Genomic DNA, 71,540 nt, shown 5'->3' on the forward strand with positions numbered 1-71,540 from the left:
TCTCTTCTGAAGGCTCAGCTGGACAAGGATCTAAGTGCCTGTGGTTGTTGGCAAAATTCAGTTCCTGGAGGGCTGCTGGACTGAGGCCCTCAGTTCCTAGCTTGCTGTTGGCTCTAAGCCACTCTCAGTTCTTTGCCACATGGGCCCCTCCAACAGGGCCACTTGCTTCATCGATGCGTGCAAACCAAGAAGGCAGTAGAGAGAGTCTGCCAGCAAGATGGAAGTTCCAGTCTTATGTGACCTGATCCCAGAAGTGGCATCTCATCACTTTTGCCATCTTAGACCAAAAAGTAAATAGCTACACATACCAAACCTACACACCTGTTGGTTAGAGGCAAGTAACAATAGTTTTCTATTGCTGCTATAACAAATTATCACAAACGTGATGGCTTAAAAAAATAAAAATTTACTAGCTTACAGTTCTATAGGTTAGAAGTTAAACATGGAACTAAAATCAAGGTCTCAGCAGGGCTGCATTCCCTTCTGGAAGCTCTAGGGGGTAATCCATTTCCTTGCCTTTTCCAGCTTCTAGAGACCACCCACATTCCTTGGTTTGGGACCCCCTTCCTCCATCTTCAGAGCTGGCAACATTGCACTGTCTAACAATTCTGTAATCACGTCTCCCTCTGACTCTGACTTTAGCCGGGAAAGATCCTTTCAAGGACTCCTGTGTTAGGTTGGGGCCAGCAGATAATCCAGTATAATCCTGTCTCACAGCCCTTATTCTTCATCACATGTGCAAAGTCCCTTTTGCCATGTTAGGTAACATACTCACAGGTTCTGGGGATTAGGATGTGGACATCTTTGGGGGATGTTATTCTGCCTACCACTCAAATTACAGGTCCTGCCCATACTTAAGGGGGTTAGAAAAGAGTGTTCATAACAGCAAGCAGGGATCATTAGGCTCTCTTGCACCCTAGGGTGACTTGCTTCCCTCACAAGAAGTGGAGCGTGTGACGGGGCTTTATCATAGGCAGGTCTTCGTTCTTGCCTTCACCACCCACCAGTGGCTCTTGAGTGTCAGTTACTCTTAAGGGTCCAATAAGGTTCTTCTATTATTAACCACAGAAACCCTGGTTGACATAAGCAAGAGGAAATTTCTTGGGAGACTGTGGGGCTCACAGAATCGACGGAAAGCTGGAGAACTGGGCTTGGAAAAGACAAGAACTAAAGTGCATCCTAGGAATTGCAGACAATAATTGTGAGACCCTAGCAAGAATAGTCTGGTCCAGAAACTGCCGCTAGGACAAAATGAAATGTCAGCTATCTCTGGTCAAGTTGACCTACTTAAAGTTCAAATTCAAAGGAGGCAACTCATTGTCTAGCTTGGGTCACATACCCACCCCTTGGCAACATCCCACCAGACTGATCTCAGTGGGTATGATGGAATTTCTCAAAAGGAGATGGAGGTATGTTGTCAAGAAAGAGAAGAGGATTCTGAGCCACCAGAACTCAACAAATACCCTCTACTACGTTCTCTGCCATCTGTTTCCTCAATAATAGAAGGAAGTTATTGCTTCATTCAGGGCAGGATAACTGCTACAACAAGCATCATCAACACTGTAGTGGCTAAACACAATACAAGTTTATTTTTTGCTCTGGAAGCATTCCAGCATGGATATTCCTAGTTGGGGGGCTATCTTATGGCTCTGCCATCCCTTAAGGCCTCAGAGTCTTTAGCTTCCAGCCAGTGGATAGGGAAAGTGTGGAGGATCATACAGGAAGTGTTTATGGACCAGGCCTGGAAGGGGCATATGTCACTTCCATTCATTAGCTGGAACACGCTGCCGTGGTCACATCTAATTGCAAATGAGAAATGGAGTCTACCTGTGTGCCCAGGAAGAAGATGGAATGGGCTTTGGTGAGCTTAAAGCAAGAGTTTGTTTTTGTAGATAAAGTTTTATTGGGACATACCGTGCCCATTTGTTTACATACTGTATAAAGCTGCTTTCACACTACGGTGACAGAGTAGTACCAACAGTGACTGTATGGCCTGCAAAGCGTAAAATATTTGATATCTGGCCCTTTACAGATAAAGTTTGTTGACCCCCAGCGTAGAGCAGTCTCTGCAAAAAGCATGATGGTCCCTATTTCTTAGTATCAAATGATATAGGGCATATAGCAGCTGTTAGTATAATACCTACAACACTGTAGTGCAAATAAATCACCATAAGTTGTGAGCAGTAGAACCTATTCACATATTAGTACTTATTCCTAGAGATTGGCCTGCCATCTATATATAATGTCCAGGCTAAAGTCACTGAAGGCACCAACTGTGATAAACCTTTTTGTATAGGATTTACCTATTTCCAGGTTTCCTCCAGAGATGTTAAGATCTCATTCCTTCGGTAGTCTTAATTGAGTGCCTACTATGAGCTTGACTCTGCAAGAAGCTCAAGGGCTACTCAAACCCAAAACACTCTCAGAGAATCTTGGCAGGCTTCACATAGGGGATCATTTAAGATGGGCCTTAAAGGTTGGATAGGAGTTTGCCAGAGAAGAGGGGTGTTGGAGGCATTCCAGACGAGAACAATACATGTTACTCTCTGAACAAATATGGGTCCGGTGCCCACTGTGTGCCTGGTGTTACGCCAGGCCCTGAAGATGCAGTGGTGACACCAGACAGATAGGGACCCTGCCCTCACAGGTGCCCTCACAGGGCAGAGAAGACCATTGTTGAAGAATCAGTGCAGATGAGATGTGTGTTACATGGGACAAGTCCGGAAGGCTTGGTAACCTGTAGGGGACCAGGTCTGTGCATGGTCTCTCTCTCAGTCTCTCTTTTTTTAGGAAAATAGTTTATATATATTTAAAATTTCAGTGGTTGACATTTTGGCCACTGGATGTCATCACAGATCTAGCTTGTTTTCCCCCAGCCTTATTTTATGAAAATGTAGAACTGTAAATATGTAGGCATACAACGTGGTGTTTTGCTGTAACTTATTTTTCCCCCCAGCACTCATTGGACGGAGCCGGCTGGGCCGATGGCGGGGCCGGGCGCGCTCTGGGAGGCCCTCTGGGCACTCCTGCCCCGCACGAAAGAGGAGCTGAAGCTGGAGCTGGGAGAGAAGGTGGAGGGCAGCGTGGTGATGCTGCTGCAGGAAGCCGCCGAGCTCTTCTATGGGGACAGGAGGCAAGAGTGTCTGCAGACCTGCGAGGCGCTGCTCGACTACTCCTGGGAGAAGCTCAACACAGGGCCCTGGCAGCACGTGGACAAGGACTGGCGGCGGGTGTACTCCTTCAGCTGCCTCCTGAAAGCCGTGTGTCTGTGCGCGCCGCCTGGGGACGCTGCCTCCGTGGCCGCCGCCCTGAAAGCCTGCGACATGGGCCTGCTGATGGGGGCGGCCATCCTTGGGGACATCCTCCTTAAAGTCACTGCCGTCCTCCAGAAGCACCTGCTCTCTGGAAAAAGGCCCGCCCCCGGCCCGAGCCAGGAGCCGCTTGGCATAAAGGTATCCGGGGGCAGGGGGGTGGGCAACCGCCACTGACCGCACCCAGCAAAATCCATCAGCCCTGTTTTCCTAGAAGTCACAGGTCAGCTCTCCCCTGGGGTGAAGCCCCTGGCACGCTGACCCCTCTGGTTGAAAAATGGCATCTCCATTGATTTGGAAATGGAACAGCCTCTTGTCTCAATTTTTTTTTTCCCAGTTTGTGTAAAAGCAGTGCCCCCTGGGGAGAGCAGGAGGGTAAAAGCTTTGTGGTTCCTGAGAGAAATGGCTCAGAGGGATTGTGTGGCCGAGGCCTGCAGCCAGCGGGAGCCCTTCTCTTTCAGCTTCTTCCTGGCCCCTTGGTTGAGGTGTCACCCACTTTCCTGGCTGCCTCTGTCTTTGTGCTGCTGAGTTTGGATGAGATTCTACAACTCACATGACTAATCGGTCCTGCCCTTTAGATACTTGACCATGTCCTCACTGGTATTTAAGTGCATGTGCCAGAGAATACCCCACAGACACTGAGGGTCATTTCCTCAGGCTTCACATCTCAGCACTGACACACGGACCCACTCACAGTACCTCTGGGCAAGTCAGTCACCTCCTCTGAGCCTCAGTTTCCTTATCTGTAAAATAGCAGAGTGCTGACCCCCAGAAAAAAAGGGCTGAGACTGTACTGGACACTGGGTAAGGGAGTTACGGGGTGTTTTCGACATTTTCCTAAATATTTTCTTGTTTTCAGAATTCCCTACAGTGAGTATTATTTTTCTATAAGAATAATGCAAATGGATGTCATAAATACACCATACATGTAACTGAAGTAAAAAGTGAGCCTATAAACAGGGAAGAGAAATTTGCAGCAAAGCTGTCAGAGAGGAGATATCTTTATTGTATAAGAATTATACAAAGCAACAGGGGAAAAGAAAAACTGGGCCCCAGGAAGTAGAGAGACCAGACACACGAACAGACTGTTCACAAGGAGGAAGCAGATCTGTTAAACGAACATGTGGGAAATGTTCAACCTCACCTCTGGTTTAAACAAACAAACAAAAAAAGCAGCCGTTCTTGGCTCTGAAACTATCAAATGAGATTTTACACAACACCCAGTGTTGCTAAGGGTGCCACAGGGCCAAGGGCATGGGGTGTTGGTGTACCTTTCAGAGGGTCGGGCAGACATGCAGATCAAGGGACAAATATCTGTCCCCTTGGACCCAGGGGTTGCACCCACCCTTGCCCAGGCCAGGGCTGTCCCAAGGGATATGGCGGTGGCTTCATGGCCAAGGTGGTGTTCGTGGTCTGGGGCAGTGTATATGGTTAAGGGGGTGGAAGCTCAGGCTCTGAAGGCAGCTGCCTGGGTTCACATTCCTGCGCCACCCCCCGCTGCCTGTGCCACCTCCGTTCCCCTGCCTGTAGGAGGGGCTTTGCTCAGCAGCCTTACTGAGCCCCAGCGGTGGCCCAGATGTGCCAGGAACCAAGGGCATGGTCCAGACGCCATCCTGGAGCTGACATTCTAGTGAGGCTGTAAAAGAATGTCTTCTCCCAGATGGTGAGAAAGGTGGGGAGGCTGCTTCAGACAGGGTGGTCAGGGAAGGCCTGTCTGACAAGGGAGTACAGGGAAGTAAAAGTCTACTTTGGGGACAGCGAGAAAAGAAGAGGCAAATACAAGGCCTCGCACATCACCTGCAGGGAAGAATGTTAGCTGTCGCTGCCGCCACTGCATGAGTGTTGAGAACGGGCTTGGGGTCCAGCAGGGGGAGCCGAGGGAGGCGACAGGTGCCAGGCGGCAGTGCTGAGTGCTTTACATGTGAGGTCTCGTCACCCAGTGGGGTTTAACGCGTGGGGAAACGGGCTCAGAGACAGTAACTTGTTCAGGTCCCTCAGCTGGGAGATGGTTAAGTAAATGATGAGGCAGCCACTCAAGCCATTGCAAGGACTGAGTGGCAGCATGGAAACTACTTTGGAGAAATTATTGGACAGAAGAGGCAGAGTTGCTTATTCATCGTGAATCTTAGAGTGGATCAGAGATCCATATGTGTGAACGAAGTGGGAAAGGGACATACAGTAATGAGAAGAATCCTTGTAGGTTAGATGGTGGAGTTTGGGATAGTAAGTTTTCCTCTATGAAAGCAATATATTAGTTTTATAATTAAACAAACATTTTAAATGAACCGGTAGAGAAAAAAAACATCTTGATATCGTGAAACGTCAGTAGTCGCAGTAGCAGCAGTAAAACTGACAATAAATGTTAACTGTTAATTATTGTTACTAATGACATCTCAGCTGTCTTACTACCATTGATGCAAATTGCTAGTGGAATGCCTCGAATTTTGGCCTTTCTGCAGTTGTTGCCATCTTGTTTTGTCTTAATTTTGAACAGAAAGCAAGGAATGACCACGTTCCGATTCCAGATATGACGTCAGAAATAACGGTGCCCCGGCTTCACTGTCCATCCCTCCAGTATTTCAGGAAGCATTTTTTGGATCCAGGGAGGCCTGTGATCTTGGAAGGTGTGGCCAACCACTGGCCGTGCATGAAGAAGTGGAGGTGGGTGTCTGCTGAGGGCGGTGTGGTTCCTCTTCCCAATTTAGCATCTCCAGAGACCCCCAGATTCCTCCTCCCATCATCCCCAAGTGAATACAGCCCCACAGACACTTCACTGGCAGTGAAGTGAGATGGACGGCCGAGGGGTTAAACACGCATTAAAGGCACAGTGCTCTGAAGCGATGCCAGAGGTTATAAGATTCTTACCTTCTACAGCTTGCCGGCCCTAAGCAGTTTTTAAGGAGTGCGTCTTGGAAGTCCAATGTTAAGTCCATTATGCAGTTTTGCAGGATCTCAGGAATTCTGTGGAGTTTCTTAGGGGTCCCTGAGCCTTGAGAGTAGAAATAAGAACCCAAGACAGCCCCACCCCCTCTGCGTGGCCTCCGAGGGCTCCTGTGTTTATTTTCTCCTCATGTCTGTTTCCAGTCCCTTCTCAGATTCATGGTGGAAAGGTCAGATCAGGCAGCTGGACAGTAGCCATGATGCCACAGCCATGCCTAGTTTTGAAATGAGGAGGCATGTCTGAGGCAGGTGGATGGAGCCAGCCTGTCTTGTGGCAGTGGTTTTGCGGAGGGAGTGGTTCCCGCTGAGATTTGCGTGCTTGACCACGCAAGGCGGGTACATGCCATGTCTTCCCTCATTGTCCCCTCCCTGGTTCCTGTGTGATGGGCACTGTCATCACCCACAGTTTGCAAACGGGGAACAAGGGCTCAGAGAGGCGAAGGGACTTGCCACAGGTCCCCTGGTGGGTGACAGGCAGGGCTGGACTCAGCACCAGGCCACCTGAGCTGAAGACCCAGGCCCCTCACCACCCTGCACTGTCCTCCACTGGCCCAAAGAAGATCTCTCTGCTTGTGACAGGGCGAGCAAAGAGAGAAGTTGAAAGGCGCTAGGCAAGCAGGGAAATAGAGCTGCCCAGCAAGAACCAGATTCATAGGTTGTATCTGCAAAGCTGCCCACCGCCAGGTGGGCAGGTGACCTCGCCTCTCTCGCACCTGTGTCTCCTCAGCAGTGAAGTGGGGTCTTCCTCCACCTCGTGAGCGTTTGTGCCAATGAAAGGAGACCAGCGTAGCACGTTTAGCAGGGCACCCAACGGGTGTTAGCATACGATGGCAATGCCAATCCCTGTTTTCCGAATAGTCTGGAGTACATCCAAGAAATTGCTGGCTGCCGCACCGTCCCAGTAGAGGTCGGTTCCAGGTACACAGACGAGGAGTGGTCCCAGACGCTCATGACTGTGGATGAGTTCATCAGCAAGTACATCAGGAATGAGGTGTGTCGTTTGACTCCTTCCTCTAATACTTAGGAGGGAGGGAACGCGTTACATTTGGGCAAATAACTTCCATGTGTCGCCAGGGGAGGTTTTGGAGGAGTCAAGAAGCCATTCTTTTTTTTTTTTTTTTTTTTTTTTTTTTGCGGTACGCGGGCCTCTCACTGTTGTGGCCTCTCCCGTTGCGGAGCACAGGCTCCGGATGTGCAGGCTCAGCGGCCATGGCTCACGGGCCCAGCCACTCCACGGCATGTGGGATCCTCCCAGACCAGGGCACGAACCCGTGTCCCCTGCATCGGCAGGCGGACTCTCAACCACTGCGCCACCAGGGAAGCCCCAAGAAGCCATTCTTTAAGGGCCTGTGGTCAGTAGGCTGGCCAGCATGAGAAAGGCAGGTGGGACATATGTTCCCATTTCAGGCCCTTTGTTTTTTGGAGGGTTTTTTTGTTTGTTTGGGTTTTTTTGGTTACAATTTAGTGGGTTTTGGTATATTCACCAGATTGTGCAACCATCACCACTATCTAATTCTAGAACATTCTCATCACCCCAAAGAAACGCCGTACTCATTAGTAGTCACTTCCCATATCCCCTTCCCCTTCCCCCATCCCCAGGGAACCACGCATCTGCTTTCTGTTTCTATGGATTTGCCAATTCTGGACATTTCACATAATTGGAATCATATAATGTGTGACGACCTGTGTCTGGCTTCTTCTGTTTAGCATAATGTTTTCAGGGTTCATCTCTGTCGTAGCACGTACCAGTCCTCCGTGCCTTTGTATGGCCGAATACTATCCCTTTGATGGATAGACCACATCTTGTTTGTCCATTCCTCAGTGGATGGTCATTTGGGTTGTGTCCACTTTTTGGCTGGTATGAAAAATGCTGCTGTGAACATTCACGTACACATTTTTGTGCGGACATGTGATTCCATTTCTCTTAGGTGTATACGAGGAGTGGAATTGCTGGGTCAGATGGTAACTCTGTGTGTAACTGCCAGAGGAGCTGCCAGATTGTCTTCCAAAGCAGCTGCACCATTTTGTCATTTCTTAACAGTGAGGGCCCTGGGTGTCTTCCTCTTCCTGATACCTGTTGGCCACTCTGGCCGCAGTTGGGGTCAGTGGTGCCCAGCGTCCCATCTGCCCCGCCCCCATCTGACCCTTTCAGAGGCCCTCGGGCATCTTCAAAGAACCCCTGAGTGTCAGGGAGCCCAGTTTGTAAAGCACTGATCTCTTCACTCATCTGATTGGTAGAAATTTTCACAAAATGATCGCATCTCCAGTGCAGGCAGATGTAGGAAAGTGGACTCTCACATTAACTGCTGGTGAGAGTGTAAATGATGTAACGTTTGGGAAAACAACGTGGCAGAAGCTATTGAGATTTAAAATCCACGTACTCCCTGACTGCATTGTTCTCCTCTTGGAAGCATGTAAACATCAGGACCAGAGCATTCGGCTGTTTATTGAAACACCGCGGCAGAACCACCTTAATGTCCACCAGCAGGGGGATGGTTGAATGAATAATAATGCATCCTGTCTATAAAACATGCATCCATCAAAAGAATGAGTCACATATGCATGTATTGACCTGAAGAGGTAGTCATGATATATAATGAAATGAAAAAAGCAGACTTCACAGTAATACATATTGTATGATTCCATTTTTATTAAAAAAAAAATCCTTATGTGTGTACAGCCCCTTCATGTATCATGTGAGAAAACTGAGCCCCGGGGCTCAGGGTGACTTACTCAGGGCAGAGGCAGGGCCAGATCCTGAGTCCCCCCATCAGCCCAGTCTTGCTGGCTGGCGAGGGATCACGTTTGCCCCCGGGTTGGAGGAGGGGGACCAAGCAGGCCGGAGACGAGGGCCCTCCAGGTGCCGCCTAGGGCAGGGTGCTGAGAGCCAGCCACACGGGCAGCTCTGAGGAGGTGCCCCACGACTAACAGGGCTTTTCTGTGTCCCCTCTGGCCTTTCTCCCATGGAGTAGCCGAAGGACGTCGGGTACCTTGCTCAGCACCAGCTCTTTGACCAGGTAAGTCCGAGCCCCTCTACCCTTCACCCTCTCACCTCCTCCCACCTCCCTTCCTGGGCGCTGGCCCCGGAGGGTTGGAAAGGGGTCACAGCCTCATTTGCTCCCCAGTGGTATTGCCCCCTGCGGTGAGCAGGGAGGCCCCTGTGCCTCTACCTGTGCCCTACTCACCAGCGGGCAGCAGGGGAGCGGAGCAGGCCCTGGGATGGCCCCCAGGGGATGGAGTCTAAAGCCCGAGCGTGGTCAGAACCGAGGAACAGGTCCCCTAGGTGAGGGTGGCAGGCTCTGACCTGACCCAGAATGAGCGAGTGGCCGCTGACCTGGACTCACAGAGTTCCCTGGGCAGGGCCTGGAGCCGCCTGACCACCTTTCAGTCGTCTGCTTACGAGGTAGGCTCCCCGCACCTGGGCCTGTGCGCTGTGGCAGGGCCCGGGTTCCACTCCTCTGGGTACCCTGACTGGCTGGATGGAGGACCCTCAGGACGAACTGGTGGAGACTGAAAGAGGAGGGGGCTGTGAGCTGGAGCTGAGGGGAGGAGCAGGGCTCAAGGCCGAGGCCAGTCCCAGGGAGAGGCGCCTTGTGAGCCAGGGTCAGAGGGCAGAACAAACCCCACGTGCTGGGCGTATCCACCAGCGTGAGAGGGTTTGGTCAGGAAAGCAGAGCGGGAAGCCGAAGAGGGAGGCTGGGGCCAAGCTGGGAGGGCCTTGAAGGCCAGGCCAAGACAGCAAGGAGCCCTGGGACGTTTGTGAGCCGAGGGTTCACATTCCGAGGTGGTATTCCCAGGAGAATCCAACAGGGGCGCCAGCGGATGCAAGGAGAGCACCCAGGGGAAGAAGAGGGACCGTGGCAGGCTGCGCTAGCTCTCTCTCCATCACACATCCTCCCCTGAGACTGTCCAGGTGTGGCCCAGACAGCGCCAGCATCCTGGCTTTTAGAGGTGCAGGGTCCATCCTGGGCTGCACCCGGACCAATGGCACCAGCGTCACCCGTCACCCAGACCTGCGTCAGGTGGGGCCCGTAGCCGCCAGATGGCAGAGCTGGGGAAGCGGTGGTGGGAACCGGGACCGTCTGGCTCGTGGGGAGTGAGGAAATGGGGCTGTGCAGTGATGTGCAGGATGGCCGTAGCTGAGTTGGCAAAGGACAGGAAGAAAGGCCGCAGAAGGTGAACAGGGCTTGTCTGCGGGGGGCGAGAGGACGAGGGGGTCCCTCCCTCTCTTCTGTGCAGTTTCCAAATCGTCTATGATGAGTATGTATAGTCCTCATAGCGAGAAGAACAGAGACTTTGTTTTCAAATGCAAACAAAACAGAACAAAGTGAAGTGTAGCGTGAACCAGATTGCATCCTGCGCTTTCAAAGCCGTGCAGTTAGGATGCCGAAACGCTCAGAAGAGGGCTCACCCTGGGGAATGACCGGACAGTTGGGCTTTCCGTCCACCCCTTGCCTCATCCCCCGCTCTCCTCTTCGCTCTGTACTTGGGGGGTGGCCGGGACTGTGACCCTGGTGATGGGCGGGAGACGGCTGCTCTGTAGGCCCCTGTGCACCGGCGCTAAACCCTGCCCTGGGGACGCAGGGACAGTCGCTCTCCTGCCCCGTGGCCCTGAAAAACACACGTATCTGATGGTAATGAGCGCCTTGAAGGAAAGGAGAAGTGTACCCTACAGAGGAGGCTGGGCAGGGCAAGGGCTCTTTCCATCCGATAGTCAGGGAAGGGGTCTTGGGGAGGTAACGTCTGAGCAACAGCCCAAAAGATGAGCAGTAGGTACCCAGCCACATGGCAAATATTTTGCCCATTTTTTTTTTTATTGGGTGGTTGGTCTTCTTATTTTGAATTTTAGGAATCCTTTATATATGTTCTGGATGCAAGTTAGTTGTCAACCATAAGCATTGTGGGTATTTTATCCCTGTCATCAACTTGCCATTTTATTTTCTTCTCGTGTCTAAAAGGACATGACAAGCGCCACGCCAGCTGGGAGAGCAGCAGGTGTGAACTTTCACCTTCAAGGGGCAGGAGAGTTCAGCGTGGCCGGAGCCGAGCGCATGAAGGGGAGGGAAGTGGCAGATGGGGCCTGAGAGGGAGATCAGGGCTGGAAGAAGGATGGTTTTCTTAATGTGAAGGGAAGTATTTCCAGGATGGCTGTGGCACTGTCTGGGGAGGCGTTGAAGTGACAGGTGTGGAAGCAGGGAGACCACTAGAAGGCTGCTGCAGCGGTCCAGGGAGAGGCGACGCCGTGCGTGGAGAGACGGGGTTAGGATGGGTGTGAGCTGCCGGCACCCAACGTGGTGGGCGTGTGGAGATCGAGGGAAAGGGAGCAGCCCAGGAAGACGCCTAGGTTTGGGACCCGAACCACTCGTTAGATGGAGCTGAGGCATCCGGGGGGACTTGGCAGATGTGGTCTTGGCCAGGCCTGACGCCACAGCTGCCCAGAGCGGGCAGTGCTGGGCGGGAGGCGAGGTCAGGGGCTGGGTGTGTGCCCTGAACAGGGAAGACCTGGGTCATTCGGGGTCAGGACCACAGCCAGTGGGAAGCTGGAGTCCCTGTCCTGACCGGGGGGCCCCAGTTGGGGCTGTGCCAGCCTTCGGGAGCTGCAGGTTCAAAGTTACAGGGGGGCAGGAGGTGATGGGGCCGGGTGGGCTGTGTCCTCTTGCCCAGGCTTCCCCACGTGAGGACTTGTGGGTCCTGAGCCCTGTCCTCTCTTGCTAAGTGAAGAAAAGGGGGATTCAAGTTGATCAGGCCCCTACCACGTGATCTCAAGAGACCGGCCTGTCCTATCTCTTGGCCTCAGTCATAGTGGGGCTCGGCCTCCCAGGGCCCCTGGAAGCCACAGGTCAGCTTGGCTCCCTGTCCTGGAGCAGCCAATTGCCATTTTACTAGAACACGAGGAAGCACATTTAGAAGTAGAAGGCAAAGTACATGATTATTTTTATGACGGTCGAAGACTCTGAAGGCGTTTTGTCTCGGGACCCCAGAAATGGTTTTTCTCATCTGCTGTCAAACTACCTTGGGGACTACTGGAGCCCTGGGGCTGTCATGCAGCGCAGAGGGACCACCTGGCCTGCCAGCCTCTGCATGGCTTCTGGGGCCTTCTCTGCCTGCACGAAGCTCAGGGTCGCCCCATCCAAAACCTCTTACTGACTCCCCTCCCAGCGACCCTGTGTTTCAGAAGATTTTGGCCACTGTGCTTGGTCTGCCTTCAAGTATCAGTCACATCTAAGATGGTTTCTCCTCTTGGCGTCTCTGAATCCTTGGCCAGTGGCTCTGATGACACCGTCTGGTCAACCAGTCGCCTCTCAGGAAACCTGATGATGTCATCAGGAACCAGGCAGCTTCTCAGCATCCCACAGGGCTGGAGTCTGGTGTAATCCCAGCCAGAAACTGTGTGGTGTGACAGCAAGCCTGGCAGGGGAGAAGCAGGCAGTTTCCAGAGGCCTTTGGCATCTCGCCCCTCACTGAGGAACCCCACAGGACAGGGCACCTCAGACTGTGAACTTCTCTGTCAGCCCAAAGCAGTGGACACAGCAGCATTTCCGCATTTCTACATGGGCTGTTGGAGACAGACTCTAAAAGTACGGAACAGCCCACGCTCCCCACAGGGAGAACATTCCGGCCGCCCCCTGTGATTGTTCCACTAAAGTAATGGCCAGTCCACCTGCAGGTGTCCCTTCAGACCAGAGAGCTCACTCTGAAATACCTGAGTAAACTTGCATAGTGGGTCCCCTTTGCAACCTTTTGGGAACCAAACTTAAGTTTCCCAAAGCCTCCGAGCATTTGCAGCAGAGCAGGCAGTCTTGGGGGTTGGGGGCTTGGCAGGGCTGTGGTGGACTGGCCTCATTTGGAAAGAACCAGAGTCTCAGAGTGAAGAAACCACTCACCCTGGCTGAAGCCACTTCCCGACCAGACCTGCAGATGGCAGCTCCAGCCCCTCCCTCAGGGCCGCTGGATTCCTCACCGGCCCTGGGAGTGGAGCCCTGGAGCTGCCTTCTGCAGGTCTGGTCGGGAAGTGAGGAGGCGTGGGGCACAAGAAAACACGAGGGGACTCACGGTAGTTGCCGTTTTAAAGTATAAGGTGGTCCCCAACTTAGGATTCTTCAACCTTATAGTGGTGCCGAAGTGATATGCGTTCAGTAGAAACTGTACTTTGAATTTTGAATCTGGCTTTTTTCCTGGGCTAGTGGTGTGTTTACGATACCCCCTCGTGATGCTGGGCTGGGTCTCCCAGTACATCACACGATCAGGAGGGGAAACAATGGATACAGTCGCAGCCACTCTGTACCCAGATAACATTCTGGTTTTTGCTTTCAGTACGGTATCCAATAAATTGGGTGAGGTAGTCAACACTTTATCATAAAATAGAGTTTGTGTTCAATGATCTTGCCCAGTTGTAGGCTGATGTAAGTGTTCTGAGCACGTGTAAGGCAAGCCAGGCTCAGCGGTGAGGTCCAGTAGGTTAGGTGCATCAAACGTATTTTCAGCTTCTGATATTTTCAAGTTATGGTGGGTTTATCGGGACGCAACCCCATCATAAATCGAAGAAGAACCTGTCCATCTCATTAGAGATGGTCACTGACGGTGCCGGGGCAGGTGAGCTGACCGCACCTCCTCGTACAGCCCTCGTCCTTCCCCGGGAGCCCTAACTTCACAGCCTCCCGGAGGCCCCTGACGCCGCCACACAAAGGAGCAGCACAAGCTCACTTCCAACTGGGTCAAAGTCCATGAATGGTTTTAAGACTTCCACACTTGACCATGTCGCTTTTTTAATTTTTTTAACCCAATTTTTATCTATTTGTTTGTTTGTTTGTTTTTGGCTGCATTGAGTCTTCGTTGCTGCCCGTGGGCTTTCTCTCGTTGCGGCAAGCGGGGGCTACTCTTTGCTGTGGTGCACAGGCTTCTCACTGCAGTGGCTTCTGTTGTGGCAGAGCACGGGCTCTAGGCGCGTGGGCTTCAGTAGTTGTGGCTCGTGGGCTCTAGAGCGCAGGCTCAGTAGTTGTGGCGCACGGGCTTAGTTGCTCCGCAGCATGTGAGATCCTCCTGGACCAGGGCTCAAACCCGTGTCCCCTGAATTGGCAGGCGGATTCTTAACCACTGCGCCACCAGGGAAGTCCTGACCACGTCGCTTGATGCCACCAGCAGCGTGGCATGAGGGTGCCCCCTTTACCACATCCTCACCACCACTGTGTGTTACCACTTTTTCAACTTCTGCTAATTTGATCAGTGGGAAATGATGACGTTTATTGCTAATGAGACTGAAACCCTTCTTTATATCTAATTCATCTTTATGTATGATCTGGTTTTTGTCCTTTTCTTATTTGTATACCTTATGTATTGGGATCCTTATTATTTTTCCTTATTATTTCGCATGCACTCTCTGCATTAACCTTCCTTTACCACAGTTCAAATGTTTTCCATTTTACTCCCCATCTTTGTATTAAGTAACATATCTTAAATGTACCAACTGTGATTGCTTTACCATTAGTAAATTTTGGAAAATCTTCCCTTCCAGAGATTTCATTAACTGCTCAGTCCCATTTTCTTTTTGTTTTTCTTTAATTTGATGTTCTAAAATTAGAAAATTGCAAGCTGGTTTATTTTTAGGTACAAAGCAGTGGTATCAGGTTTTTAAGAAAAGGAAACAAAGCTAAAATGCATATGACATGGAAATAAATCTGAAAATAAAATTATAACCCTTCCCTAGCAATTATGTATTTACTTTTTAAAATTGATTTTTAAACTCCTGTACAGTAAAATGTGGCTACAGTCATATTATTACGCAAGAAGACAGTGTGTATCGGCCTTCCGGGAGAGTCAGTGGACTTCTAGGCTGCTGTGTGCCACAGGCCTGGTCTTAACCCTCCACGTCTGCTCCGACCCTACAGATCCCGGAGCTGAAGCAGGACATCAGCATCCCCGATTACTGCTGCCTGGGCACCGGGGAGGAAGAGGAGATCACCATCAACGCCTGGTTCGGTCCCCAAGGCACCGTCTCCCCGCTTCACCAGGATCCCCAGCAGAACTTCCTAGCCCAGGTTGGAGCTGCTCAGAACATCGGCCTTCCCCCTCCTCCTGGCCCAGCCACACACGGCCTGGCCGCACTGTCCACATTTAAACACTAAAGAGATGAACCACTGACAGGGACGTGGACAGAAGTGAACACAGAGAAACGAAAGGTACCAGGCCTCGGGTGGGCCCTCTGCCTGGTCGGGGCGGCTTCCAGCCATGGCTCCTGCATCGTCTGGGTTCCCAGATGCCTCCTGAGGGCAGAGCAGGGCCGGGCGCCATCTCCAGACGGAGCAAGTGCCCCGACGGATGCCTCTCCCCTGCCGTCCATCAGAACCAGGCCAGCTTCTCCTGCCAGAACCCTCTCTCCAAATACGGGGAAGCTGCTCAGCCAGTGGGTAGTTTTACTGAGACCCAGACAGAGCAGCGCGCGCGCGTGCGTGTGTTGTAAGGGGAGGGGCACCTGTTATAAAACCACCTTCCGTCGCAGGCAGAGAGGTTTGACAAGTGAGAGTGTTCTTCCAGCCCGGGGACCAGTCCCCAGAGGCAGCGGAGAGGCGGGGAGCCAGACCGCTTCTCAGCCTTGTGGACGTGAGCCATTCACTTAACCTCTCTGTGCCTCCATATCCTCACCTGTAAAATGGGGGGGAAAGGATAGACCACTCGGAGGGTTGTGCTGAGGCTCAGAGTTAATAAACATACAGCACTGAAACAGCGGTGCCACAGTCGAGTGCCTGTTAGCAACAGTAGCGAAGGCAGTGACTCCTAACCTGACGTGTGTGCTGGGCGCGGGGCACCCGGGGCAGCCGGGCACCTGCTGAGGAGGGCGGCTCTCTTCCTTGCAGGTGATGGGCAGGAAATACATCCGGCTGTACTCCCCGCAGGAGTCAGAGGCCCTGTATCCTCATGACACGCACCTTCTTCACAACACGAGCCAGGTGGGCCTGGGGGACCCGGTGGGACCTGCCGTTTCCCCTCCTCCACACCCCGTCTCTGAGAGCAGGCCAGTGACTTCCTTCGCTTTCCTCAGGTTGACGTGGAGAATCCCGACGTGGAGAAGTTCCCCAGGTTTGCCGAGGCCCCATTCCTGTCCTGCATCCTGTCTCCGGGAGAGATCCTCTTCATCCCGGTGAAGTACTGGCATTATGTGCGGGCTCTGGACCTGAGCTTCTCAGTCAGCTTCTGGTGGTTGTAGCCCGAGAGGAGGGTGCCCGGCAAGCAGACGCGCTCGTGGTCACACATCCGCCGCCCTGTGCCTGGCCCGGCCTGCGCCTGAGGACTCCCTCGCCTTGGCACACGCAGGGCGAGGGGTGCCCAGGCCAGTGTGGGCAGCAGAGGCAGGCGGGTGGGATCCCAGAGGGACATTCCCGGCCCACAACCCGCACAGAAGCTCCTGGGCTCTGAGGTTGGCTGCCTGGATTCAAGCTGGCCCTGTCGCTTAACCCGTGTGATTTGGGGTAAGGAACTCCACTGTGTGTCTCCATCTGGAGAATAGGGCGGCGCTAGTCCTCACCACAGAGGGCTCTAGGGATGCGGTGTAGGCAGAGCTGCGCTACAGACCTCAGCCGCTGTCACCAGTCTTCGTGATTATTACTGTTGTAAATACTGGCCTGTCAGGACAGCCATGGCCCGCAGGCTCTGGAGCGGGGTGGCCATGGCCTGGTCACGGGGGTGGGTTCTTACCGGCTTGCTCAGCTCAGGCCTCTGCTGGGCAGTGGGGGCCTGGGGCAGTTTCTGTCTTGGTTACTGAAGTGTAACCTGCCTTCAGAGAAGCGCACAGCCCTGCTAGCTTGGTGAATTTCCCACTCCACATGCTCCCAGCAGCCAGGAACCACCTGGCGGCCCTCCTGCCCCTTGCTGCCTCCATCGCCCGGGGCCACTCCTCTCTGAAAGAGGGTTTTAGGCCAGGAGAGAGGCCCAGGCTTCAGACTTTCCATAAACACGTTTGTTTTGTTTGTATAAAACATGGGTGGTTCTGTTTGAATTTTGACCAGGTAAGGATGCTGGGGGCAGGGGTGTCACAGACCTGCAGGAACAGCTGCGGAGGTGGCCCAGGGCCATGCCTCTACCCACCAGGCCTCTCTCCCTCCGTGGCCACCTCATGTCTGCTGGTCTGACCTTGGCTTCAGTCTCTTCCCTCTTGTAAGTAGGCTTCTCCCCGGGGGGAGAAGATGGCCCCAACAGGTCAACTCCAGATCCCAGCACCTCGACCCACAGCTCAGAAACCTCAGGGAAGTTTCTTACCATTGGGCCTGGGACCTTCGCTCATTCTGGGGCAATGCCGTGGGGCAGGGAGTGGCTGCCCTGATTGGCGGGGCCTGGCTCACAGGCCCCCCTGAGTTACTGTGAGAAGGGGGGTGGGAAGCATTGATGGGTGGCTGAAACTAGCTACTAATGTCCTCTGTAACCAGGCCAAGGAATCTGAACCTTATCATGTAGGTCTTGGGGCTTCAGCATTTTGAGCAGAGAGATAATCAGAACATACGTTTGATTCTTGGCAGGGAATAGGAGAGGCTGATGGTCAAAGCTGCAGGGAGGCTGTGGGTCTGACGCCGTGGGTGAGCCCGGGCCAGGGCCGGGCATGGAGGCCAGGTGAATACAAGAGCTGTTTAGAAAGGAATCGAGGGCTCTGTGAGCAATTGCTTGTGAGGTCGTTTATTCCTCTACCCAGCATTATTGATAGTTATTTACCTCATTTTTCATGTGAAGAATTTATAGCAAATATCAACGCCGCTGAAGGCAGTCAGGCATAAAATAGGGATGCCACCATGCCCACAGGCTCGCCATCAGTGAGCAGACGGGCTGCAGACGAGCCGTAACTCCAGGGCTGCCTGCATAACACCCACTCCTTCCCCGGCTCCAGCTCCCACGGTGGCCCAGCCTTTAGGATCCCATCCATCCCAGCTGGCAGGTCCCACTCCTGCTGAGCCGCTGATGACAAAAAGCAGTTCATCTGTAATGTCGTGGTTCTGAAGTTAGTGACTAGAGGAAGCGCTCATTAAAACATATTGAGGCCTGGCCGCCTCGAGCAAGTGTCCCTTGTCAGATGGGAAGATGAAATCTTCATCTGCTCTCCGGGCAAGGCTCCCGTGTTGCTAGTATCTCGGCTGGAGGGCTGGCTTCAGCTCTGAGGGGTGTGGACTGAAGGCGGCTTAGAAGAAAGGTGTCAACCAGCTGCTCGCAGGGCCAAGGGGAGGTACAGGCACCCACCCACCGGAGCTGCAGAGAGGCCTGCTCAACACCCGAGTCCTGTGCCAGGCAGGGCGCGGCATCGAGCAGGATGGGGGCCCTGCCCTCCTTGTGTTTCGTGCTCTTGGGGGGTCCAGAGAGGAGACGGACAATAAAATAAGTAGTGCGGGTAGTGATAAGTGCCGTGAAGGCAAGAGAACAGGGTGACGGTGGAATGTGGCAACAGGGGAGGGGTTGGGGACATGACTTTCATAGCTGACGTCTGAGTAGAAGCCTGAAGGACCTGGAATCCAGAACTGACACTGAGACTTGAGGAAGGTGCTCCCAGCAGCAGGTGCAGCATCCCCGAGGCAGGAAAGACTTGGCCTTGGGAGAGAGGAAGGGGCCGCTGCAGCACGAGCAGAGGGCGCTGAGGGAATGGGGAGGGCAGGTGGGGTTGGCAGGGCCTGGACTGTGGCAGCGGGGGGAGGGATGAAGGTGCTAAGCAAGGAGAGACGAGGGCTGATCACGCTGCCGTGTGAGAAGAGCCCAGAAGGGGGAGACTGGAGGCCGGAAGAGCGGTGAGTGTCCCCGGTCCAGTAATTCCTGGAGTGACACGCTTGGGGCACCAGTGGGAGGGCAGAGCGGTGGGAGACAGGCTGTACCCAGGGGCGGGCAGGGCAGATCACAAAGGCCTTGAGTGCCAGGCAAGCGCTCTGGAACTTGGGGTTAGGGCTTTGTTTGGGCCGTGCCAAGGGGTCCTCAGGAAGTTCATGCTGGCGTCACCGCAGAGGAGACTGGCAGCAGGAGGGCAGTGTCCCAGCGGCAGGTGCTCAGAGCTTCCTTGACACCTGCGTGGTGTGACCCTGCCTGGCCTTGACCGCCCAGCCACCCGCCTGGACAGGCAGGAGGGCCACGGCGTGCTGCTCTGCTTTTGGCCCCTGGCCTCCGTTCCCCCTTGTCCGGAACAGCATCGTGGAGGATCCCCTTCCTCCCGGGAATGCAGCCTTGGAGGGTGTGTCAGCCCGGAGCCCTTCCTGCACCTGCATCTTGGGAGGACGAACAGAACAGCTGGAGCTGCTATGCAGTGGCGGCAGTCCCCACCATGACCGGGGAATGGGTCTTCCCCGCCGGAATCCCCAGATCCAGGGTCCATGTTTTCTAGACTAGTTCTCCTGCCTTGCTGTTAGCAAGCTTCCCCAGACCCTCCCAAAAAACCCCTTTTCTGGGTAAGCTGGCTGGGGCTTGTTTCGGTGGCGTGCCTGGCACACAGCTGCACCTGCCTGCCTGCCAGTCGGGGCTCCCACAGGGCTTCACCAAAGCTTGTATTTGCCTTCAGAAGGCTGGGCCAGGGGCCGGGCTGGCTCACAGCTGAACGCCTCTCACTGCCTGGGGGTGGGCCTCAGGGCCCAGGCCGGACCTGGGTCCCGCCCCACAGCCGGTTGATGCAGGTGAATCGGGCAGAGCGTCCTTGCCTGCACGGGTAGAGGACACCCCACCCTTTGGGCACCTGCATTCATTCCCTCTCTCCCTGGTAATATCGTCTTCAATTTGCTTAGAGAGCCTCCTCCTCACTGAGCCACTTGGCTCAGGAGGGGTTGCCCTACTCACGGCTCAGAGGTGGCCCAGGCCAAGAGTACCAATTGGACTATCCCACCCTCCCCCACAGGTATCCAGATTGGATGTTTGCTGGGATGGGGGAGCCACGAAATGAGACCCGCCCTCTTCCTCCTGACGGCGGGGCCTGGGTGAGCAAGGCCTGTAAGTATGGCAGCCATTGTGCTCCCCTGAAGGAAGAGGCTGGATTTGCTGGAAGACCATGTTTTAGGCACCAGCCTGAGGCCAACACGATAACAGGGCAGAGACAGAAATAAGGACGCTTGGTGACATCACTGGAACCACTAAGTCAAGCCTCTCCTAAAGGACCCCCTCTGGCCAAGTCCTTCCTTGTTTAAGCCACTCTGAGTCGGGTTTGCTGCCATGACTGAAGGGGTCCTGATTGATTCTGGGATGGAAGGGAGGCGAGACGGAGTCAAAATAGTGTGGCAAGTGTGATGGTCAGAGACACGCGGGGAGGTGGGGGACTGGAGTGGAGGTGGTGACAGCCTAACCAAGATCTAAAGGGTGCACAGGTGTTGCCGGCAAGGGCGGGACACACGAGGGGAGGGCAGGCAGGTGGGAGAGACGGGTGTGCAGAGGCCTGGCGGTGAGGAACACGATGGTTCGCTCAGGAACAGAGAGAAATGCCGTGCCCTGGAAAGTAGGAGGGGAGAGGGGCTGAGGTACACGGGGCCCCGTCGCGTGGCCCGGGCCCGCGGGCAAGGGCAGTCAGCAGGGGCACGCACGCCAGGCCTCCTGGCACGGTGGGAAGGTGACTCCGCGGGAGAAGCCTGGAGCCGGTGGGCGACGCCGTTCAGGCCAGTGCGTCCTGGGCCAAGGAGGGTGCAGCCCGGGGGGCGTCGGGGGGCCAAGGCCCCCACAAGCCCAAGTCGGGCCGGCCAGTGTGGGTGGGACGGGTGATCACAGCTGGGGACCGAAGGCAAAGCCGCCCTGAGCAAGTGGCCTCGGACGGTGCCAAGCGGAAGGAGCTCTGCCAGCCTCACTCCGGAGCCCAAGCCGGGGGGCTCCCAGCTCTCAGTGAGCTCCAGGAAAGGGGGGCACCGACCACAGACGAGGCCGAGGTGGCTGCTTAGTAAGTTTATTCCAAACCTGTTAACAAGTGAATGTAAAAGATAAAGGAGGTGATTCACGTGAAACACGAAACTGATGCCTCTCTTCCAAATGGGGCGCGCCGGTCACTCCCCTGAAGGCGGTGGCCGGCTAGTGCTGCCTGGATCGCAAGGACCTTTTGTTCGATTTGGAGATGCTGGCCTCCCTCTCCTTCTCGGGGTCAAAGACTTCTGTACGCAGAAAAGCCAGAAAATACTGTGAGCGGTGTGGCCGGCTGCCATCCACAGTCACGCCTGTGTGCCAAGGACTCTGTCCTATGGAACATTCTACTCTCCAGGAAGGCAGAATTAGCCCCAGTTGACAGATAAACAAACAGAGGGAGCTGGGGACACTGCTTATACCTCCCCTCCCGAGACAGCTGTCGGGGAGAGAGCCTCGTCTACACCAGACCCTCATGTGCCTCAGGATGTCTACCAGGGTCTAGAGAGCCCTGTGGAACAGGGCAAGCAAAAGCTGGCCTCCGCTTATGCAGAAGCTGCTTCAGCGCGTGCAGCTCAGGTCCTACGCACACGTGGCGGCTTTGTTGGAGCACCCCGTCTCCCTGCCCCCCGTGGCCCCTCAGAGCCAGGCACCAGAACTCGGGCACGCTCGCAGCCCTGCCAGCCCAGCCGCCCAGAGGCCAGGAGGAGACGGCGGCTTAGGGACACGAACCTGGAATCTCGTGGGGCCAGTAGTCGTTACAGTGGGGGCAGTGCGGCTCTGAACTGGACTGGAAGTACTTGGCCACACAAGGCAAGTGCATCCTGATTCCACAGGTCTCGCAGCTTTGACCCTGAAATGAGAAAGGTGATGGCCGTGGAGCCCGCCGTGTTCATAAACCTTCAGGAAACTGCAAGGAAAACGTCCCGCAGGCTCAGTAGTTTTGTCTTCCAGGCCCCAGATTAATAATAAAAACAACCCGTAAGTCTACCTTAGTGCAGTGGGTTTTAGTAAAGAATCTGACGAATGAGGACACGGGGAAGAAGCTCAAGACTCCAAAGGCCAGAGCGTGGCAGCAGGGGCGGCAGGCCAGGCCCTTGGAGCAGCAAGGCTGAGTCCCAGGCTCCCAGCACGTGTGGGTCCTGCAGTGGGCGTGAGGACGGCCACTTTTCAGAAGGCACTTTAGCAACGTGGAACAAAGCTTTCAACAGTCGTGTGTGCACTCTGGTCCATAAATTCCACTCCCAGGAATTCAACCCAAGAAAACAACCAAGTGCCCAAGGATGGATGTGCAAAGAGCCCTATCCCGGTGTAGGTGACAATCGCAAAAAGATAAAAAGGAAACAAACATCCAGCACCAGTCCAGCTGCTCCGCTCTGCTCTGCAGCCCTACAAAGTACACGGGAAAACAGATGACGGGGAAACCACGGTTGAGACAGAAGGGTGTTCACCACACAGCTGCCGAGATAATATGGACCACACAGAAGACCTCTGAGAGCCTTATCTGGAAAAAAAGTAGAAAGAGCCCTGGGACGAGAACAGAGGGACCAGGGAGGAGAGGCGGGCCTTCGTGTGCTCATCCTCGGACACTTCTGAGGAGACGCCCATCTTCTGCTCACGCTGGAGGAAGGCCTGGGGCCCAGAGTGAGAGTTCTAGAAAGTGCCCGCCCCCGGCCCTGCGGTACCTGGATGAGGAGGCTGTGGCACATGGTGCAGACCTTCACGGCATCAGGGTACGTCTCCCGGATGTACTGCTCCATCTCCAGGATGGCCCGGCCGTGCAGGGTGAACTCCCCTTCCTTCTGCAGGGACACAACAGGAAGTGGCATCTTTTATGAAACGGGCACACCTGGCCCTCTTCCCACCCTGTATCTCTGCTCCCATGGCCCGAGGCCCAGAAACGGGGAGAGGTCCACATGCCCCTCGCCGCACAGGCTTTCACCAACCCCGGTCGGCCTCTTGCAGAGCCTCTAGCGGGGAAAACTTAGGTAAGACCTAAAAGGAAACCGAGGCAAGGACCCCCGCCCCTGCATCATCTTGGCGCCTTCCTTGTGCCTTCACAGACAGGAATCACGGATCTTGCATGGCAGCCCCACATGTGAGGTCTGCCCAGCCCCCCAGATGAGGACAGAGGCCGGGAGAGGGAGGCAGTGATCCCACGGCGTGAACTCCACCCCCTACCCAAGCGCCCACTTCCTCCTCTCCTCCCCAGCGCCCCCCAGCCCCACCCCCAGGGAGCAGCACAGCGGGTGCCCCCAGCCCTGCTGCCTGGAGCCTCCGAGGGGATCATCCGTGATCACTTCCAGCTGCGCCACTTTACGGGCAATGCTCGAGACGGTCCAGGGAGGCCCCCGGCGTGGCTGGGTGGCATGGCTGGTGGGGCCTCCCGGTTCCCCCAAGCAGACACGGTGGAAAGCCAGGACGTACAGAAAACCTGGCTGCGGTAACTGCCCTACGGCCAGCTCACGGGGCAGAGGCAGGGGTCACAGAGGCCCACGGACGTTTATTCATGAAAGCCGACTAGTGAAGCGCGAGGTGAACCTCTTAACCATGTTTGTTCCCCTCCGCTGCCCGCGCTGGGGGAGGAGGAGCTGCCGGTGGGGCTCCTGGGCAAAGGGCGCTGGAGGGCCGGTGGGGCCAGTGGGCAGGCCGACGTCGCAGGCCTTGCAGGAGAAGCCGCTACTGGAACCTGCGGCTGCTGGGTCAGCCCAGCGCTCCTTCGTGTCTCCGCTCTTCTCCACCTGACGCCTGCAACGAGCCGGGCCCGTTTCTCCCACCTCACACCGCCCCCCTACCGTAACCCAGCCAGGAAGTGCATTCACTCTGGGCCTCCAGTGGCAGGCGGGCGACCACCCAGAGGGAGACACGGCAAATGGGCGCAGTCAGAGAGCAGGAGTGCTGACCGCGGAGAGCAGGCCGGGCAGGCAGGATGCAGCCCGGGGACTCTCACAAGTGGACGGGGGCCCAGCACGAGGCGCTGGTGTCCCGCGCCACAGGCTGTCGGGCCAGCCAGGAAGCGGACAGGAGCTCTGTGCCCCTCAGGTGCTGGGCACAGGAGGGCGGGCCTCCCAGGCTGTCCTGGGTCCTGTGGCTGCTACCTTCTCAAAAGCTCCCCAGTCCGTAACAACGCTCCATCTCCACGGCCTCCCTCACCCTCCTAACCACCCTCTGGGCCCACCCTTGCCCCTCTGCAACCCTCTCTAGCGACCTGAGCTCTGCGAGGCCCAGCCCCATGATGCTCCGCCATTCTTAGGCTGAAGAATCGAATCCCTTACTGCCCACCTCCAGGCTCACCTTGTCCCCTCTTCCAGAGCGCCCAGCTGCAGCTCCTTGCACCCACCATGCCCACTTGGGCACAGGCTGCTCCTTCTGCCCTGGACCATGGTGCCCACCCCCAGTCCAGGTGCCTCCTATCCAGCCTTCAGCTGAGTGTCACTTCCTCTGCAGAGGGCAGGTTCCTCTGTTAGTGCTGTCATAAAACCCTGTTTCCTCTCTATCTGTAACTCTACTTCAGCGAGATGCGGGGCTGACCTCCGGCTCCCTCCCAGACCGTGGGCCGGCCCGGTTTTGCTCACTCTGTGTCCCCAGCACGTGATGCGAGGCCCAGCGCTCGGCAGTGCTGTGGTAAACGTCTAAGGGAAGAGTTAAGTAGCCCTTGTATCGATCCCAAGGAGGAACGCCCAAGGCTAGGGTGAGCAAGTTCAAGTTCAGAGTCAGGCTCGAGATGCAGTTACTAAACGTCTCCTAGCTGCCTGAAACTGTGCCCGGTGCTTACTGTTCATGACCCACCCATCCTCGGGGCCCCGTCACCGGGACAGGTGGCCTGCCCTGGATCTGCAAGGAAGACCCAAACCCAAGTGATCTCCCAGGCCTCACAGCCATCCTTTGAGCTGGGATCTTGCAGCGGGGACTGGTCCCTAGGGTGTGCAGAGATGCAGCTGCCAGCAGACACCCAAGCTCCAAGTATCCATGCTTTCTCTGAGGCCTCCTCCATATCTTGGGGCCTCGCCTGCTGACCCTGACCACCCCCTACTCCAGGGCCCCCTGAGGGGCTGCACAGGTGCCTCAGCACCTCCGTACCCTGTGCAAGGCCAGGGCGGACGGAGCCTTGCGCAGGGTACCGGGCAGGGCTCTCCAGGTACTTTCGTAACAAAGTGCCGCCAGGTGACACCCCCCCACAGCATGGCTTCTGAGCAAGGTCCCGCTTCTGAGGCTGAGGATGAGACTCAGACATGGTCCCTCCGGTCCAGGTGCTGCCCCAGGAAGGCTGGTCGGGAGACTGGCCAGCACTCACCTCGCACCCCCTCAGCTGTTCCTCGAAAAGTGCCACAGAACTCACGGCCATGCCCATGCCGACCACTTCAGAAAGCACTCCACCCTCGCTACAAAAACACCTGCGCACCACCACCGTCCTCATCCTTCAGACGGGAAACAGGCTCAGAGGCGAGAAGCCACCGCCAGAGGTACTGACAAGGCCAGAGGAGGACCCTGGGGGAGTCTCACCACCATGCCCTCCCCCCTCCTCCCGGGTCTGTTCCTTTGTCCACACGAGGCCGGAGGGGTCAGTCAGCATGGGGGCTCCCCGGAGGCTGTCGGGGCTGCGGAGGCCAGCACTCAGGGAACCCCCAGCCCTGGAAGGACGCACCAGCACCTCCACTTCACTGAGGAAGCAGCAGAGAGCACGGGAGGCAGGGCCCAAGGCAAGTCCAGCGGACCCCAGAGGCCTTCTTTCCTTCTGTCGTCCCTGCTCTGGGCAGCAAAGCATCAGTCCCGATAAAGTCGGGCACACAGCCCTGCACTGTGGTGGGACAGCACCTGCATGTGCTAGACACACATGACCACCCTGGGGGCCAAAGCCGGGCACAGAGGCTGCACCTGGGCAGCGGAGGGCGAGCTTCGGGGGATACGACGGGTGTTCGTATCCACACGGTCCCGTATGAATACTGGTATTTCCTAATCTACGAGGATATCTTGTATTATTTTGGGGGTAAGTTTTAGATAAATGCTGTTCCTCTGGAACTTCATCTACCCACCCGGTCACCGTTCAGGAAGTAGTACCTCCAGGAGTGATGAAGGACAACGATGAAGTCACAGTCCCCAACCTTAGAAAGTCTGGCCCGAGGACAGAGCATGGTCAGTTATGACCCAAGCTGCCCGAGAACATTCCATATTGCCAGATCCACCCCAGAGAGGAAGAAAAACTGTGACAAAGCAATTGATGGGAACCTGCAGTCACCCAAGCTGGGCCTGAACACGGCTCTGCCACTGGCCGGGTGTGGGACCTCACCCAGGTCACGGAGCTGCAGTGGGTTCAGCTACAAAACAGAGCTAAGGGGCTCCCCACCCGCACAGGGCGGCTGGGAGGACCCAAGCACATGCTGCGCAGACACGCCCAGAGATGCTGGCACCCACTAGCGGCTCCCCTCCCCCCGCCCTCGCCGCTGTGGCCTCTTCAGACATTTCCTCCCATCAGGCAAGTACCTCAGGCACTGAATGTTTCTGGTCTGGCTACCAGGGCCCACCCACCGTCTGAGATCAGTAACTCAGAGCACTGTCGCCAGGACTCCAGAGGCGAGCTCCACCCCAGAAGGAAGTGAAGCAGCGTGTCACCACAGCAGCAGCCTCCCACCAAATGAGGAAGTTGGGGGACTATCTCGGCACATCCTGCCCAGACACAGGCCCCCGAGGGGCAGGGCTGTGGTGCATGAGGCAGCGCTGAGTCTGTCTGACTCGCGTTTCTTGGAAACGGTGGTGCATTTGTGGAAAAAGAACTGAAACATCTGACTGCTCCAGCCAACAGAATTAGACACGGCGTGTCGAGAAACTTGAAGCGCTCAGATGCCCACAGCTCCTCTCCAAACGCTTGTCTACACGTCCTCTTTGCTCTTTAAGGGCCACCATCTAACTGAAAGAACCCCACAGCGCCGGCCCTGGATAACATGACGCTGGCAACGATAACCAGGATGGGGACAGCGATTCCCGTGAGGGCCCAGCACTGGCACCCGACACAGCGGCTCGCCCCGCTCCCCACACCCCCGGGGGCGCACGCTACCCCCCCCAGGAACGCGGGGGCACCCGCGCCGGGGTTCGGGCCCAGGGCTGACGCCAGCGCCGTGCTCCTGCCCGCCACACCACACGGCCTGCCTGGGGGGCCCCCCAGGTCACGTGAGTGAACAGGAGGTTCCAGTCCTCCTCGCAGGGTCACTGTGGGCCTCACAGCAGAGAAGGGACCCGAACGGGCCTGGCTCAATAGACGTCCGTTAGATACAATATGGTTTTGGAGGAAAAACTGTGATTCATTCTAAAAAGTGAGCCAAGCTGGAAAATCCACGGCACGAAGTACCTCGATCAGCCATTTGTTTTGTACGAACTTCTGCAGCACGTGCTCGGCTTCCTTCTTCCTCATCTTCTTGCCCTTAAGCTGATCAACCAGGTTCAAAATATTTGTGGAAGATGCAAAGCCAGTTTCTGAGTCAATAATCAGTTCCAACTGGAAGAAATAGATACCACATTCATCTATTAAACTGGCAAAAACAACTTTCAAGCAATAATACCAATCCTGGCAGGGGTGCAGTGAAACTATTCATATCACAGGCAGAACTGTAGGACTCTTCAGGAAAATAACGTAATAATATGCATCCAAAGCCATAAACAGTTTTGACCCAAAAGTCTCTCCTGTAACATCATCCCAAATGAATGACCTTAATGCCCCCCAAATCAAGAAGGGTCACTTCACCTCCCTGAAGATGGAGAAGCTGAGGAATGAATGAATAAGGAAATGGGGCAGCACCCCTCCCACTCAAAGGTGCGCAGGCCATCAGGGCTGGTCTGAGTGGCAGGCTGGAGTCGGTCGGGAAGGGCAGGAGAGCAGGGTGGGCCAGCGAGAGCACGCTCGAGAGCTGCAGAGGCACTGTGGACCCAGGGCCGGGAGAGGCTGGCCGGCCAACTGCCCTAACACTTCTGCCCACAGCAGGGCACAGCCGCTGGGAAGACAGGCTTCCTGCACACACAGGTGTGTCTGGAATCTTAGAGCCCAGTTCTCAACCCTGGCTGATCGTCCCCAGAGGAGGCTTAGAAAGGAATGATTCTAGGACTCGGTCGGTCCTCAGAAACTTGGACTCGACAGACCTGAGGCCAGAATGTCTGCGTTGTTTTTACCTCCCCAGTTATTATGGTGCATCCAGAGCTGAGAACCACTGTCTTGACCAGGTGCTCAGCCAGGTGAGTGACAACGTGGCTGAGTGAACAGCTCCAAAGCCAGGCAGGCAGAGCAGCGCTTCACAAATGTGCCTGTGCAAACGGATCGGGGGCACCTTCTTAGAATGCAGGGTCAGATTCAGCAATCTGGGTGGGGACTGGGATTCGGCCTTTATAGCAAGCTCCCGGGCGATGCTGCCACAGTACCAGGCAGTGACACCTGCTCAACTGCATCACACACCCAGGAGGCCCACTGTTGCTCAACCAGCTGGGGTCAAACCCAGACCAGCCTTTCTTTCCTAGGCAGCCGTGGCGACATCCCCAGCAATCACCTGGCAGCTATGAATTCTGGGCAAGGCGCTCGGTGACATCCCCCTGCAAAGGGCTTTCTCGGGCAGCAGTGGTGACCCTCTAAGATTGCAGTTTCCATTTCCAGTGAAAGACAGGAATTCCTATAAGAAGCCCAGCTGCTGGGCAGTGGGAATTACTGTACTTACAGCCTTTCTAAACAGATCCAGCTCATTCTCTGCAAAATCTGAGGCCATTTTAGAAACTGAAGTTGTTGCAAGATTCACCTAAAAAATAAGTCAGCGTGAGGGTCAGTCTGTGCCCTTCACTTGTCGTTAATTCACTTGTTGGCGCTCTCTCCCTCCCTGCCTCCCTCCCTGCCTTGCCAGTCACAGAGCACCTGTGTCCCGGCACTGTGGGCCACAGGGATAAATTTGTAACCGGTCTTATGTTACAGGCTTAAACCTGTAGCTCAGTCAGTATGTCTAATTTTCAGAGATTTTAGAATTCCCAAGATTGTGCGATATCTTCCAAACTCAGATAAATTCAGGAAACTTGTCTGCATGCTAACGGAGCTTCAAATGCAAAAGGCACTGGGAAGTCTGGCAGTAAATAAATCTGATTTACCGATTTGACCCAGCATTTCCATGTTATTTGACTCTATAACCCTTTCTTCCATGGACAACGTTTGGGAAACCCTGGGCTAGAGCCCCTTTCTGTGTGGGCCCGGTGGGTAGGAGCCTGATCTCCTTTGACGGCCTAAGGTGGTTCCCGAGCCAAGGATGGGGGTTTGTATTTCACCTCCTCCCCTAGCTGGGAGGGAAAACCTGAAAACAACAGGAGGCCCCAAATATGTCTCAGTCCTTAGCAGCCACGCACGTTGTTTCTTTTCCCAGCTTCTATGTCTTGTTCTAAATGAAAAGGCATCTTATCCCTTTCTCCCTCCAAGCCCTTGGTGAGGCGGGTGCACCTGCATTCGCCCCAGTAAGGAGGGCACGGGGCTGTCTCCACTGCAGTCCCTCACACATCCACCAGGGGGCTCTGTCTGCACTCACCAGCGCGTAAATGGGTCTCCCGTCATCTTCCGTGACGCCTTTCTTTATCTCGATGTACAAAGACTCCAAGACACTGTTAATGTTGTTGATGAAGTCCTCCAACTTCTCTACGGTAGCATTGCCTGGAAATAAACAGGCAAAAGCAAAAAAGGGGGAGGGTGCTCCATCAAAAAAGGTGCAGCTTGTTTCAATCCCGCCATCATCCTGAACACGGGACAGCAAAGCCAGAAATGGGCGGAGGCCCTGGCCCTTGTTGGGTGAGCGCCAACGCCTGTGGCTTCTTTCTTCCTGGAGCAAAGAGACAGCGCTGTGAAGCAGAAACGCCTGGGAAATGGTATTTGAGCCTGCTGAGGTCTTCCTGTCTTGGCTGGCAGCCCTCGGCCTCCTCCCCTGCCGCCCGATCACTGTCCCCACTCAGCACTTCAGTGCAGTGGGCATCGCAGCCTGACTCCTCCGTAGAGCCTCTGCCCCTGCCTGTCCTCATGCACACGTCAGGTCCACCTCTATCCTTCCCTTTATTCGACATCCAAACACACATCGAACACTGACACACCTGTGCTGGCCCGGGGCTGCGACAGTGAAGAATAACGACCACAGGGTAAGAACAGCAGCTCACACAGAGCACCCACCCCGGGGAAGGCCTGGATCTGAGCGCTTTTCACGCAGTAATGAACCCATCCTGCCTGCAGAGGGGGGCTCACTCACCCAGCGTTACACCGCCAGGCACAGCAAGCAGCGGGGAGCCCTGACAGCACGGCCACAGCCCCTGACCTGTGTGCCAGCCGCCTCGTGCTGCCCCTAGTGACGCACAAGGCAGCAGCACCCTCTCCGGGGCCATCAGCCTGTCAGAGGAGGGGGTACGGACAGAGCCCGGGGAGCACCGCAGGGGGCTGGGATGGATGGACAGCAGACTGGCAGGGGAAGGAAGGACGGCTGGGAGGGCTGCGGCGGCAGCAGCAGGAAGCGGGAGCAGATGGCCCAGGGCCCCACGGGCTGGGGGGGCGTGTGCCCTTCCTCCTGTGGGACATGGGAGCCTCTCAGAGCTGGAAGCACAGGAGAGACATGGTCAGCCTTGGGTCCTGGAATCACCCTGTTGTACTGTGAGAGTCCGCCTACCGATGCAGGGGACACGGGTTCGTGCCCCGGTCCGGGAGGATCCCACATGCTGCGGAGCGGCTGGGCCCGTGAGCCATGGCCGCTGAGCCTGCGCGTCCGGAGCCTGTGCTCCGCAACGAGAGAGGCCACAGCAGTGAGAGGCCCGCATACCGCAAAAAAAAATTAATAATAATAATAAAACCAACAAAACAATATGCAGGAAAAAGGCCAGGAAGGTTACCCACCAAACTGATGAACAAGGCCATTGCTAGGAAGTGAACTAAAATGAGGGGGTCATCCCAGGGCACTTGAACTTTATCTGTTTGGCTTCTTAGAAAGGTAATTGTAAGCTCCTTGTATAGCTAAATATTATGAAAGTTTAAAAAAATAAAAGATCACACTGGTGGCAATGGAGGTCGCAGCCACGTAAAGTCGGCAGCTGTGACACAGGCATGGCTTCTGCTGAGGAGGCCCAGAAAAGCTAATGACAAAGACCGGGACAGAAATACTAATACGCGAATCACAGGCAGGATCTAATCTTCCTTTACAAGTAAAGTTGCTTAAGTTAAAGAAAAGAAAAAAAAGCAATTTAGGGAATTCCCTTGCAGTCCAATGGTCAGGACTCCGAGCTTTCATTGCCGTGGCCCGGGTTCAGTCCCTGGTCAGGGAATTAAGATCCCTCAAGCCACGTGGCACGACCAAAAAAACAAAAAACGACAACGAAGAATGCAATTTAAAGAAAAAATTTGTATTAATAAACAGATGGTACTCGAACGTGGCAAAAATCCTAACGGTAGTGTGATGATGAAATTTGGCCACAGCTGCTGAAACACTGTGATCAGAGGAGTGAAACACGGTCACATTTCCTGCCTCCGTGCCCTGCTCACGCGCCCTCCTCCTCACTCCCATCGACCAGTTACGAAAGCCAACTCGCAGGGCACTTTCCTCCACGAGATGTTCTCTGCTGCCCCGGCACGCAGCGCTCCCGTGCTTTCCTCCGCTCCCACACCACGCAAAGCATCTCGCCCCGGTGTGCAGGGCCAGCTACCACGGACGGGCCACGCGCCCGGCTTGCTGGAGACCGTTCGGCCCCCGCCAAGCACCCGACTCGAGCCTGGGAAACTCGGGCGCGGGGCCCCCAGGCACCAGGAACCGCCTCCTGCCCACCGACAGGGCCTCTGCCTCGGGAACCAGCCCGTCCGTCCCAGGTGACGCAGTGGCAAGTCCCACCTCCCTCTGAAAGCGACAATTCACATTTTCCACTGAAAAGGCCTCTCCTGGGTGCCGTTCAGAAGAACGTACTCTGTGGGCAGATCAAAAGCATTCTGCTACCTCGGACTTTCCTCGTCAGCACGGAGATGAGCTAATAGCCGCCCTGCGCTTTCCCCTCTCCCACCACCTCCAGTTTGCTGTCCAGCCTCACTTTTCAGAAACATGAATGTTCTCAGTTTAAGAAAAAAAAAAAGCCCTTCCTACCACTGACCTTGCAGCAGCCGGCCGCCTGCTCAGGGGCTCCCGTGGGCTCCAGCGCACAGCGGCCCTGTCGAGGGCTCAGCCACAGCCCTCTCCTGGGCGGACCTGCCCGTGCTGCCCACAGATGCCCTGCGCTGCACCATTACCTGGGAATAAGCTGCTCTCCTGTTCAGCCACACCCCCGCCCTAACTGGACTGCTTGGGGCCACAGAGGCAGCAGCAGGGCCGGCCCAGTTCCGCCCCGCCCCTCTGTGGGCCCCCAGGCCAGCCTCTCCCTTTCTCTCATCCCTGAAGGCCACCGGCCACCTCACATCCAACCTCACACGCATGAGAACACTTCCCTGCAACCCTCTCTCCACCACGCCCGCTCCAACCAGCCAGGCTCCTGACCGTCTGGTGTCCCAGACACGTCCCTTCCTGTGCAGGCTTGCCCTGACCACAAAGAATCAGGGTCCCGCGCTCTGTCTGTCCTCCCACGGTCCTCAAGCACTTCCTTCCCCATCACACTTTGTTCCAGTTACCAAATCTGGCTGCCCCACTCCCTATAGACTCTACCAAAGAGTCTTTCTTTCCCCCATCTGTGTGATTCTGGTGGGAAAACAAACCCCATGTGCAGAAAACCAGAGGGCAGGAACCTGCAGAGGGCAGGAACCTGCAGGGGCCAGGTCCCAGGTCAGCCAACAGTGGGCCAAAACCCGTGCTCAGCCTGTCAGACACCCTCTCAATCTGAGCAAGGGACAAAGGGATGGCGAGAGGTGGTTCCAGCCCCGTCGCTGCAGGGGGAGGGTGGCTTTGGCCGTGAGGTGCTGCTGTGCTTTTCTGTGCCTGGTGCCCAGGGGCTCCGGCCCATTCCCCAGTCTAGCCACCAGCCAACGGTCAGTCCCGTGTGTTGCTTTCCCAACACGTTCCTTTTCAGGTTGGCCAGAATTGGGAACTCTTGCTTGCTACCATCTATCCCTGACGTGCCCGTTAAGTGCCAAGGTAACACCAGGTCAGTGCTTCCCAAGATCAAGTCTTCAGACCAGCCAATTTTCACTGCTCTGCCCCCTCTCCCTCCCCTCTTCCTGGAGCCCGTGGTAGAAAAGCTACAGTTGGTAAATCTGTAGGAACACAGTGGGCCTAAAGCTGTGTCCGAGGATCCATTTGGCCCCAATATCCTGTGAGTCCACGGTCATGATCACGTGATTTTGAGGCAACTATTTCCAGTCTTGGTTCTACCACTTCGAGGGACTTTAGAGAACTAACGAATAACACTGCTCCTCCCTTCAGATCCCGAACCAATTGAGAAAAAAAGACAGGCTTCAGGTAAGTATCAAAATACCAAGTTTTTACAGGTAGAGCTGGATCAGAGGCTGGGTCCCTCCACACCAATGACCAGCAGTCAGCGACATGGGATGACCAGCTATACGAGGTAAAGAACAAGGCCCTGGACCTACCACAGCTGCCTCTCCTCAGAGAGCAAAGAGACACCCTAACCAGGACAATTAGCACCATGGCTGAACCAAGCAAGGGTCTGTAGATCTTTGGTGCCACCTGTGTTCTCTCTCCATGTAAGCAGGGTGTACCTGTGCCTTTCTTATGGGGTGTGGTGAGGCGGCTACTGCTGGGCTGAGAACAACAGGACTGTAAACGTGGGGCTGTCATCACCTTAGCATGTGCTAGGCACTGCTCACTAGCTTGGCTTGTTGCATCACTGCAAGAACACTAACTCCATAAGGTGAGCGGTTATTATCATCTTTACGTACCAGAGGTTAAATAAGTCGCCCAGTGTTGGAAATGGAGCCCAGGCCAAGCTCCTGGGCAAGAAGCCACACAGCCTCTGTGGAGCACAGCAAGTGTCCTCTGGGAACATTCCCTACCCCAGACCCTACACATCTACATTCCTCCAGAACTGGGCACTGTGCCTTCAGGGTCACAAAGAGGGACTCAGCCAATACAGAAAGACGGAAAGTGTCTGAGCAGTGCCTGGGAAAGACGCCAGAGGCGGTGCTGTCGCCAGAGGGCTGTGCTCCGAGGCCACGTACAGGGGCTGTGCCTGGCCAACATCCATCATTCCTCCAGCCCTGACTACTCGGCCAGGTCACAGGGGTCACACGCACTGCTGCGGGAGGAGCTAAACTAAAGGCCAAGGGCTCAGGAGAGGACAGAACAGCTCTTTCTTCAGCAGGAAATGCCCTTCTGTTGGGGCAATTAGAAAATGGGACTCAGGGCAGTGGACTCACTGGGGTAGCACTGAGCAAACGGGACACTCCTCTGAGGAGTGAGAGCTGGCTCAATTCATTTTGAGAGGTCGTTTTTTCTGGCCACCACTGTTACCTCCTCTTCTTTTAAAATAAATTTTAGTTTAACCAACAAACCTCTTCTTGGTAATCAGAGTCTCTGCTTCCCAGAAGCCTACTGGAACCCAGGGTTCACTGGGTTCACCGCATACTTGGGCAGCAGGAAGTCTGCTGCCCTAACTTCTGAGCAACAGAGAGTTTTGTTCCAAACCAGGCACCACAGAGAGAAAACTTTTAGGCAGAGGAAATACTATTTTAGGCAGAGGAAATAATAGCAAAAAATAAGACCCCAGGGGACCAAACCACTTATGGGCCAACTTGCCCCATGAGAGCTCTCTCATCCGATGGGGCCAGCCGGGTGGTCCTCCTGAGCACTGAGGACAGGGCAGCCCCGGCCCTGGACCAGACATGGGCACTAGGCCACATCAGGCCCGAGAGCAGACCCCTGGGCTGGGAGAGGCTGGCAGGCAGGCACACTGGGCCAGAGAGGTGTGGGAGGGGTGGCGTCCCAGCCTAGGGCTTTCACCTCAGCTGCCTGGGGAAGATGATCCCCTCGACACTCAGGCATGTGAGTGGAAAGACGGGCGCTGACAACAGCACTTCCACAGTGCGGTTAGTGCACAGTGCTGGGAAGAGCAGGGACAGAAGGAGAGCGGTCGTTTACGCGGCAGACAGACAGACAAGAGTTCTCTCCGTCCGTACGTCACGTCACTACGTGCTAAGGTTCTGCTCCCTCGGGCTCTCATCAGACCCTCACGAACGACCGCCAAGGGGAGCCAATATGTGGTACGGTCTGTTTTCCAAAAGAGGAAACCAAGGGTCAGAGAGCGTAAGGACTTATCCAAGACCACAGGGCCGGTAAGTGACAAAGTCCAGGCCAGAAAACAAACATCTGGCCTTCAGTCTGGCACAGTGACAAAAGGACCTGAGCATTCATTTAAAAAAAAAAAATTCTTACTCAGATATGCAATGAGGTCTGAGAATTATGTCAAAATGATATGGGGGTAAGTAATCAGAGCACAGATAAAACAAGATTAGTCATGAATTATCATTTTAACTGGGTGGTGATGTGTACGTGAGGCTGCGTTGTATTATTCTCTCTACCTTTCTTTCTCCATAATAAAAGGTTAAAAAAAAATCTCAACGCTCAACAACATAACTTGATGCCTTAACCCCCAGGAGTCTGAATCAAAAAAGAGAAAAATGGTAGCGTCTTGTGACAACGGAGATTAGCTCAGGGCTCTGACTGTAAGCTAGATCCCAATGACACTCCACCAGTTTTCAAATGCTGGTGTAGGCTGGAGCCCTGCCATAAAGAGACATGGTGACTGCAGAGGCCACTCCGCCCCCTGACCCACCGGATAAGTGGCTGTGGTTTCTCAGAAGCTGGACTGCAAACAACTCAAAGAAACAGAATGTGTCACACACATTCTTCTGAGAGACTGAATATACAAACGGACAATAAACGTTATAGAAACAGGGCTCTGATCCACAGTCTGCAGCAACCAGCCCAGGGAACCAACCCACCACCTAGAGTAACCAGCCCAGGAAGCCAGCCTGCTACCTATAAGTTAGACCTGCAGGAGGTCAGACCACTATCTCTAGCAACCAGCTCAGGAAGCCAGCCATAACCTCTGTAATAATTGGCTCAAAATGACCAGGTCTTGGGCTTCCCTGGTGGTGCAGTGGTTAAGAATCCGCCTGCCAATGCAGGGGACACGGGTTCGAGCCCTGGTCCGGGAAGATCCCACATGCTGCGGAGCAACTAAGCCTGTGCGCCACAACTACTGAGCCCGAGTGCCACAACTACTGAAGCCCACGCGCCTAGAGTCTGTGCTCCACAACAAGAGAAGTCACTGCAATGAGAAGCCCGCACACCGCAATGAAGAGTAGCCCCCGCTTGCCGCAACTAGAGAAAGCCTGCATGTAGCAACGAAGACCCAAAGTGGCCAAAAATAAATAATAAAATAATCTATTTTAAAAAAATGACCAGGGGGCTTCCCTGGTGGCGCAGTGGTTGAGGGTCCGCCTGCCGATGCAGGGGACGCGGGTTCGTGCCCCGGTCTGGGAGGATCCCACATGCCGCGGAGCGGCTGGGCCCGTGAGCCGTGGCCGCTGAGCCTGTGCTCCGGAGCCTGTGCTCCGCAAGGGGAGAGGCCACAACAGTGAGAGGCCCGCCTACCGCAAAAAAAAAAAAAAAAAAAAAAAAAATGACCAGGTCTTGATTAATAACTGACAGCTTCCCTAATTTTTGTCCCTGCTTCCAACTTAGGACCAACCAGAGAAAGCCAGGTGTGCTCCCCCAACCAATCACAGCCTGTCCTGCTTCTAGACTGCCCGCCTCCAGCTTCCCGGGCCGACGGCCTCCTATCAGGGCACAGCTGAAGCCTTCCCTTTGTTCCTCTATACAGCTTTCCCACTCCTCTGCCTGCCAGCAAGTCTCCAAAACACAAGTTCCCCTGTTAGAGCAAGCTCTGAATAAACAGCCCTTGCCTGTTCTCATCTGAGTGGTCTTCACTTATGTCCACACTCCGTACACGTGGGACTTGGTTCAGCACCCTGTTCCCGGCAGGGGTGAGGAAGGTGGCTGAAAGGCACGAGCAGGCCTGTGGTGCCATCAGAGAGATGACTCCAGCCACTTTCGTCCGGCTCACTGCAGCCCTCCTCTGAGTTCCCAGCACCTTGCCCCTGGAGTGTGACACAGCCTCCTCCAGCCTCCCAGCATCCACCCTAGCCCCCCACCCGTCCTCTACATGCAGCCAGGGTGAAGCCAGATACCCGCACCACCACCACCAACCTGGAAGCCACCAGTGGCTCCCGTGTGCCCCCTCGCTCTACTCTCGGTCACGCTGCCTTCCTGTCACTCACACCCCCACTCAGCACCTGCACTCGTGATCTTCCACGAGGATTTCTGAGAAAATCCCAGCATGAGAAATGCAGCCTATGGTCTACATAACAATTCCTATCACCCTACTTACCAACATCCTGGATCTTCTGAGGTGAGTTCCCACCCCCACCCCCAGCCCCGGGACCTGAGAGTAGATGGTAGGGGGAGGGACATACAGGAAGGAAGGGGCAGCAAGGCGCACGTACTGGACGTGGAGCAGGAAGTACTCTGTGCCAGGCGCTTCCCCTAAGTCCCCTGTTTAACACTCATGACTTTTCCATGAGGTAGGTAAGATCTCCTCTATAACACGGAAAGCGGAGACTCAGAAAGTAAACAAACAAACTTTCCCAAGTCCCTGATTTGAACCTGTGTCTTCAAGAAACGGCTTCCCTATTCCTGCCAGTGGTGTGTGTGGTAATCCTGCTGAAGAATCCACTCCCAGCCCTCCACACACCCACGCACCCTCCCTTGTGGTTGGGAGCCAGTACAAGACACTTCCTGAAGCAAATGAAGGCCACACTTCGGGAGAGCGTGGAGCACACAGAGGCCCTGGCTCAGCAAATCCGCACTGGCCTGGAAGGACTGCTGGGAACCATCTGGCCCCCTGGGTTCCTGTGCCGCACAGTCATCAAGGGCCGGCTGGAACTTGGACAGTGAGTCCTTCAAGAGCCAGAGATGTGAAAGCCACAAGAGTTTGTTTCCTCGTGGCTGCAGAGCTTCCAGAACCCAAAGACTCTGGTCTGAGCACATCACAACTGCCTGTTATGAAATTCTGTATGTTGAAAAATTCATCAAGTTGCGTTTGAGATGTTACTTTTCATGCTAATTTTATGCCACTTTTCAGTTATGGTCACAAGCCTAATCCCCCTTGATTAACTGGAAAGGCAAGCAGGCTGACAGCGGTAAGCTTATTAACTGTTCATCAGGGCCAAAGGGGAGAAATGTACAATGAAATTATTAAAAGCAGGAGGAAAACTTACTTGGAGCCAGCGTCTAATCATCGCTGAGTCCTCCTTGGAAAGAGAAGGTGCGTATAAACGTGACTGCAGATACAGGATGGAATACTAAACTGAAAGGTGGACAGCATCACTGCCTCACCACTAACACGTGCCACCCAACGATGGGTCTGAGCCCTGAGGCCTGCAGAGACAACAGCGCAGATGCGGTCATGTAAATCCGCATGAGAAAAACAAAGCTAGGATGAGGGCAGATGAGAGGTTTGACAAAACCAGAAAATATCTGTCATCCATAATGTTCCTCTGACACTGTGTTCCCTAATCTGTTTTTGGTACGTGCACTTCAGTTCACGGGTGTTTTGCCTGAACGTCATATTACTTATTCTGCCCGCTGAAATAATGTTAAGTCTTAATTTTTTAATCTAAGATTTCAGATATTCTACCTAATTTGTCCTGAGGACAAACTGTATGTGACAACTAAATGTGACACATGACTCTGGGGTGGATCCTTTGCTAAAAAAGACAATATTGGGACAACTGGAGAAACCCCAATGGGGTCTGTGGACTAGATGATAGTGATGGATCAATGTTAATGTCATATTTTAATGGTTATCCTGCAGTTATTCAGGAGAATGTCTTTGCTAGAAGGAAACACACCCTAAAGAATGTAGGGGTGATGGACTTTCAAACTGGTAACCTACTCTCAAATGATTCATGGGGGAAAAAGTTCTTTGTACTATTCTTACAACTCTCCTGTGAGTTTGGAACTATTTCAAAATAAAAAAATAAATTTAAAAAGCAACCCTAGGAGCTTCAAGCAAGGCAGGCCCTCAAAGAATCGGGCACTGACTCAGAAGGCAGCACTGGGCAGTGCTGGGGCCCAGAGCCATTGTGTGAGAAGGGGCTACACAGCACACCAGACTCCCAGGGGTTTCTGCTTCCTGCCTTGTAAGATGAGGAGGCTGGACCCAATGATCCCCTAAAACCCAACTTGTTCAACCAAACAGAACCAGAAAGACCAGCCCCAAAATAGTTTAACAAGGTGAATAACTTTGAGAGACTCGTTGCCATGAAACTGTGGGCTGTGGCAACTTTCTGCTTCTGCCCAGCAGAGCCACATGATCAATGACACACATTCCAACCCAGAGTCAGGTTCAGGTTCAGGGCCCCCTCAAGCCCTGAGCTGGGCAACACCATTCCCCGACAACATCATCAGGAATACCTACTTCCCAAGGGGACCTGGGCCTCCTTGGAAGGCTTCAAAATTCAGGCTTCCATGTTTGTTTTGTTTTTAGGAAATTGAACTAATGAAACTTCCCATAACTACTTGCCAACTCTCTTGGGACTCAGACTTCAAGAAAGGGGCCTCTCCAGGTAAGCCCTGGATACAGAAAGGATACTTTTCCTGAATGCTGCATCTATTTCCTTAGAGTCCCACAAAGATGACACAGGGCCTTATGAGACCAAGAGAATGAGCTACATTTTGGAAACCTGTTTATCCCTCTACATGGATACTTACAGGCCACGGAGCACACGGCACACATTATATTCATGAAGCTCTGGGGTTTAGTGACAATCAAGGTTACAAAGCTACCAAGTAGCAAAGTAGGTTTAAATGCAGATTTTTTTTTTAAACAGCTTTGTTGAGATGTAATTGACATACAATTTTTAAAGGGTACAATTTAGTAAGTTATGATACACATGTACACTCTTTTAAAAAATTTTTTCTTGCTTGATTTATTTTTTAATAAATTTATTTATTTATTTATTTTTGGCTGCATTGGGTCTTCATTGCAGTGCACAGGCTTCTCATTGCTGTGGCTTCTCTTGTTGCAGAGCACGGGCTCTAGGTGCATGGACTTCAGTAGCTGTGGCGCACGGGCTTAGCTGCTCTGCAGCATGTGGCATCTTCCCGGACCAGGGCTCAAACCCGTGTCCCCTGCATTGGCAGGCAGATTCTCAACCACTGCGCCACCAGGGAAGTCCCAATACGTATACACTCTTGAAACCATCACCACAGTCAAGATAATAAGCATATCCACCACTCCCTAAAAGTCTCCTCATGTCTCTGTGTAATCCCTCTCTCCCACCCCTCACAACTCTCCACTATACCATCCCCAGGCAACCACTGAACTACTTTCTGTCACTATAGTCATATATGCGTTGTCTAGAATTGTTTATATATGGGTTCATACAGTATATACTTTCCTTTGTTTGGCTTCTCCACTGGACATGACCATTTTGAGATTCATTCATATTGTAGCAGATAGCAATGGTTCATTCCTTTTTATTGCTAAGTAGTAGCCCATCAGATGGATAACACAACAGTCTATTTATCAGTTCGCCTTTTGATGGAACAAGTAGGTTTTTTTCAGTTTGGGGCCATTACAAGTAAACCTACTCTGAAGACTTATGTGCAAGCCTTTCTGTGGACATGTATCTTCATTTCTCTTGAGTCTAAAAACAAGTACATGAGAGAGAAACGGCTGTGTCAGGAAACTGCCACACTGTTTTTCAAAACGTTGATATCATTTCACACCCAACAGCAGATGAGAGCACCAGTTCTTCCACTGTCTTGCCAACACGTGACACACGCAGTCTGTGAAACTGTAGCCATTCTGATAGGTGTGTAGTAGTCTCTCATTGTGGTTTTAGTTTGCATTTCCCTAAGGTCTAATGACAGGCTGAGCAACTTTTCATGTGCTCATCTGCCATCCACGTAACTTCTTTGGTGAAGTGTCTGTTCAAGTCTTTTGTCCCTTTTTTAATTGGGTTGTATGCTTTCTGATTGTCGAGTTTTTTGAGTCCTCTATATGTTCTGGATACAAATCCTTGATCAGATATGTGATTTTCAAATATTTTCTCCCAGTATTTGGCTTGTCTTTTCATTCTCTAAGTGGTGTATTTTAAAGAGCAGAATTTTAAAATTTTGAAGTGCAGTTATTGATTTGTTCTCTTATAGATCATATCCAAGAAATCTTTGCCTAACGCTAGGTCATAAAGGTTTCTTCCTATATTTTCTTCTAGAAGTGTGACAGTTTTAGGTTTTATGTTTAGGTATATGATTCATCTTGAGTTAATTTTTGTATATGGTGCAAAGTATGGCTCGGGTTCATTTTTTTTTTTTTTTTTTGCGGTACGTGGGCCTCTCATTGTTGCGGCCTCTCCCTCTGCGGAGCACGGGCTCCAGACACGCAGGCTCAGCGGCCATGGCTCACGGGCCCAGCCGCTCCGTGGCATGTGGGATCTTCCCGGACCAGGGCACGAACCCATGTCCCCTGCTTCGGCAGGCGGACTCTCAACCACTGCGCCACCAGGGAAGCCCCCTCGGGTTCATTTTTTTGGAATATGGATATCCAATTATTTAAGCATCATTTTTTGAAAAGACTATCTTCACTGAGTTGGCTTCACATGTCCGTCAACAATCAGCTGTCCACCTACGTGTGGGTCTACTCCTGGACTCTCTATTCTATTCCACTGACCTGTATATCTTTCTTTATGCCAATACTATACTGCCTTGATATGGCAGCTATATAATAAGTCTTAAAATCAGGTAATCTTAATTAACCTAATTAATCAGAGTTAATCGTCCAAGTTTGATTCCCTCTTCAAAATAGTTTTGGCTCTTCTCGGTTCTTTGCATTTCCATGTGAATTTTGGAATCAGCTTGTCAATTTCTACAAAAAAACCCTGCTGGGATTTTGATAGGGACAGAGTAAAGGGACAAAGTAGGTACAGTAAGTCCCCTACATACAAACCTTCAAGTTGCAAACTTCCAAAGATGCGAACGTGCCCAGAGAAAGGACAAAGAGAGACAAGAGGAAGAAGAAGTAACTGAAGAATTGAAGAGATTCACGACACAGGAAATGACAAGGGCGTTTTCTTTATTTGAGGAGGCACTGTTAGTTTTTGAGGCACAGGACCCAAACGTAGCACGGTACACGAAGGTGCAGCAGCCATTCAGCGCGTAATCCAGTGCTACCGTGTCATCTATGACAAGAAAAAAGGACCTACTACCCAGACATCACCGGATCGGTTTTTCAGGAGGGTAGATAGAACTGAACCCAGCAAGGAACCAGAACCTGTGCCATCAACGTCAGGCTTCAGTGAAATTGAAGCTTGCCCTCCATCTCCTATTGCTGATGATCCTTCAGCTCTACCATCTCCCACCTCCTCTCCCTCCTCCAGTCAGTAACTCTTCTTGCCTGTTCACTCAACGCCAGCACCTGTATGGCAGGTGTTGTACTGTACTGCTGTACTTTTCAAGGTATTATACTGTAAGATTATAAATGTTTTCTTTATTTTTTGTTTGTTTTTTATGTATTATTTTTGTGAAAAGTATTACAAACCTATTACAGTACAGTACTATATAGCTGATTGTGTTAGTTGGGTACCTAGGCTAACTTTGCTGGACTTACGAACAAATTGGACTTAAGAACATGCTCTTGGAACGGAACTCGTTTGTATGTAGGGGACTTACTGTAATTAAATAGTTAATCCCGCTAGGGGATTGTAAGTAAAGAAAAAAGTATTGGCGACCTCTGTAAGTTAATGATGACTCAAGAAAGCAGACTTGGGGGCTTCCCTGGTGGCGCAGTGGTTGAGAGTCCGCCTGCCGATGCAGGGGACACGGGTTCGTGCCCCGGTCTGGGAAGATCCCACATGCCGCGGAGCGGCTGGGCCCGTGAGCCATGGCTGCTGAGCCTGCGTGTCTGGAGCCCGTGCTCCGCAGAGGGAGAGGCCGCAACAATGAGAGGCCCACATACCGCAAAAAAAAAAAAAAAAAAGAAAGAAAGCAGACTTGCTTAGCAAGAAAACCATGCAACAGAAGTATGAGACACACCCCAAAACAATAAAACAGTGGTGGCATGAGACCCACATCCTACCCATATCCTGACTCAGTAAGTTAATGATTCCTAGGACACACTCCTCTGCATGTACTAAAAACAAAAATATAAGGAAAAGGTGACACTATATCAAAACCTGAGATGATTTAGCATTTTTAGCATATGTTACCGCCTTTTTGCTCATTTCCATAGTGCCACGACAGTCCTGGCTTGACCAAGGAGGGACAAGAAAACTCCCCTGGCCAACCTGTAGGAGGAGCTGATGATGGAAGCCTGCCGTCTACTCTAGAATGAGGAAGAGGGAGGCCTTTACCCCCTCCCCACTTTTCCTTTGATTATAAAACTGTGGCCCCACTAAGTTCTCGGCACATGGCGCCCTCTTGCCCGTCTGCTACTTGTAACCTCACAAGCGTCCTATTCTAATAAATCACTTCTTATCTATCACTTTGCCTCGCACTGAATTCTTTCTGCACTGAGACATAAAGAAGCGGAGCTCCTCGGAGCCCTCCCCGAAACGCCACCTAGCGGTTTCAATTTGACTGAAACTGAGTTGAATCTATATATCATTTGGGGAAAACTGACATCTTAGCAATACTGAATTTTCCAGCCCATGAACATGGCATGTCTCTCCATCTATTTAGATCTTCCTTAATTTCTCTCAGCAATATTCTGTGGTTTTCAGTTTACAGGCCTTACAAATTTTTGTCAGATTTATTCCTAAGTACTTCATATTTTTGATGCTATTATAAATGGTGCTTTAAAAAATTTTTCAGTTTCTGATGATTCACTGCTAACACACAGAAATGCAACTGATTTTTGTATATCTTGTATCCTGCAACTTTACTAAGCTCACTTATTAGTTCTAGTAGCTTTTTCAAAGATTCCATCACATTTTCTATGATGATCATGTCTGTGAATAGACACTTTTATGTCTTCCTTTCCAATGTGGATTTTTGTTTTTTCCCTTGCCTGAGTGCACTGGCTAGAACCTCTAGTACAATGGTGAACAGAAATGATGAGAATGGATGTTCCTGTCTTGCTCCTGATATTAGGGGAGAAGTATTCGGTCTCTCACAATTAAATATGTTAGCTGTAGTTTTACATAGATCCCCTTTATTGGGTTAAAGAAGTTCCCTTCTTTTCCTACTTGCTGAGGGTTTTTTTTTTATAGATTTATTTATTTATTTTTATTTATGATTTTTGGCTGCACTGGGTCTTTGTTGCTGCGTGCGGGCTTTCTCTAGTTGCGGCAAGCGGGGGCTACTCATTGCAGTGGCTTCTCTTGTTGCGGAGCATGGGCTCTAGGCACGTGGGCTTCAGTAGCTGCAGCACGCAGGCTCAGTAGTTGTGCTCACAGGCTCTAGCGTGCAGGCTCAGTAGTTGTGGCGCACAGGCTTAGTTGCTCCGCGGCATGTGGGATCTTCCCGGACCAGGGCTCGAACCCGTGTCCCCTGCACTGGCAGGTGGATTCTTTTTTTTTTTTTTTTTTTTTTTTTTTTTTGTAAGACAGGTTTCTTTTTATTAAGTTTTCCTAAAACTTGTCGCATGTTTACTGAATGTTTTTCTTTGTGTAAGAACGTAACCTGGAGCTTTAACAAACCAATTGGGACAATGCAACCTGGATAAATGCTTGTCTGCACACAAGTCATCGATTACCATTCTCTGGCCTGGCCTCCATGTAAATCCAATTGGTCTTAAAGCCTATCTAAACAGAGAGCAAGGAGACCACATCATCTTATTTCTAGTTTAAACTTTAAACCTCAAACTCACCCCCATCCCAAGACCCACACCCTCCCCCACACACAAAAGAAAATTTTTAGAAGAAATGGCCATTAGGAACTGAGTCAGTTGCCTAAGAATTGGCTTAATCCTGCAGCCAGCACTCCTAAGTAGCTCTTGGCCTCACAGCAGGCCAGCTGGAACTCTTGAAGCAGGACAGGTAGAGAATGGATAGAGGAGGCTCTAAGAACAGGGCCAAGTTGGCAGGTGGATTCTTAACCACTGCACCACCAGGGAAGCCCCGGTTGTCTTTTTTTTAAATCAGAAATAGATGTTGGATTTTTCAACTCTGTGCAGACGGTTGTTGATTCCTCTCTCCTGCTCTAAGGCCTGAGGTCCTGTTTATCTTGTTTACACTCTGCCCCTGAGGGTCACTTTCGTTTTCTGTAAGAAACTTCTGCTTCATCATGCCAGGGTAGATGTTGGATTTTGTCAAATGCTTCTTCTGCACCTACTGACATGATCATATGGTTTTGCTTTTTTAGTTTGTTAATGCAGTGAATTACATTGATTGATTTTCAAATTTTAAACCAACCCTGCATTCTTGGGGTAAACCCCACTTGGTCATATTACATCAGCCTTTTTATATATTGCTGAATGAGATTGGCAAAAATTGTGTTTAGAATTTCAGCATCTACATTCATGAGGGATCTTGGTCTTTAGTCTTCTCTCCTTGCAATGTCTTTGGTTTTAGTATCAGGATAACGCAAGCCTAATAAAATGAGTTGGGAAGCGTTCCCTTCTCTTCAATTTTCTGGAAGAGTGAGGGTGGAATTGGTATTACTTCTTCCTTGAATGTTTGGTAGAATTCACCAGGGAAGCCATTTGGGCCTGGAATAGGCACTATTCCCAGCCCCGTGTGAACATGCCACATTGTTTCCCTAATTCTTTCTTTCAACTGGTTCTTTCCTTAGCCTCAGGTAGTTCCCGTGCTGATCAGTTCTCAGCTGGATCCTTGATGGGGGTGGAGGGGCACTCTATAGATCTCTACTTTTCTCTCTGTGCATCTCTCTTCTCTAGTACAGTTCTCTGTCCTACAAACCCTAGCTGCTTTCATCTCCTTGAACTCTCAGCTCCATCTCCTCAACTCAGAGTGTCTGTCTAGCTCTGCCTGGTTTCCCCTGTGCCATGGCCTGAAAGTGCTCTCACAGCAGTGAGCAGAGGCAACTGTAGGGCGCACCCCAATTCTCCCTGTGGTATAGAAAGATACTTGCAGGTGGGAGGGAGGGAGAAGCAAGAGGGAGGAGATATGGGGACATATGTATATGTATAACCGATACACTTTGTTATAAAGCAGAAACTAACACACCATTGTAAAGCAATTATACTCCAATAAAGATGTTTAAAAAAAAAAAAAGAAAGAAAGAAAGATACTTGCTCTTTGTCCCTGGTTCCTGGCACAGAGCTCCTAAAACACTTGGAATTTCCTAAGTGATAAGGTGATAGGCACGTCTTTTGTTCTAATGAGATGACTCTTGGCAGGTCCCTAAATAACTTCAGGATGGGGGCTGGTTGCCAGGAAGACCAAGCCTTGATTACATGCCTGGAACTTTCGGCCCCATCCCACAACTCTGGGCAGAGGAGACTGAGCTAATCACCAACAGCCAATGATTTAATCAATCATGACTATGTGATAAAACCTCCATTTAAAAAATCCCTAAATGTTGGGATCTGGAGCGCTTCCGGGATGGTGAACACATCCAGGTGCTAGGAGGGTGGAGCACCCAGAGAGGGCACGGAGGCTCCAAACCAGCCCTGCCCCCAACAGCCTGCCCTGTGCATCTTATCCATATGGCTGTTCTTGAGTTGTAGCCTGTATAGTAAACCAGCAAAGGCAAGTAAAGTGTCTTCCTGAGTTCCATGAGCCATTCTACCAATGTATTGAACCTGAGGAGGGCATCATGAGAACCCGGATTTATAGCCAGTCAGAAGTATGGGTGGCCCAGGACTTGAGACTGGCATCGTAAGTAGGGGCAGTCTCGTGGGACTAAGCCCCTCACTCCAGGTAGGTAGTGTCAGAACTGAATTGAGTTCTTGGACACTCAAGTTGGTGTCCAGAGAACTGGGGAGGCAGTGCTGGGGAAAAAAAATGCATATTTGGTGTCAAGAGGGAAAAACCCTCATGCCTACCTCTCAAGAGATCACTGTCCTTCACTGACTAATGTCCGGTGTTGCACGTTTTTGTCCATTTTTTGATTGTTTCAGACAGGAAGGTAAATTAGTCCCTGTTACTCTATCTTGGTATAAAGTGGAAATCCTCAAATCCAAGTCTTCTTAACCACCACTCCCCAGGCCTCCTGTACTTGCTCCCATCAAGGAGGCTTATACTGGAATCGTCTGATTCCATGTCTGATTCCATGTCTGACTCACGAAACCCAAGGCGAAGCAAAAGTTTATCTCTGTGTCAAGTTTATCTCTTGCACAGAGGCCTGGCCCACTGGAGAGTCTCAGGAAATGGTGCTGGATGGCCACATGCTTGTACACAAGCCCTGGTTCAAAATCTAAGGTGCTCCAATGCCAGGAAGAAAGGCCAAGGCTTTATACCAGGACATCAGAAAAAAAATCGAAATTCTTCACTAGCCAGAGATGTGGGGAGTTGGTCTTCCCCTAATGACAGTAAAAGGAGAGCCCAAGCAAGAGCCCAGAATAGGAAGTGCTTTGATAAAAGGGACAAATGCTCTGGGAAACTGAAACTTGCAGTTTCAAATACTCCTTTGTTTCATCATCCACTGAGAACCTAAATATTTTTCTAGTTGGTAAAAGGGGAATTCCCTAGGAATCTCTTCAAAAGATAGGAGATTAATAATATTGGTCTTGCAAGTTTTTACTTAACTTTAGATAATTTCATTCCATCATCCCTCAGTTTAAAAATCTCTCAAATAACATTAACACTTGGAAACAAGCTTTTCTCTCTCTCTTTTTTTTTTTTTTAATGAACGATGGGAGCAAACACCTATAGTTCTATCCTGACTACCCTAGATAACCATATCTTGATGCACAGAAATGGTACATAAAGTGTGAAGAATAAATCAATTCCTAGACACATTTTCCAGGACTTTCCTAAGTTAGGTCATGACAACTTGAAAGGTCAAATAAAAGCAAAACCACTTTCATTCTTAGTGCTCAGGCATCACAGAGCTCCTTCCAGTGAGCTCTGAAACTTCCCCTCAACAATAAAGCTCACACTCAGGACTCAGATGAGAAACTAAAAGGGAAAAGGAACTGTCACGTAGGTAAAATTAAGAAAAGCATGATTCTGCCCATCACTAAAGGACATTGAGGGCCAGGTTTAAAGTCCTGCTGTGTTTTTTTAAAGAGCAAGAGAAGGTAGCTTGACAGAGGTAATATTCCCTTTCCATAAAGGAGGCTCTCACCAAGGACCCTAATCCACCACAGTACAGGCAGTTAGAGCAAACATATTTTCACCAGAAGGGGAGTCTCAAACACAGCAATAATTATGTCACTCTCCTGCTTCAAATCCTTCTAGAAGTCTGCAATATCCACAGAATTAAATTAAAAAAAAAACCCATTACTATGGTGTACAATTATGAGTTCTTCATAACCTGTAAACCTACGTACCACAAGAACCTGTTCTCTTCCCACACAGCGTATGTTCTCGTCCAGAGTTTCCCAAGGTTTGTAGGTCAATTAAGTTTGGACACAGAAGATTAAACAGAGTTTAAAAGGATTCCTTACTGTAGGGCCCCTCCAAGCTTTTAATTTGTTGATGCGCACCGTCCAGCTCCCAGAATTTCCCGTGAATACCTCACTGGAGCAGCCGCTTCAAACCCTGCCTCTTCTCTAAACGCCACCCTCTTAAGCCTTCCTTCCTCTGCACATCAGGAAGATACCGCTTCTCTACTCACTGTCTTCCCTCTTACTGCCCTTCCCCCCTCAGCTCCTAGGGATCTGGCTTCTGCTTCTGTCAGGCCACAGGCTGCAGTTCTCGCAATGTGTCACCTCGTCTTGGGTCCCTTCACCGGTGCACCCAGGGCCCCTCCCACACCTTTCCCCACCCCTCTCGACTTAGCTGACTACTTCTTTTGAAAATTAAAAATACAGAAAGACAAAAACATAGAATAAAAAACAAATACTTAACTTCTTGTTCATCAGTCAGAAGGACAACCATTAGACTATGCTGACAATGCCGTGTTTACTTTAAGTCTTTTTTTAAATAAAAGAACAAAACAGGGTAACGACGAAGTATCCTTTGATTTCTAGTTACAAAACGATCCCACTCCTCCTCTCCCCAAAGGCAAGCACACTTATGGTGTACTGCACATCCTTCTAGAATCCACTTTTATATTTTTACACACAGATGTACGTATTCATGAACAATAAAGATCGTGAAGTTTTACAAAAACACTTAGCACAATGACATCATACAATAGGTATAATTTGTCAACTTTCTTTTTTCACTCAACAAGATCTACCCTTACTAACAGTCGGTAAGATCTACCATTGATTTCACTGATCTATCAAAACGGATCCTCTTGCTTCTCCTGCTACCCTCCAGTTATTGAAACCAGGTCCTGTCTCTGAGTGTTCCGCATGTGTTATCTTATTTACCCCTCCCAACAACCCACTGAGAAGATGCTCCCAATGCCCACAGCTGGCACAGGGCAGGGATGGCACTTTACCAATTTGGCCAAGTCCAAGGCTGTGCCCTTCACCCCTGTGCTAAGGTGCCCTCTTCCTATCAATAGCCAGTGCAGCGCCTTCCGTGCCAGGTGTTTTGTATGTACTATGTCTCTTAATCCTCTGAACCACCCCAGGTGTGAAGTACAAATAATTATCCTCATTAGAGAGATGAAGCAACTTGGACTGGAGAAGGTGCTAGAGCTTTGGTGTGAACCATGACTATCCAGCTTCAGAGTCCAAGTTCTTAGCCACTGGGCTAAACTTTAGATTTACTTTAAAAAAAAATAAAAAGTTGAAGATGAGATGAGAAAGGTGGGCTGGCATGAGATGGTGAGAGACTTGAATGCCCAGGTCGGCAGTACCGGTTGACTGGGTACATGGTATTAGTCCAGTGTCACTAGTCCCTGATCACACGGTGGCAGAGCAGCCTGGGAACAGGGAAACGATACTCACGGTCATGGACCTTATAGCAGTGCTTCTGCAAGCGCTGGACGTCCCACTCCTCCAGCACGCCGTGAGTCATCAGCAGCTGCAGGAACCGCCGGTGGACATCAGTCATGACGCCCACTCTCCCCGTGCTGCCCTGCATGGATGGTGGAACTAAAAAAGAAGCAAAGGCAATCCAGTCACGTCTGAGCACACCAAAAGCAACGTTCCATGGTCCGTTCCAATTTACATTAACAGATAAAAGTTTGTTATGGTTTTTAAAATCTAGTTCATCACACTGAATAGTACAAAGATGAGAAGGACACGAGTCAGGGGTGAGGCAAATTAGTACTGGGCAGTGGTGAGAAGTGTGGACTCTGGAAGCAGCCAGAAAGCCTGGATTCACAGGCCGCTCCACCACGGAGGTGTGTGAAACAGGGACTCTTAACCTCCACGTGCTTCAGTTTCTGATCTGTTGAGAATAGTGATAGAAACGTCTTCCCTAGAATTACTATGAGGATTAAATGAATAAATACACATAAAAGCCTTTAACAACTATAAGTGGAGTGTAACCTTTAAAAATTGTGAATCACTCTGTTGTACACCTGAAACTTATATAATATTGTATATCAACTATACCTCAATAAAAAAAATACATATAAGAGCCTGGTAACAGACTAGACACTAAAAAAAAATTTTAGCTATTTTTACTAGTAGATACTTCTGGGTCTGAAACTTGGCTCAGCCTCCTACCAGATCTATGGCCTGCGATAAATTTAGCTGAGGCCCCATTTCTCACTATAAGATCAGAATAACTTTCACTGCTTAGAGGACTACTAGTAAACACTTAATAAACGCTAGTTTCCTTCTCCTTTCCCAAACCACTAATAAAACAACTGTCATGCTAGGACTGCAGGGTGTTTTTCAAAATCTCCTGCTCTCTACTAAAACGTTATCTTTCCACAAACCACAAAGATCAGAGCTGATAAAAGGACTGCACAAGCCTTGATCAAAAAGCCTGCCCCTGCCACAGAGAGGTGGCGCAGTGCAGCGGCTAAGACCTCAGGGTGAGAAGTAGACAGGTGGCTTTGAGACTTGTGCCTGCCAGACCCGTCTGATCTTAAGAATCACCTAACCTGCGTATTAAAAATGCAGATCCCCAGGTCTTTTCTGGAGGTTCTGACTGCAGAGGGGCTTGAAATTCTGAGGTTTTAACATCCACTTCAGGTGATGCCATGATCTTATAAGAAAGTCGCTGTTACCTTAGGCAAATATAACACAGACACATTTTTAGCTAATATGCTTAATCTCAGTCTTTTCTTCTATAAAATGGGGATAATACGATCTTTAAAGAATAAGATGCAGTTTAAATGAGATATGACTACCAAGGGTTTGCCAAGAACTAGCTCTAGGAGATACGCAAAAAGGTTAGTCACTGTTCTTTTTCAACGGCGTCATCAGCTGGGCCTCAGAGCTGGGAAGATGCACCGTCTCATGACCAGCTTCTCTGACTGCCTGCTAGCTCTCCTCGAGAATATCTCACCAGCATCTCAACCTCAACCCATCCTAAACCAGACTCATCTTCTCCTTCCTCAACCCCTTCCTCCCCCCGAGTCCTCTTCGAGAATCATCTGGTTTGGGTGTTACAGTCCACGCAGACATACAGACACCGCAGACCTGAGCATCAAACCCTGACCCTCCTCTCCCCTGAGGCTGACTAGATCCAGCCGGTCCCCACGTCCTGCCAAGTCTATTTCCTATCACTAGGATCAGTACCTTCATTCATCCATTCTATTTTTAGGTACTGAGTACCCTTATTTGCCAGTGATTGTTCCAGACAAAAGAACAGAATACGCTGGGCTGAGGAATTCGGACTTTTACCCTAGAAACTCTGGAGATTCAGGCTTTCCAAACTAAGGGTCTTTAAGTAGATGATAGAGCCAGGCTGTTAAACCAGATCAAAAACTTGTCAAATTGAGTAATTAATAAAACCTAGCTATATGACATAGAAGTTACTTCTAAAACTAAGAATGCCAAAAAATTTACAGTAAAAGGATAGGAAAATATACACTCTGTGAACTAACCAAAAGAGAGCTGGTGTGGCTATATTAATATGACACAAAATAGACTTAAAGGCAGAAAGCATTACTAGAGATAAGGATGGTCCCCATAAAATGATAAAAAGGTTCAGTTCCAAAGAAGCCATAACAATTTTAAATATTCAAGCACATAATAACAGAACCTCAAAACAGTTAACAGACCTACAAAAATCAACATACAAATCCATAACCATAGTGGGAGATTCTAACATATCCCTCTCCATCACTGATAAATGAACAAAAAAATGTGTGTATAGAGAAGATTTGTAAAACACAACAAAAAGCTTAATCTGATGGACATGCATAAAACATTGTACTCAACAGCTACAGAATACCCGATCTTCAAGCATACCTGGAACAATTTTGCAAATTGCCACATATGGGTCAGAAAGCAAGTCTTAGCAAACTGTAAAAGACTGGTCTCATACAGAACATGTTCTCTGACTGCAATGCAATAAAGGTGGGAACCAGAAACAGAAAGAAAAGTAGAAAAACTGTTGAAAATTTAAGAAACACACTCCTAAATTATCCTTTTTCAAAGAGGAATTGTTAATGGAAATCAGAAAATATTTTGAACTGAAAATAAAATATTACACATAGAAATTGGTGGGAGGCAACTAAAACAGTAGAGGGAAATTAATAGCCTTAAATGTTTATATATATATTTTTTGGGGGGGGAGGGGGGCGTGAAAATTAGTGAGTTAGACATCCATCTGAAGAAGCTATAAAAATAATAACAGCAAATTAAATCCAAAGAACGTTAAAGAAAGAAAATCATAAAGACCAGAAATTAATGAAATAGAAAATAAGTGCATATCTGAAAAGATCAATAAAACCAAAATTATTCTTTGAAAACACTTAATAAAAGTGACAAACCTCTGACAAGATTTTCCAAGAGAGAGAAAACTTATAAATAAATAATATTTGGAATGAAAAAGGGAAACTAATTGCAGAGACAAACATTTTAAAAAGATATTATAGACAACTTAAAATAAGCTGTATTTTAAATATGTACAAAGTCATAGGAAATTCATTCAAAACTGACTAAAGATAATTTAGAAACCAAAACAATTTCATAACCATTAAAGACATTTTATGGGAAATTTATCTTCCCACAAAGAACACTTCAGGTCCCAATGGATTTATCAAGAAATCCTACCAAACATTCTAGAAACAAATCATTTCAAATGTTACATAAACTATCCCAGAGCCAGAAAAAGAACAAACCATCCCCAAAGCAGCTGATGAGGCTGACATAAATTGGGCACTGAAACCTAATAAAGACTTCAAAAGAAGGTAAAATGAAAATCCGTTATCCTTCATGAACATAGCAAAAATGTTAACACACCGAATCTAGCAATGTAAAAAGGACAATATACTGTGATCGAGTGGTTTATCCCAGCAATGGTTAAACATCTGAAAGTCCATCAAATGTCATGTCATAAAAAGAAATGAAATCAAGTTATTTACAGTGAGGTGGATGGACCTAGAGTCTGTCATACAGAGTGAAGTAAGTCAGAAAGAGAAAAACAAATACCGTATGCTAACACATATACATGGAACCTAAAAAAAAAAACAAAAAAATGGTCATGAAGAACCTAGGGGCAAGACGGGAATAAAGACGCAGACCTACAAGAGAATGGACTTGAGGACAAGGGGAGGGGGAAGGGTAGGCTGGGACAAAGTGAGAGAGTGGCATGGACATCAGACACTGCCAAATGTAAAACAGATAGCTAGTGGGAAGCAGCCGCATAGCACAGGGAGATCAGCTCGGTGCTTTGTGACCGAGGGAGGGGTGGGAGGCAGGGAGACGCAAGAGGGAGGGGATATGGGGACATATGTATATGTATAACTGATTCACTTTGTTATAAAGCAGAAACTAACAAACCATTGTAAAGCAATTACACTCCAATAAAGATGTTAAAAAAATGTCATATGTCAATAATATCTCAATAAAGCTGTGGCAGGAGAGAAAAACCAATCAGTGTGACCCACCACATTAACAGAAAGGAGAAAAAGCACACAATCATCTTAATAGATGCAGAAAATATAGTTGATAAAATTCAACATTTGTTCATACTAAAAACTCTTTAACAAACTTGGAATAGAAGGAAACTTCTACAAAAACCCAGAGCACACATAACACTTAAGAATGAAATGTTCAAAGCAATCACTTTAAAATCCAAACTGATCCAATGCAATTGAATCAATACAATTCCAATCAAAATCCTCACAGGCTTTGTACATGTCTGTGTGTGATTTGACAAGATGGTTCTAAATTTTACATAGAAAATGTAAAGGTAAAGCAGCAAAGACATTCTTAGAGAAGATAAAGGCAGGAGGACTTGTCCTACCAGGTACCACGACTTATTATACAGATAGAGTAATGAATAATGGGTGATAATGGTACAGAAATGGACAAATAAGGCCAATGGAACAGAATAGACAACTAAGAAATAGAAATGTATACATATATGGATACTTGATATGTTGAAGAAATGGAACTCCAGATCAAAGTAGACTTTTCAATGAACGGTGCCAGAACAACCCATTATTCATATGTGAAAAAAAATAAAACTAGACCCTTACTTCACATTATGCACAAAACTCAATTCTTGAGGATTAAGGTCATAAGAAAGGAAACACAATAAAACTTTTAGACAACAATATAGGAGTATAACTTTATGACCCAAAGGTAGGGAAAGCAGAATTTCTTTAAAAGATATGAAAAGTACAAACCATAAAAGAATATACTGATAAATCCGATTTTGTTAAAATTAAGAACCTCTGTTCATCAAAAATACAGAAAGTGGGGGAGAGAGAGACAGAGACAGAGAGAGACAGAGAGACAAAAGACAAGCTCCAACTGGAAGGTATCTGAAACACATTTAAGCCACACACAAAAGATTCAGAATATATAAACAAATCTTACAAATCAATAAGGGGAAGGCAATGTAAGAGAAAAATGAGCAAGAGAAAATTTATGAAGAGAATGCACAAATGACTAATAAATACATAAAGAAATGTTCAATGTCATCAGGCAAATGAGTATTAAAACCATAGTGATTAATGTCTTACCCATCACCAGAAAGGCATAAATTCTTAAGAATGGCTGAGGCTGAAACTTTCATCCACTGCTGGTAGAGTATAAGCCCTTATAACCACTTCAGACATTGATTTGATATCACTAAAAATCTGATATGCCCAGAAACCTACTATTAGGTATATACCTTACAGAAACTTCCATATTTACCCCAGGAAGTATGTTTATGAAGCATGATGTAATAGCAAAAATCTGGTAACAGTATAAGTGCCAATCAACTGAAGAACACCTACATAAAGACTTTATAATCATACCATGGAATTCAAAACAGCAATGAAGTAGAGCTACTCATAGTAACATGGATGCATCTCATAAATGTAATGTTATGTGCAAAAATCAAGTCACACAAAATATATATTCGGATCCCATTTATATAAAATCTAAAAACTAGCAAAATCGTACACTGCATTCATGAGCGATACAGATACTAAAAAGTACAAGGAAAAACAAGGGAATGACAACATAATATTTAGGGCAGTAGTTATCTTTAGGGAGGGAAGAAAATGATTCAGTGGAGGCTTTGAGGATATGACAATGTACTATTTCTCTTTTTTTTTTTTTTTTTTTGTGGTACATGGGCCTCTCACGGTTGTGGCCTCTCCCGTTGCGGAGCACAGGCTCCAGACGCACAGGCTCAGCAGCCATGGCTCACGGGCCTAGCCGCTCCGCGGCATGTGGGATCTTCCCGGACCAGGGCACGAACCCGTGTCCCCTGCATCGGCAGGCGGGCTCTCAACCACTGCGCCACCAGGGAAGCCCAACAATGTACTATTTCTTAACTTGGTGGTGTGTGGATGGTGTTCACTGTACTTTTGTTCTTCAAACTTATATCACACATTTTTATAGATGGGTAACTTCGCTTAATAAAAAAAAAAAGAAAATTATATAAGTATGTTAAGAAACAGCCAAAATAAATGTTAATAAGAAGAAGGAGGTATACAACAGTATACAATGCTATAATTTGGGGAAAAGGGGTGGGAAAATGAGGGTGAAAGATACATATAGGCTTGTTTATGCAGAGAAGTCAGTTGTCTCTATGAAAGGGGGGTGTATCACCATTCAAATAATTTAAAAATAGAAATGTTTGTGGAATAAGCAAATTTCAAACATAACTATCTAGGCCAAGTGCTAGACACAGTATTAATGTTTCACATTCACAGTCTCATTTCATCCTCCCCAGAACCTTATGAGGAAAGCATTACTGATCCCATTTTACAGATGAGGAAACTGAGGCTGAGAGAGCACAAGGCGACACAGCGTTAGTGATGGAGACAGGGAAGTGACCATACAAAAGCAGGGTGAGGAACTGTGGCAGCCTCAGGCCGAATTAATGAGAAATATGAGTGAACGATAAAATTATGATCCAGGTCCCTTATCTGCAATTCTCAAATCTCTAAAGTTCTCAAAACTAATCTTTTAAGTTTGAAAACCTGCTCTGACCTCAGATGAGACTATTTATGGTTGTTGTTTACCCCCTTCGCGTAAATATGCACATATTTAGCTGTGAGAAAAGTAATGTATTTGATCACAAGACATTGCCCCAGACCCCGCTGAAGATGACAGAACATATATGCGCCATATTACCTTTCGAAAATCCGAGAAAATCGGGATTCTGAACACATCCAGCCTCAGGGCTTTAAAATAAGGGGCTGCGGACTTGTACAAAGTAAGAAGTTCTGTACCCAAAATAGAGGGGAAGCACAGAGGCCGGCGAGACTAAGAGGGGGATCAGTGAAGGCCTTATTTTACTTATTCAGTTTACACAGAATTTCGTATTTTGCTTTTTCAACTAATATTATGATTTAAAGTATTTTTTCACCTAATATTACGTTTTTAAAATGTCTGCGTGTGATGGACGAGCTTCCGGTCTACCTAGCTCTGCCGCCCCTCTCGGGGCCTCAGTTTCCCCATCAGGAATTGAGAAGCCCCAGCCCCCGGGCCCCGGAGCCACACTGTGGCACAACACGCGGACCGACCCCCGGGGCCTGACCCCCACCGGCCGTCCGCCCCTCGCCTTCCTGAGCCGCCCTCTTCCTTCCCTGGCAGCCTCGCGCCCCCGCGCCCCGATTACCCACCGCAGCGCCCAAGCGCAGCCCACACTGCCGGCGGCGAAGGCAAAAAGGCGGGCTCGGGCCCCCCTCGGGGCGGGGCGAACGCGGACGCGGCGCTCCCATTGGTGACTGTAGCAGATTTGTCCCGCCCACAGGGTGACTCACTTCCTGTTCTCCAGCCCGCGCCGTTGCCTTGGAGTCGCGGGATCCTTCAGTTAGGGCGGGAGTTAGCGCATCTAAGCGGCTCTCGGTACCTTACAGGAAAGGGCTTCCGCTTCTCGTCCTCCGCCTGCCGCAGTGGCACTCCGTGGCCCAAGAGGGGGAAGAGCAAGAGTACAGTATGCCCTCTTCAATGGGCGCGATTCCGTGGGCACAAGTTAGTGCCCTGTCCCGGGCCTCAGTTTTCCCATCTGTAGAACTGACAGTGTGGCCTCATGGTCAAGAAAGAGGCCTCTGTTGTCTTATAGCGTGCGCTAGAATCTTGACTGTCACTTACTAGTTGCCAGATCTTGGGCAAGTCATGGAGCTGCACTGAGCCTCAGGTTCTTCTTCTGTCTAGTAGGGATAATAATAGTCCCTAAGAAATAGTGTGTTTGTGAGGTTTTAAGATATAACGGCACCTGGAAGTGCTGATTAAATGTTAGCTACTGTCCTACCTGGGCATTGTTGTGAGAAGTAAATGAAGTTATTAACAGAGGTGAACGGACTGTTTTGCGTCTCCAGGGCACTCACTTTACAAACGTTTGTATTCCAGTCCCTGGTCTGAGAGCTGGTCGTGCAGTCTAGCAAGGGCAACAGGTAACAAGTAACTAATTATAGACCAGTAGAAAGTGCAAGTGTCTATCCCTGTGATGATATCTTCAAGTCCCTACTTGGCCGGTTACCACTCCTGTGGTCTTGGACAACTTCTGAATCTCTCTGGACCTCAGTTTTCTCATCTACTGCGGGAGGAAACCAAAAGAGTACTGTGGTTGAAAACTTGAGCTCTGGAGCTGGACTGTCTGGATTTCAAACCTGGTTCTTAAACTCAGAATCTCTGAGACCCAGGGCAAAGTACTGAAGCTCTCTGCCTCAGTTTGCTCCCTCTATAAAGCAGGATAATAATAGCACTTTGTTGATAGGATTGTTGTGAAGATTGAATGAGTTAATACATGCAAACCACTCAGAAGTGTGTCTGGCACATAGTAAATCCTCAATAAATGTGAACTTCCATTACTAATAAAGTATCTTATAAATTGTCCTAGGGGCAGTCGAATAAGAAAAGGACAGCCCTAATGAGACCATCCATGTTTTATTTACTCTGCACAGTTTTGGCAAACTTTCAACTCATAATCTATATTTAAAGTTGAGGCATTTCACGTAAAACCCTAGGGTATCTGACAGCTCTTGAAAAATGGGGCAATGTAGTGACAATCAGCCAGCATTCTCCCATGGCAGTGCTTGTTCGGAGCTTGGTAGAGACTACACCCCTTCGTAATGAATTGTGTGCTTTCCTGGTGTGTGGAGAAATAAAAACTGAGGACCACGAGTAGAAAACGCTGGGGACATTTCAGGATCAAAGGGACAAGAAAGAAGGTAGAAAGACAAGAAAGAGATTCAAGACAGAGTGGTATCGGGCAAAATAGGTAGGAGAGAGTTTTGAGAAGCAGGGAGTGGTCGGGATCTTCAGCGCTCTGGAGAGGGCAAGAAAGATGTGACCCGAGTTTAGAATATTTTTTTCGGTACGTGGGCCTGTCACTGCTGTGGCCTCTCCCGTTGCGGAGCACAGGCTCCGGATGTGCAGGCTCAGCGGCCATGGCTCACGGGCCCAGCGGCCATGGCTCACGGGCCCAGCCGCTCCACGGCATGTGGGATCTTCCCGGACCGGGGCATGAACCCGTGTCCCCTGCATCGGCAGGCGGACTCTCAACCACTGCGCCACCAGGGAAGCCCCCAAGTTTAGAATTTGATGGCCAGTTAGAGCCCATAGAGAGGGGAAGAAGCTAGGTTGGCCTTCAATAGGAGTGGATGCATGGTAGCTGAGGTCGGGGGTGCTGACAACTTTTAGGAAGGATGGTTTGGGAAGGGGAGACACAGGAGCAGAGGGAAAAAGTAGAATAAAAACAGGGGAGACAGGAGAGGATGGGTCAAGGACATACGGAGACAGGGTTACTTTTACCCTAAGGAGGAAGAGAGACGCTCTGAAACAGAAGGAAAGGAAGTGAAAATGTTTAAATAAAGGCTCACCCCGATGTATTCTATTTTCTCCATAAATTAGCAAACTATCATTCTGCTGAATAAAGGGGCTGGGGAGAGGCTAGGGGACTTGAGGGGAGTCAAAAGGTTTGGAACAGAGGCCAAAGTGAATGCAAAAGTGAGGTTCCAGCGAAGGTTGAAACCTTAAATGTGTAGACAGGACAGTCGCTTACCCGATTCCCCTCACCCCCCACCCCCCCACACAATCTCCCGTTCGCGTGTCAGGGCCCTCAGAGCAGAAGCTTAGTGTGGATTCATCCTGGGGTGGGTCTTGGTTGGGCATATGCCACTGACTCTGGAAGGCAAAGCAACTGGAGGCATTGGTGGTGGGAGGGCCTTTGAAGTGATCCACCATGGTGGGCAGCCAGAGGGAGGGAGGAGGGAAAGTCCTGGGAACTTGACATGGAGGGTACTGCAACCAGAGGCCTCAGTGAGACAGGCTGGGTTCAGGAGGAGCAAGTAGTGAGTAAGGATTAGAGTTCATGATGAGGGAGTGAGTAACCCACCACTGGGTGACTGTCCTGTCTCAGCATAACTCCATCCTCAGAAGACAGCCCATTCTCTGGTTGACTCAGTGAGTATCTATCTAATAGGACCTTTGCGTTGTCAGGCATTGGACTGTCTGCTACAGGACAACTCTGACAGTTCAAGCATTTCTTCTGAAAGTTGACCCTAAAAGATACAAGAGCTACATGTCTGTAAATGTGTTGTATCAAAGGGAGGTGACTGAGGGCTTGGCTAAAGAGGAAGCTTGGTGCCACATCATAGGCTAAGGCAGTGGGTCTTTAACCCGAGGACCACAGAAGCTATCAGAGAGGAAGTGATGAGATCAATTTTGTATTTTAGACAAAGAACGTTAGCACATCTGTTCGTTTCAAACACAGTTGAAACATTTACAGAAGTTGACTATGCACTGGCCCAGCAAAGGAAGCTTAAATTCCGAAGAATCTACAGACTGTATTCATAAACCGCAACAAAGTAAAATTAAAAATCAACAGCAAAAAGAGAGCCAAAAAGAAACCTATTCAACTCACAAGAATACACCTTAAATTAGTAACTGCAGTTGCTTCTCAGGAGGGGACCAGCAAGACAAAGTGATTTGTTTTTTATCACGTGCATCTTTTACTTATAAAAAGTAAAATTGAAAATTATCAGCATACATTTGAGTTTTATTTCTTAATCTGGGTATTCATTATATTTTTTTTATATCTTTTTGTATTTTGAAAGATTTTATAATACATTTTTAAAACAAAAACAACAGGGACTTCACTGGTTGCGCAGTGGTTAAGAATCCGCCTACCAATGCAGGGGACACGGGTTCGAGCCCTGGTCCGGAAGATCCCACATGCTGCAGAGCAACTAAGCCCATGCGCCACAACTACTGAGCCTGCACTCTAGAGCCCACGAGCCACAACTACTGAGCCTGTGTGCCACAACTACTGAAGCCCATGCGCCTAGAGCCCGTGCTCTGCAACAAGAGAAGCCACCACAATGAGAAGCCCGCGCACCGCGGTGAAGAGTAGCCCCCTCTTTCTTCAACTAGAGAAAGCCCGCGTGCAGTAATGAAGACCAAACACAGCCAAAATTTAAATTAATTAATTAATTTTTTAAAAAGAAAGAAAAAGAACATACATTTGATAACTGAAGAATACACATGGCTTGAAAAGAAAACCAATAAAAAAACTTATAAAATATTTAGAAATGAATGACAATAAAAGCCTGACATAAAACTTATGAGACATAAAACTTGTGACATCTAACTAAAACACCAATTAGAGGAGGGATTTATAGCCTTAAGGGTACTTATTACAAAGCAAGAAAACAAAATTTAAGTGTTGCATATAAGAGGTAGAAAAATAAAAACCGAAGAGACAATAAAAGGGAAAGCAATTTTTAAAAAGCAAAATGAGAAGAGTAAAATGAAAAACAAAAGAAAATGAAGTTGATTCTGGAAACCAAAACTCGACGTTCTGTTAAAGACAAATAAAATAGACAAACTCCTAGTAAGACTGATCAAGAAAATGATACACATAGGCAATGTTATAAATGGCAGAGGAGACACCAGATAGAGTAAAAATGTTAGAAAACATCAGAGTACATAATGAACAACTTTATGCCAATACATTTGAAAACCTAGATTAAAGGGGTAATTTTTGACAAAAATACAAACTACAAAACTTGGTCCAAAAAGAAGAGAAGTAGATGAACAATCATCAATTAACTTGAAAAGGTAGTATAGAAGACTGGCTCCAACTGCCAAAATGCCTAGACTGAGATAATTTTACTGGAGTGATACACAAAAAATGCGAAAAACAAAAAACAGAACAAAACTGTATTACACAAACTGCCCCGGAATGTGAACAAGATAGAGTAGTCGATCCAACACATTCTATGAGGCTAGTCTAAACCTGATACCAAAATGAGAACAGCAGAATTAAAGAAAATGTCAGCTCCATCTATATTACAAACATGGTTGCAAAAACTTAGTCTCCCAGTGTATCTTCCAGAAGAGAAAATTCAAATGGCTGCAAAATGTGTAGAAAGATGTTCAACCTTATTATTACTTGGAAATAAAAACAAAGAGATACCAATTTCCCCCCAACAAAATGTTGCCAAGGGTGAGAGGAGATCAGTATTCTGGTACATATATGGTGGAGTTGTAAATATTATAGCTGCTCTGGAGAGCAGTTTGGTGTTACTGAAATAGAAAAAGCTCATCTATCAGCTCCACTTCTAGGAAATTAACTGGAGAAAATTTCCCTTGTGCTCTTGAGGAGGTTTGTTGTCACAGTGTTGGCAATAGAGGGAAAAAAAGAAAACATCTTTAATAGGGAAATGAAAAAAGCAGAATATTCACGTGTAATAGATAATTGTGTAACATTAAAAAGGATGAATTGACTCACAAGTATTTCCGCGGATGAATCTTAAAAGCATAGAATGGAGTGGGAAAAAAGCAAGATACAAAAGGATGCAACAGGATTACCATTTATGCAAAATTGATGAAATGCATAACGGGAATAGTTTATATTTCCAATAGATAAATATATGCATATAAAAGTATTTTCTTTTTAAGGATTGGAAATATTGTCCCAAAACTGTAACTAGAGGGCCTCTAGGAAGGGGAAACTGGTGTGGGATGAGGTAGAAAATAAAGAAGTCTTGAGGTTTATCTGTAATATGATAATCTTAAAATAATAAAACCATGTATTCATATAGAGTTTGTATAATTTTCCAAACATCCCCTTTAAAAAAGGGATAGAGGTAAATGTGCCAAAATCTTAACAGTGGTTAATGTTGGATGGTGGGAAAATGGATGACTGTCATTTTTTTCCCTTTCACTTTTCTGTATTTTTTTAAAATTTCTAATAGGAAGAGTGAAAATAAGAAAAAGAATGAAAACCACATTTTAATTTTTTAAAGTACATGGCAGGGGCTTCCCTGGTGGCGCAGTGGTTGAGAGTCCACCTGCCGATGCAGGGGACACGGGTTCGTGCCCCGGTCCGGGAAGATCGGGCCCGTGAGCCATGGCCGCTGAGCCTGCACGTCCGGAGCCCGTGCTCCGCAACGGGAGAGGCCACAACAGTGAGAGGCCCGCGTATCGCAAATAAAATAAAATAAAATAAAGTACATGGCAATAAATGGAGAAGAAAGCAGAAAGGTTAAACCCTTTTCATTTTTTCATGACAGTCCTCTTTAGCATCTGTTACTCACATAATTTGGGGATTCATTACATTTGAAGTTTGATCCGGTGGAGGTAATGGGTATGAATTTGTGGAGCAGAAAGGGAAAGTGATTCCCCTCTACTCATCCCTTATCTTAGAAGGATGGAGACAGCCCCCAAAGGTCAGCTTTAAAAACGATCCCTATTTAGAGTCCAACAGTGGACTGGGAAATGTGCATGCTGCAGGGCAGTGTAGACTGTTCAATCTTCATAAAGGGCAATTTGGCTGTGCCCATGACGAGCCTAGACATATCATGTTCTTTGACCTCATAAGTCCACTTCTAGGAATCTGAGGACATAATCAGAGACTCACACAAAGGTTAATGTACAATTAAGTACATCATAGCCTTAATTCCATCAGACGAAAATAGCAACAATTTAAATGTCTCCATATAATTAAAAAGGAGAATGGTTGGCCTAAGTTAAAAGTCTGCAGAACATTATGCAGCCTGAAAATCATGTTTTCAAAGAATACTTGAGGTCAGAAAAAAAAACATAATGCAGAATATTTTCAGAGAAAGAGAAAACTAGAGAACTAGAAGAATATGTACTAAAATATTATCAGTGGATATCCCTCATTGGGTGGATTACAGGTAAATTTTTTTTCGTGTCACTTTCTTATATTTTCCAGCTTTTCTCGAAAAGCATGTCTTATATTCATGAGAAATATTATTTTTCAAAATAGAGTCTGTGATCATGAAGATTTTAGATATAATGAAATCGACACTATAAAAATTGGGATATAGTTACAGCCATATTTATCTAGCATCATCCAAGATTTGTTATACAGAAAGGAATTTTCCATACAACTAGATTATCCCTTTACACACTAACATTTTAAAGTTTTCTGTTTTCTATATTAATAATTCTAAAATACTTATCTGCCATTTTAAGCCAATAATGACTTTTCTTGATGAGTACAGGGAAGTCTTTGAGGACAATTACTACTTCTAGGGCTTTTTGCCTTTGCATGAAATACCCCAAGTTTGTAACTGTAGCATCAGCTTTTTACAGTATTTCCATCTTCTTCCCTCTGTCAAGCTACCAGCAGTCCTAATCTCTTCTTGTAATTGCCTTTTTTTAACCTCCCCTGGCCTGAGCAAATAAATGTTGGAAAAGTGGCAAATAATAATAATAAAGCCAAATATTAGTAAAGTGAACACATTTAGAATTTGATACACCTATTTTCTCAGGCCTCTGTTTTGCCTGTGTCTGTGCTCTCAACTATTTTCTAAAGAGTGAAATTACCAGAGAAGTGATTTTCAGATAAGATTCAAGGTCATAGTGATTTCCTAACTGACTAAAAAAGAAAACATCAAAGGTGGAATTCAGGGCAAGCTGATCAAAACTCCAAATTCAGTGTGGTCTTAAGTAGGCCTTTTAAGAGCTCTTGAATTGCAGTGACTGTTCTGATCACATAAGAAACATTCTACATTTTCTCTTCCAAGGTGGTCCATGTACTGGCAGCATCAGCATCACCTGGGAGCTTGTGGGACATCTCACAGCATGAGTCTGAGGCCCCACCCTGATCTACTGGAGCAGAATCTGCATTTTAACAAGATCCCCAGCTGAATCACAAGCACGTCAAAGTTTGAGCAGGACTGATTTAGACAACACTTAAATTTATTCACACGTCCCATGGCACAGGCTCTTAAAGGTTATTCCAACAAAAGCATTTTCTCTCTCTTCTCTCTCTTTTTCTCACTGGGAACAGGTTATAAATCATTTTCACTTTACATGTGTGTTTTTTAAAAGGAAGAAAAGTGGAGAATTCCTCCTTCTCCATGGTTCTTCCTCATGGGTTCAGCAACTTCTTGGGACACTTTTATTCTGATTTGAAAATTGTTAATTCCTTTGGGAATGCTAGACAAATATTTCCAAATTGCTGCTTCTCTCTTTGTCCACAATACAATGTTAAACATCAGGATTGGGGGAGGGGTGGGATGGGGAGATGAAACACTAAAAACCCTACATATAGTATCTGTCATGACTTAAGAGCTTAGTGAATACTATTTTTGTTCTGATGTTTCAAAAGTATTTTATTCTTTAGCATTTAATAAATTTTTGAAGTTATGAATCAATTATAATATGACTGAAAACATATATATTGCCACCATCATCATAAAAATAGAGGTAAAATCATATTTTTAATCTCTTAATTAAAACTCACTTGAAAATAGATTTGGAAGCCAAGATCGAAAAGAATGTGTCTAGTTGACTCATCAAATTTTTCATTTTCATTCAACTTTTGCATTCATCCTAACAAATAATTGTTGAGAGCTTTATAAGTGTACAGCAGTGTGGTAGCATGCAAAGATGAAATCTTGGTAGTCCCTAGTCAGGTTGATTAAAAAATATATAGCTGATTAAAAAAATAAGATAGATGCACATTAGTAAGTATAATCAAAGAAGAAACTGCTAAGTGCTGTAGAGTTTATCAGTTAAGCTATTTTAGCCGTAATGCAGGGGAGACGGGTTCGATTCCTGGTCTGGGAAGATCCCACATGCCATGGAGCAACTAAGCCCGTGAGCCACAACTACTGAGCCTGCACTCTAGAACCCGCGAGCCACAACTACTGAAGCCCGTGCACCTACAGCCCATACCCCACAACAAGAGAAGCCACTGCAATGAGAAGCCCATGCACTGCAACCAAGAGTAGCCCCAGCTCCCCACAACTAGAGAAAGCCCGTGCAACAGCAACAAAGACCCAACTCAGCCAAAAATAAATAAATAAATAAATAAATAAATAAATAAAATTTTTAAATGTCATCAAGGCCCCTGACCCTTGCATCTTTCTGCTCTGACATTATCAGCATATTGACTTTTATCCTTGCCTCTGCCCTCATGGTCACAAGATGGCTGCCACAGCTCCAAGCATCACCTCTCTCTATGATAGTGTCCAAGGTCTCTATCTCTCTGTCTTTTTATCAGAGAGGAAAATCTTTCCCAGAAGCCTCTTGCACACTTTTGTTCAAGTCCTGTTGCCCAAGATTGGGGCACAGGCGCCTGCCCCAGCTGCAAGCAAGGCTGGGAAGATGAGTACTTTGCACTTTCAGTCTCTAAAGTGGAAAAAAAGGAGCTGGGAATGACTGCTGGGTAGGCAACCAAACATCCACAACAAGTAACAATAATAAGAATAACAAGTAATAATAGCAGCTAATATTAATTGAGTTATTGGTACACGACAGGCACTGTTCTAAGGAATTAATATACATTACCTTTGTTCATCCCAACCAAACTGCTATGAGATTGGGCCCATTTTACTGAGGCTCAGAGAAGTTTAAAAAACTTGCCTCCGTGGCACAATTAGAAAGCGCACTCTTGAGCATTTGGAGACCAAGGTCAGTGAGACTGTTCTTGACCTCAGAAGACTCACAGTTCAGAGAAAGGTCCAGGCCAGGAAATAAATCACTGTAACGTGGTGAGGTAGGTGCTGATACATGTGTAACAGGGTATGAGTTAGTAAGAAACTGTCTGGCTTCCGTATCCCTTGCCCCCTCCCCTAGGCAAGCAAGACCATGCTGTGTTTCCAGTGAAAACTCCCAGGGAAGAAGGGAACAGAGGGAAGAGCTTGGGGGAGATGGGCAGAAGCAGCAAGTTCCTCAACTGGGAGGAGGGGGTGTGGGCATTTTGGAATTGTGTGACAATGCCACGCTGCCTCATGGTGCACAGGGAGGCGACAGGATCCCCTCCGTGGTGCCTTTTGTAGATCAGAGCCCAGAGGGTTCTCTGTAAGTGTCTACACTGCATACATGCCTCCACCCTCTGTCTCAACCTGGAGGCTGGGAGAGTCTAAGCAGCTACTTAGAGTAATTTGTTATACTCTGGGGCATGAGGTCTTGGCACCAGACAACTTTATTTGGAACAACAAATTCCTGTGGCGTTTCGTTCATCCAAAGAGAGAGCCAGCTTGACTTTACAGCTGCACGCGCAGATAGATGGAAATGCCAAAAAAGGAATCACTGCCTCTGCTGTAGGAGAAGGAATCCAGAAAAATCGCCACAGAGGAGGTGCAGGTGAAGCAGGGTACTGAAGGACGAATAGGAGTTTCACCAGGGGAACAAGAGAGGGGAAAAAAATCTATGCAAATGCAAAGAGGTATGAAAGGCATTGCTCCTCTTCGGGACTGTGAATATTCTGAGTGTTGGGCAAATGGTGCGGAGCTCAGGTGATGACTCTGGTAAAGAAGACACCAGGGTTTTATCTTGAGCTCCAAGACCATGGGTAGGTAAGCCCAGCTCTTAAAATTGCAGAAATGACTTTGAATGAGGGCTTCCAAACTTGCACTTTTAAGTAGAAGAACTTTTTTTGTTTTTTTTGTTTTTTTTTTGGTACGCGGGCCTCTCACTGTTGTGGCCTCTCCCGCTGCGGAGCACAGGCTCCGGATGCACAGGCCCAACGGCTATGGTTCACAGGCCCAGCCGCTCCGCGGCATGTGGGATCCTCCCGGACCAGGGCACGAACCCATGTCTCCTGCATCGGCAGGCAGACTCTCAACCACTGCGCCACCAGGGAAGCCCAGAAGAACACTTTTTTATGCATGAACACCTCTACAAGTTGAAATTAACTATAACTCCAATATAAAAATCAGATATAATAGAGATACATTTTTCCTTGACCACAACTGTCTTGAAGTTAGGAAACATGATTTTACTAATAAATTAAATTAAGCCTGACCCTGTATGCCCAGTGACAAGGCTGGTGAGAAAGCTAATCTCTGTCAGAATAGGAGAATTTTTCCCATCCAGAGTCAAGTGAAAATCCAGGGTCCAATCCAGTCCAGATGGTGGATGAGAGCCTTGTGGTTTTCACCCACACAGATGACTTCGAGAACACTGACTGCCTTCTGCTGTCACCTCAAGCTGGCTCTCTGATGCAGGAGACAGGATTCTGTCCATGGTTCAGCTTCCCTGGGGACAGCAGGCAGCTATTTCCCTCTGAGCTGGGCACAGGCTCCAGCTACTGCCCAGGACCTCCAACTGGCCCTGGTCCCAGAGTGGGGAACCCACCTAGCTCTGCTCACTTCTGGAGGCCCCAGTCTCCCCAGGCTCTCTCAGGTTAAACTCTAAGGGCCTTAACCTGGTCTAAAGCAGTGTTTTTCAAACTGCAGGTCACGACCCATCAGTAGCTTATAAAATCAATTTAGTGGCTCATGACCTCTAATGCTTTAATTATTACATTTATTATTTAAGATCTGAAGGGTGAAATGACTCACTTTTTTTTTTGTAATTAATTGTTTGTTTTGGTCATGCGTACATTTATTTATTTTTATCAATCTCTTAATATCTTTTTGATGTTTTTGCCAAACACCTGATACTGAACTTATTCAAACATACCAAGAAGATATGAATACACATATTCCCACCATCTAGATTCTACCATTAATACATATTTTAAAAATTTTAGATTAAGGTATAATTTACTTACAGTAAGATTCACCTACTTTAGTGCACAGTTCTGTGAGTTTTGACAAATACAGTCAAGCAGCCACTACCATGATCACGATTCAGAGCAGTGCCTTCAATCTAAAAAATTCTCCCCTGCCCCTTTGCAGTGACCCAGCTTCCCACCCCATCCCTGGCAATCACTGGTCTAGCTTCTCTCCCTCGATTTTGTCATATAAACAGAGTCATACAGTAGGTAGCACTTTCAGTCTGGCTTCTTTCATAGCACATAGTGCTTTGGAGATTTTTCCACAGTGTTGTGCGTATCAGAAGATTCTTCCTTTTTATTGTTGAATAGCATTCCATCATATGGATGTACTGAGGTTCATTTATTCATTCACCAGCTGGGGGACATCTAGTTTTGGGCAGTTACAAATAAAGTCACTGTAAACATTTTCAGACAGATTGCTGTGTGAACCTGAGTTTTCATTTCTCCAGGATAAATACCTCAGAGTGGAAAAGTGGGTCGTATAGTAGAACATGTTTTACTTTATAAGAAACTGCCCAACTATTTTCCAAATGACTATATCATTTTGCATTCCCACCAGAAGGTGTGAGAATTCCTGTTGTTTCAATCCTCACTATCACTTGGAATTGTGATATATTTAAAAAAATTTTAATACAAAAATATGAGCCATTCTAATATGTGTGTTGAGGTATCTCATTGTGATTTTCATTTCTAAATCTCTAATGACATGATGCTGAGCATCTTTTCACATGCTTATTTGCTATATGTCTATATTTACTGGTTAAATGTCTGTTCAAGTCTTTTGCCCATTTTTAAGAATTGAGTTGTTTTTTTATTGCATTTTAGAGCTCTTTATATTATAGATACAAGTCCTTTATTAGATACATAGTTTGCACATATTTTCTTACCATCTGTGGCTTGCCTCTTTATTTCCTTAGTAGTATCCTTTGAAGAGCACAAGTGTTTAATTTTGGTGAAGTGCAATTTATCAATTGTTTCATTTATGTCTACATTAATATTTTTAAACAGCTTTATTGAGATAAAATCCATAAACCATGCAATGCAGCCACTTAAAGTGTATAATTTAATCGCTTTACTATATTCACAGATTTGTGCAAACCATCACCACAATCAATTTTAGAACCTTTTCATTACCCCAAGAAGAAACCCTGTACTCCTTAACCATCAGTCTCCTGCTGTCTCATCCCCACCTCCAACCCTGGGCAACATAATCTACTTTCTGGCTCTTTAGATTTGTCTATTTTGGACCTTCCGTATATACTAAATAGAATCACACAACATGTGATCCTTCACAGATGGCTTCTTTCACTTGGCACAATGTTTTCGAGGTTTATCCATGTTGTAGCTTGTATCAGTACTTCATTTCTTTTTATTCCCAAATAATATTCCCTCGTATGAATATGGCACATTTTATTTATCCACTCTTAGTGGATGAACATTTGTGTTGTTTCCACCTTTTGGGGATTATGCATAATGCCGTTGTGTGCAAGTTTTTGTTGTTGTTTACATATTCTAGATACAAGTCTCTTATCAGATATATGATTTTGAAAAATTTTCTTCAGTTCTGGGGATTATCTTTTCACTTTCTTAATGGTGTCCTTTAAAGCCCCAAAGCTTTTAAATTTGATGATGTCAAACTTACTTATTCTTTTTTCTTTTGTTGACTGTGTTTTTTGTGTCATAGCTCAGAAATCATTGCCTAATCCAAGGTCAGGAAAATTTATATCCATGTATTCTTCTAAGAGTTTTATAGTTTAACTCTTCCATTTAGGTCTTAGATCCATTTTGAGTTAATTTTTGTATATGATGTGAGTTAAGGGTCCAACATCATTCTTTTGTTTTTTTGGTTTTTTTAAAAATATTTATTTATTTATTTATTTATTTAGGCTGCACTGGGTCTCAGCTGCAGCGCTCAGGATCCCCGTCACGGCATGCAGGATCCCTCAGTTGAGTCATGCAGACTTCTTAGTTGCAGCATGCAGAGTCTTTAGTTGCAGCATTTGGACTCTTAGTTGCGGCATTGCGAACTCCCAGTCACAGCATGCATGTGGGATCCAGCTCCCCAACCAGGGACCTAACCCAGGCCTCCCACGGTGGGAGCATGGAGCCTCACGCGCTGGACCATCAGGGAAGTCCCCAACTTTATTCTTTTGTATGTAAATATCCAGTTATTCCAGCACCATTTATTGAAAAGGCTGGCCTTTCCTCATTGAATTGTCTTGACATGTGTTAACAGCTTTTTATATTTGCTTTATCACGTATCTGTAAATCTTTCCATTCCTCTATCCATCCACCAATCTATTTTATTTTTTGATGCATTTCAAAAAGTGAGTTGCTGACACCAGAATACTTTCTCCTGACACATCAGCATGCATATCATCAACTACAGTTCACTACTTGACCACAATTTTTTTCCTTTTGATATAAAATGTACATACAATGAAATACACAAATCTTAAGTGTACCACTTGATGAGTTTTGACAAAGGCATTCACCTGTGCAATGCAAATTCCTTATCAAGATATAGAACATCAACGCCACCCCAGAAAGTTCCCTCCCATGCATTTATTTTTATGTATTTATTTTTGACAGATGCATGTGTCATGTAAGCACCACCCTAATCAAGATGCAGAATATTTTCATCTCCTAAGAAAGCTCTCTTTCACTTCTTTGCTTTTAATCCTGCCCCACCCCATCTGCAGCCCAGACAGCCACTGACCTAATTTATACCACTGTAGATTAGATTAGTTTTTTCTGTTACAGAATTGCATATAAATGAAATCATACGATGTGTACTATTTTGTGATAAGCTTATTTCACCCCTGACCAACATTTGAAAAACAAAATAGAACAGAATACAACATATCAGAATGAATGGCAAGTTGCAGTGCAAAATATTG

General features: G+C 48.7%; 2 protein-coding genes across 3 annotated transcripts; one reads left to right on the forward strand and one right to left on the reverse strand.

Moving 5' to 3' along the window:
• Positions 1 to 2,984: 2,984 nt before the first annotated feature.
• Positions 2,985 to 16,452, forward strand: KDM8 (lysine demethylase 8; the record flags this gene model as incomplete). The annotated part of the gene is made up of 7 exons (XM_079719040.1): positions 2,985 to 3,452; positions 5,806 to 5,972; positions 7,110 to 7,242; positions 9,224 to 9,268; positions 15,137 to 15,286; positions 16,103 to 16,195; positions 16,288 to 16,452. 7 exons carry the CDS (start codon positions 2,985 to 2,987, stop codon positions 16,450 to 16,452), a joined length of 1,221 nt encoding a protein of 406 aa, XP_079575166.1.
• A 4,655-nt stretch (positions 16,453 to 21,107) lies between these two features.
• NSMCE1 (NSE1 homolog, SMC5-SMC6 complex component) lies at positions 21,108 to 50,166 on the reverse strand (the record flags this gene model as incomplete). Of its 2 annotated transcripts, XM_079719622.1 has the most annotated exons (7): positions 21,108 to 21,325; positions 21,807 to 21,927; positions 22,760 to 22,876; positions 27,418 to 27,564; positions 28,769 to 28,846; positions 29,615 to 29,736; positions 50,025 to 50,166. In XM_079719622.1, the coding sequence occupies 7 exons, from the start codon at positions 50,158 to 50,160 to the stop codon at positions 21,246 to 21,248; spliced, it is 801 nt and encodes a 266-aa protein (XP_079575748.1). In that variant the 3' UTR covers positions 21,108 to 21,245. The 2 variants fall into 2 exon arrangements, with proteins under 2 accessions (XP_079575748.1, XP_079575747.1); XM_079719621.1 differs by lacking the exon at positions 28,769 to 28,846 and having other exon boundaries at positions 50,025 to 50,160.
• Positions 50,167 to 71,540: the final 21,374 nt, after the last annotated feature.

Source organism: Hyperoodon ampullatus (assembly GCF_949752795.1).
Source record: "Hyperoodon ampullatus genome assembly, chromosome: 14".
Taxonomy (NCBI): domain Eukaryota; kingdom Metazoa; phylum Chordata; class Mammalia; order Artiodactyla; family Ziphiidae; genus Hyperoodon; species Hyperoodon ampullatus.